Below are 71516 nucleotides of genomic sequence, written 5' to 3'. Positions count from 1 at the left end.
AATTAGTACGTAATAATTAAATAAAATTAGATACGAGTACATATTTAATGATATAAATAGAAAGAATTAAATAGGAAATCATTACATAGATTGAAAATAGGGAAATTAACAAAAGAAGAAGCCAAAAATTACTAATTCCCAAATCAGGTTTAATAACAATATTTTTTTAATGTTAATAATACTGAATTTGTAAATCACATTCGTTATTTAATATTTAGTAATTTTTAACCTTTCTTTTGTGATTTTTTCTTGGAAATAACTTATTCCAATTTATTGGAAAGTTGATAAGTTCACGTGTGACAACATACGTGACAACACTCAGGCAAAAAAAAAAAAAAAAAAAGACAACATACGTGGCAACACAATGAAATCATTAAAAATAACTCATTAACAAGTCAATAACCAACATGATAACTAACAACTCAACACAACACCAGCGAGCACGACTTCGGGTGTGTTTGACAAGCATCCCAAACCATGGTTTGGAAAAATGATAGCCAAACACTCTTAAAAAAATCAAAACCATGGTTTGAGTTTAAAACCATGGTTTTGGGAAAAGCAGAAATTTTTTACTTTTGGAGAAAAAAGGGAGAGTGTGAGAGCCTATAGGATATGTATCTTGTTGTTTTTTTATAAACATATTTAATCTTATATCTTATAAATATATATACATATTAATTATTTATTAATTATATTATCTTATATATTATTAATATATGTTAATAAAAAATATATTATTAACAATTTTATTCCTTCAAATTAAAATATATCATAAAATATATTTTTTCTATAATTATCATATTAATTTATGCCAATTTGTATATATAAAAAGTATTTCTAATAACAACTATCCAAACACTCATACTTCTCAAAATCACTTTTTCACAAAATCTATTCTTTCCAAAATCTATTTTTTTCAGAATCTATTCTCCAGAAGCTATTCTGCAAACCATGGTTTGATTTCATCCAAACACACCTTTATCAGGCATGAGCTTTCTAATTAAAGGAACATGTTCTATAGCTATCAGCATCTTCTACGGGAAACGATCATTAATATACCATTCAATTATACTTCTAGAGCATTCATCCTTAGCCTCTTTTTTTTGGTAGGTATAGGTATCTTCTTATCGAAGACAATCTTATTTAAAACATTATTGGGTACTAGAGCTAGAAAAACAGGATGAGCCTATAAGATTGGCCTGTTTAGGCCTGGAAATTATGAGGGTTGGGATCAGAATTTTTCTCTTGAGATTGAAAACTGGCTTAAAATAAATGGCCTTATAGGTCCAAGGGCCTAAACGGACCGGTCCTGCAAGGCCCAGGGCCAGCCCATTTAGGCTCTTATATAATTTTTTTTGTTTTCTAATTTTTTATATAATGCTAATATTATTGATTTTTTTACATTGTTAATGATATATCAAATATTTATTAATTATTATTCATTTGGAATTAAATTTCATAAAATGGTTTGATTTATTTGGTTTTAGAAAATAATTTGTTCAATTAAATTAAAAAAAAGGTTAGTTTGGACTTTAATAACAAGTTAATTTATATTATATGCATTGATATTTTTAAACTATATATATATATATATGATAACAGAATATTTTTATATTTATATAACTTGTGATTCTATAATTTGAATTAGAAATTTTTGAGTTTCAACAATAACCCTAAAATAAAATAATAGATAAGCTGCACAATTTTAAAGTAAAATTTTCATGAAAGAGCAAAACTTGATATTTTTACTATTAAAGAAGAATAAACTCAAAGAAAAGCAATTGATGATAGTGATGATGAAATTTCAAAAAATTAGTGATAGTATTTGTCTATTGTATATTTGCACTCTTAATAAAACTTTTGGATGTTATTGTTTTGTTGATGGATATTTTAGATGTTATTAGATGTTGGTGGATGCTTAGATATAATGATATTTTACGTTTGTAACTTAATTTTATTCATATTTATGCTTTTTTATTAGTAATTTTATTACTTTATTTTTATTTTTTTCATAAAACAAAAAATATCAAAAATTGCAATTTTGCTTAAATGGGCCAAAAGCTAGCAGGTTGACCCTAAGCCTGTCAGTTTAAGGGTAGGCCTAGCAAAATGGGACATTTCTGAAATTCTTGCCTTGTAGGATTGGCCCGACCCATATTCCCAGTACTATCGAATACTATATGCAGGTATCTCTCCTAGTAAAAATTTACATCTTGATTTATTATATCATGAGAAACTAACTCTTTCTGTTAGATCCAACTTGATTGGTAGCATTCACCTTTAGCCTTAGGGCCTGTTTGGATGCTCTAAAACCGTGGTTTCAGAAGCACTTTTTCGCAAAACGAGGTAACCTCCTCCACATATTTACTTCGTAATCCGTAAAAGCACTTCTGAAACCATGGTTTGGTTTTTATCCAAACACTCCCTTATATTTGCTTTGTTAATGCATTATTCCCTCAGACCCTCGCCCCAATAAAACACTTGTGGGATTTTTGCAAACCCATTTTTGTTAACTGCCCAATAACGACTAAAATCCGGCCCAAAACGGTCCAGTCGCATAAACGGCCCAATACTAAAAAGAATGAGCCGGTACCTACACCAGCCCATGGTCCGACCATTGGGATCAAAATCATTATAAAATACATAACACAAAATCAGGTTCTTCACTTAAACTTATCAGTTACTACCTCCGGGGCCAACAGAGGTTGGGTTTAATAGAAGGGACAAGTCTTTTACAAGTCATAATGGGGTGAATTAATATTAGAATAATCATTGGAGAAAGATATCCACATTTAGTACTAACAGTGCCTCTAATAAGATTGTCAATAAGGTGAATTTGATATTTATGACCAGCTGTAATATAATATCCTTGTTTTGTTGTTGAATGATGATATTTCTTCCATTCTAGTTTTGTATTACTTAGCAGATCTTATATTTTAGATTAAATTTTACACATACCCCACCTTAACTTTTATAAATCGTGTTACTTAAAAGTCATAAACAAAATAAATTACTCAAATTCTATTAAAAAAATTGGGCATATTGATAGCAAAATATTCGGTTACAGTACTGTGAATGATAGATTTACATCCAAGTGAGAAATAAAGGAATAACTAATTATATAGAATCCTCGTGATCATCTGGAATAAATGTATATTATACTCAAGATTTCAATTTGATTAGTTTCACTGAATCATTATGGAACTTAATACTAGTTCATGAACGCTAATAATAATAAAAAAAAAAACTAGTTCATGAACATCTATTCATTCTACATTCTTTATATTCATGTGGTGGCTTAAAAGTTTTGCTCTAACTAGAAAGCGTCACCCAGTTTTTCAAATTATAGCAGTCCAAGAATTCAAAAATTAAAAAAAATAAGCGTATTAAAAATTAGTAGGTGCTCGCACCATACATATACAGTTCCCACCTAATTGTGTGACACCAATTTTGATTAACACTGACAATGTGAATTCATCTGATTTTTGCTACTATAATTGACTGCTAAAAAATACTATATATGGTCTATGTTATTTAAAAATAAGAAAAAGCCATCCAATATATACAAATTAATCTTGTGGTCCAAACGATATAGAGTTATAAATCAATATTAATGCCCAAAGATTGGCAAGTGTGATGTCTTATAAAGCCCTTAAAAGTGAGAGTGGCTATATACACAAAGGACAAAATAAGAACAAAAACCCAATACAGGGAAAGGAATAATCTTCCAGAAAATTGCCTGCCTTTAATTTTTTGCCGAAAACGGAGGAAACATAGGGAGTGAGACAAAAAATTGATTATAAAGAATCAAAGCAAAGAGAAGTTAAGGAGGAGGAGGAGGAGGAGGAGAAGGAATAGGAATGGAATGGAAGAAGTATTATCTAGATGCAATTCTGGGGCCCTTAGGGTTTGTAATTACAATTACTTATTATGTTTGGTTATGGCATAAGGTTCGAACACAGCCTCTCACCACAACCTTAGGAATCAACTCTCATATCCGACGCTCCTGGGTTTCTTTTATCCTGAAGGTAATCATCATAGTTATCTCTGTCTGTAATTTAAAACAACTTAGCTAATTATAAATAAGTTCGAATAATATTTTGCACATATATATTGCTGCTTATTCACACTGATTGATAAAAAATCCTTTTAAAAGTAAACTTCTCTCTTACTTGCTAATCGAATAATTAAGTACGGGCTGATATCTTTGTTAATAGTTATATTCTGATTGAATTTTGATTTTGATTTCTATGATTTCAAATCGTTGGTGTTTCATCCCTATAGTTACCTAAGAATTTGGTTTGAATCTAGTGGTCTTGTGCTTTTAATGAGTTTTAGTTTGGGTTCGTATATTTAAACTCAAATTAAGTTCTCATAAAGCTATAAGAATTAAAACTAATAATTTGAAACTACAGAGAGCAAGATCAAAATTCGATCAAATTTTCTTTATGAATATAGTAATTAAATGATGTTGTTGATGTGTGTGCATAGGATTTAGAAAAGAAGAACGTTGCGGCAGCTCAGTCGCTTCGGAATCAATTAATCGGATGCACTCTTATGGCCACAACCTCCATCCTCTTAGCTGCAGGGCTAGCGGCAGTGATAAGCAGCACTTACAGCGCAAAGAAGGCCCTAAACGACGGCGTCTTTGGAGCCGAGTACAACGAATTCGTGGTGTCTCTCAAGTACGTAACCATTCTCACCATCTTCATCTTCTCCTTCTTCTGTCACTCTCTCTCCATCAGGCTGCTCAACCAAGTGGGCATCCTCATATGCGCTCCGCGAGACGACGTCGTTGTGGCCTCCATATTGACTCCAAACTACTTGACCGACCTCTTGGAGAAGGGCACGATGCTGACCACAGTGGGCAATAGGCTTTTTTATTCGGCTCTGCCTCTTTTGCTTTGGATCTTCGGACCTCTCCTCGTCCTCCTCTGCAACATTGCTATTTTGCCTGTGCTTTACAACTTTGACTTTGTTGGCGGTAACAATAATGACAGGAAAGTGACGAAGGTGGAGACGAGCAGTGACAGAGGAGATGATGAGTTAATTGTGTGATCTTTTTTCATTCAGTGCAGTTGGAGATATGCATGGAGCCTGTAGGCATGATATATAGGGAGTTGGATTCTCTCCACTGCCTTCCATCCTCTTCCCCTCCACTATCTTTTTTTTCTCTTCACAACCATTGGATCAAAATTCCAATAGTTCAGATTTAACATCTTATAAAAATAATATCATTAAAAAATAAATAAATAAATAAATAAATTTAAACTGTTAAAATCTGGTCTGAACAGTTTATAATTGTAATAAAAAAATTAAAAAAATTTGCTTTATAATAACAGTCTGTAGTTATGAACTGTTCATATTAGATTTTAACAGTTTAAATTTATTTATCTATTTTTTATCATAATATTTATTTTTATAAAATGTTATAACATATTAAATCTGGACCATTGGAGCTTTGATCCAATGGTTGTGAAGAGAAAAGGAGGGTAGTGGAGGGGAAGAGTAGTGGAGAGAATCCAATTCCGATATGTAGTGGGTCTCAACAATCAAAATGGAACTCATCACCAGGCCTATATATATGTGTATGTATTTATGTGTCTACTTTGATTGCGTGGATCGTACTCTCTCTTGTACTAAGTATATGAGCTAATTCAAGGGTTTGATATGGTTTTAAATATAAAACATCAATACATTTTATCTTCTAAATTTATAAATTTCTTTCCAAACTATTTTGGTGGATCTATTTTGATTTTGGTCTTTCAAATTTCAAAATCGGGGTTTCAATCTTTAAAGTCTACTTTGTCTTAAAAATTTTGGTCCTTAGGGGTGCAACAATATGAAAAATCTATTGAAACGTTTGAAATGTAAGATCTTGTGTGGATAAGAGTTGGAGGGGGAAGAAGAAAAGAACAAGTCCCAAAATGCAATTGTCCCCTTTTCGTTTGAAAAGTGTTGCATCTTGACATTAAATTTTAAAAACTAAAATCACGAGTTTGAAATTTGATAGACAAAATCAAAATGAGCTCAAATTTTAGGGACAAAAATTATATTAATCCAACTATTTATATGAATTCTACATGTTAAAAGGCAGAACTAGGAATGCAGGCTGGCCCGACCTTGCAAGGCTAGCAGGCTTAAAAGGACCGGCCCTATAAGACCAAAATTTTAAAAATATTCTAATTTATTAAGCCTAACCCTTAAGCAGATAGGCTCAGGGCTGGCCCACGGGCTTTCAGCCCGTTTTAAAAAATAATGTTATTTGTCATATTTCTCATATATGTTTTATCAAAAATTGAAAATAAATCAATAAAATTATTGGTAAAATGCATAAATATGAATAAAATTAAGTCACAAATATAAAAGATCATCATATCCAAGTTTCCATCAACATACAAAAACATATAAAATAGCCATAAGTCATAATAAGTCAATAATATTAACATCCTAAAGTTTCATTAAAAGTAGACAAACACTTTCACTGAAAAAACGTATTTGAAACCTCATCATCATTATCATCAATTGCAATGACATTTGACTATGCTTTACTAGTAATAGGCTCTTCTTCACTTCTAAAAATATCAATAATATCTTCTCAATATTATTTAACTATTCTGGAGTCTAATATGACTTCTATTCACATGTATAGTTATTCTGGAGTCTAATAGGTCTTTTTCTGTCTTTTTGAATTGAATTTTTTGCTCACTAGTAAGTTTATTTAAAAATATCAATGTTAAGTTTGTTTTAGAGGTTTTAACTTGGCAACCACTGGGGATTGATTCTATGTTGTCTACTTATTATTTTTCTTAGTCCTTAATTGTGAAAATCACTTTGATGCACAATCTCATGAGAAGTCTAAGATATTTTAGCACTTCGGATTGATCTATAGTATGCTTTTAATGAGGTAACTATGTCATTCTCTTTTTTGTTTTTGTTCATGATGGTCTTTTTTAGTTTTATCTAGTTGTTTGTCTAACTCTATTTAAATATAGAGTAAAAATTTTGATCTAGTCACCGTAAAAAAAGTGTTAATTTATTTATTAAAATTTTATAACATATATACAAATTGGTACTATTTGTTGGTTCCATCATTAAAATTTTTGTTTTAATATGGAGAATATATTTTGTTTATTTTAATATATATATCTGTTGGTCCAATAAATACAAATTTTAAATTTGATTTAGGATATGGAGAATATATTTTATTTATTTTAATATCATTAGAGACTAAGGTGTGAGCTAAGAGTGAGTAAAAGATTGAAAGTGAGAGGAAGAGTGTGTAAAATATTAGTAACTCAGGTTAGGGTAAAAATATATATATAAATTAAGAAAAATTATTATTGGCGGACTCAAACAGGCTGGCCTGTTTATTTTTTGGCCCTACAAGGTTAGCCTTTTTAAGTCCGAGTTCTCTATGAAGACTTTAAATTACAAGTTCAGCTCTCAACTTAAACAGGTTTAAACAGACTCACCCAATAGGCTCCACCTGTTTTCTCAGCCCTATTAAACTTTTTCATCGCATGTGGTTGCAACGCAATTGATTAAAAGAGAACAACATATATTAACTATCTATGGCTCCTACATTGGGAACCGCAGAGATTCTTTGAATTAGTGTGTGTACATGTGTAATTAGCGTGCGTTGGCCAAAAAAAAAAAGTAATTGGTGTGCGGATGGCTCAAGAATTGTGAGGTGTGACCTAATTATTAAATTGATTTTGATCCTAAATATAATATCTATTTCTTATATTTATCAATTTTTTTTTCTAAATTACCTCTATAGATACTCTCTCAACCATAATCAAGTAGAAGAAGGAGAGAGAATATTAAGGAAAATGATTATGATATTTCAAAAAAAACATATCATATTTTTTATAATTAACTAACTTACCTAACTTTCTTAATCTAATCAAAATAGTTAAATAGGTCTTATATTAATGATGGAAGGAGTAGAGTATATTGGTATTAGTGTCTTATTGTAGTAAGCGCAGTACAAAATGAAAAAGACTTCGGAGAATATTTTTCTTAATTTGAAAAATATTTTCCAAACGTACCACAGAAAAAGAAAACCCTTCTTAACAGAATTTGAGAGATGACCAACAGAGACTCTAGAAATAGATTGTTGATGACAACTTCAAAGATTAATTAATTAAAAAAGAAGTATGTTGATTACAGATATTAATCAATCAGAAGAATAATGAAAAATAGTCTCCAAATCTACTACATATACAGGGAGGAGAAGAAGGAAAAAAAAAATCCTCTTAATACTAAAGATGAGCACAACTTCAAAGATTGATTCCTAACAAGAACTATTTAATTGATGAAATCATCTAAACTTTTGATAGTTTATCAGCACTACAAAGCGGGTTTTGTTTTCTGATGAGTCGACGTCCCCTTCGCTTATAATCCGCAGCGCATGAATGTTCTTGTGGATATCTATGTTTCCCACAAAACAAGTCTCCACATCGGCACCTGAATCCTGTTAGCCCGACCTTTTTATTGCAACTCTTGCATCTCTTTTTCTCTTGAGATTCATCAGGTGGTTTAGAAACGGCGGCCGCAAAGTTCATGCCGGTCGACGAGGACTCATCATTCTTGTGTTCATCAGATGAAGAAGCAGATGGAGAAGAAGACGATATGGTGAGGTTTCTAATTGATTCACTGATTATCATGTTTTGATTGATCTTGGAAATATGATCCTTGTAACACTTGGAGCACATGTTATGATTCGCGTAAGAGCCGAAGAAGCCACAGCCATTAACGCAGAGTTCTGGATCCATATGACGACGACGACGATGATTCCCAGAAATTATTGTTCTGATCTGATCTGATCAGAGAGCGTTTCAGAAGGAGTGAGAGTTGTAAGAGATTTGAAAGGAAGAGATTTGAGAGGTGTGGCCTGTGGGGGGTTCTATTTATAGGGCTAGCTTGCGCCAAACTCTTGGTTAGATCTCAAACAATGATAAGTATATTTTATCCAAAAAGATTACGATAAATTAGTAATATTTTTTCAAACAGGATTTCATGGATATTGTAAATCATAAATTAAATTTAAATTGAAGTTTGAAATTGATCTATATATTGAACTAATTACAATATCAATCTTATCCCAAATTCTCATTTTGAAGAGAAGAGGCCACTTCTTTTTCGAATAATTTAGCTACTTATTATTATATTGAATGATAATATGTGTGTGTATAAAATCCCAAACTCTTATCAAGTCGTCTTCTTTTTTTCCTTCAATTTTTTCAGCGTCATTTTTTTCGCTGCTTATTATTATTTATTTTTTATTGCTTATTGAAATAATATAACGAAAACACTTCAAAATATTTTGATAAATTAATAAAAAAAAACTAGCATATTTATTTCAAATTGAAAATAATAAATTTTATATTTTAAATGGATGATAATGCCTCTTTCAAAGTATTTCTTTTATTATTTATCGAATTATAGTACGTGAATATTAAACATATATAATATTATGCCCTGATAGAATACGCTGATATGTTTCATTAATTTTTTAATTACTGTCCAACGTTTGAGGCTTTAGATGTGATGCACGCTACTTAATGGAGTTCTCCAAGTTTAAAATCTCGTATTTAAAATGTCACATTTAAAATTCATACGTTTAAAATCTTTTATTAGGAGGGTAAAAAAAAACCCACACCTTATTATTTATTTTTTTGATTATGCACACCTTATTATTTATGTGTCATGTCCACGCTTTTGGATAATGCTGGAGATGATGATTGAGATTTGAAATAATTAGGATAGATTAGGTATTTAAAATTGCAAAGAAATTGTAATTAAAATTTTTTTCTTGAATTTGTATTGAATTCAAATTCAAAAAGTTTACACTCATCGGGTCCTTAATATAAGATCTAATTAGAGAATTGATATTAGTCATATATATATATAAGACTTATTTTATATGCTTATCAATTGTCCAAATTAGCCATATTGATATTTTCTCAATAATAATCAAGTAGGAAATAAAAGGAGAGAATTAAGAAAGATGTTCAATATGTTTTAGAAAAAAAATTTCATTTTTTAACTGACATTCTTAATTTACAGATCAGTTGATTAGATCTTAGATTAAGTATCGGAGGAACATATTCAAATTTGGTTCAGGTTCTCGTCCAAGTTTAAACCCATATTCTCACGAATTCAATCATGACAGTCATTTTGCTTTAGTTGTTTTTTGTGACTTATCCAAAATATTATCAATACAAAATCGGATTCTTCACTGAAGCTTATGAATTATAATATCCATTTTTTTTGGTTAATGCGGATGTTTCTTCCATTCTATAGTGTTGCATTCCCTTAATAGTACATTCCATATTAAAATTTAAAAAGACGACACACATCTTAAATTTTATAAATCGTGTCACTTAAAAAGTCAAACAATATAATTTACCCAAATTCTATAAAGAAAAATTTGGGCATAATGATAGCAAAATATTCAGTATGACACAAAACAATAAATTTCCATTTGTCGCCATTACAATGTGAATCATAGATTTGCTTGGAAAGTTTTATCCCACGTCTTAGTTATCTGGCCAGGTCCCAGAAAGAAAGAAGGGAATATAAAATTTGGATTAAATGTACCTTCTGTGTATATGCTCAACACTTCAATTTAATTAGTTCAACGAATCATTATGAAACTCAATATTAGTTCATGAACATTATCTATTCTATATTCTATTCATGCATTGAGGGGCTTATAAAGTTTTTACTTTAACTATACAGCGTCACCCAGGTTTTATAGTTATGCAAAGCTACTGTCTAAGAATTCAAAAAATTAAAGAAAAAATAGCATATTAAAAAGCTTGGCACATTAATGCCCAAAGCTTGGCAAGCGCGGTGTCTTTTACACCCTTTAAAAGTGGGGATGGATATGCAAGGACAAAATAAGAATCAAAACCCAATTCAGGGAATAATCTTCCAGAAAAATTTTGTCCCTTCTTTCTGGCACTATAAATTCATACCAAGTGCTGAGTCCCAAAACTGATGAAACATAATTCTTAAAGAATCAAAGCAAAAGAAGTTAAGAAGAAGGAATGGGGTGGAAGAAGTATTATCTGGATGAGATTCTGGTGCCTGTAGGATTTGTAATTACAATTACTTATTATGTTTGGCTATGGCATAAGGTTCGAACACAACCTTCGACCACCACATTTGGAATCAATTCTCGTATCCGACGGATCTGGGTTCCTTCCATCTTGAAGGTAATCACAATCATCTCTTTATTCCGTAGTTTGAAACCACTTAGTTAATTATAAGTCCAAATAATATATTACTTATATATATATATATATATATTGCAGCTTTCTTCGGCATTTATATATATTGCTGCTTATTCATACTGATTGCCATTTTTTTTCCCTAATTCTAGTTCTTCTCAAAGGTTTTTTTTTTTTTAGAAAATTCCAGAAAAGGTCCTTCGAATATAGGAAATTCCAGATTGAGTCTTGGAATTTTAAAAATGACAGAAAGGGTCAGTGACCCAATGTGTCATTTGGCAAATCAAGAGGAATTGATAACTTTGCCATCATTTGTATTCATTCACTACAATGATTTAAGGAATCACTATAAGGGTTTAGGCATTACCTAGATTCATGCAGCGAATAACTACTCACTTTTTCATATTCAGGTGTCTTGTTATTAACTACAACTAATTTTGTAATCACTAGAACAATATAAGCATTAACTAGATTCATGTAGAGAATAACTACTCACTTTTTCATAGTCAGGTACCTTATTATTAACTACAACTAATCTTGTAATCATTAGAACAGTGTAAGCGTTAACTAGATTTGTGTAGAGAATAACTACTCACTTTTACTTAGTCAGGGGCAAAATTGTCAATTTGTCTTAATTTCACAAATGACAGATTGGGTCACTGACCCTTTCTGTCATTTTCAAAATTCTAAGACCCAATTTGGGATTTCATATATTCCAAGGACCTTTTCTGGAATTTTCTCTTTTTTTTTGCGTGCCTAATTATTCTTAAAGGTTTGAGTAAATGACGTATTGTAGCAATCGTATGCTAATTTCTAGGCTACTATTATCTGTCAGAATAATTAATTACTACCTCTGATTCTTAATATAATTTGAACTACAAATTAATTTTATATCAAGGAGTGGAGGTTGTATTAGCTTGATGTGTGAAACAAAGATTGAGTTCTTGTAGGCGCCCGAGTAAAAATGTGCCCAAAACAATGATTGGAGCTTCAATAGTGTCACCGATTTTAATTAAATTAATATAATATAATTAAAGAAAAGAATCTATGTAAATTAGTTAACTTATTGGCAATTATTTTTTAACAAAAATCAAACTTGTGTTTTTATAAATATAAATGAATAATTTTGGTAATGATGCGTGAGCAGGATTTAGATAAGAAGAACGTGTTGGCAGTTCTGTGCCTTCGGAATCTGATGATGGGGTGCGCTCTTATGGCCACTACCTCCATCGTCCTATCTGCAGGTCTAGCGACCGTGATAAGCAGCATTTACAGCGTCAAGAAGCCTCTAAACGACGCCGTCTACGGAGGCGATTACAGCGAGTTCTTGGTGTCCCTTAAGTACGTAACTATCCTCGCCTTCTTCATATTCTGCTTCTTCTGCCACTGTCTCTCCCTCAGATCCTTCAGCCAACTGAGCACCCTCATATGCACTCCGCCGCCGGCAGGAGACGACGTCGTTGCGGCCTCCGTGGTGACCCCACAATACTTGACTCAACTGTTGGAGAAGGGCACTGTGCTGAACACAGTGGGCAATAGGCTTTTCTATTCGGCTTTGCCTCTCTTGCTTTGGATCTTCGGACCTGTCTTCGTTTTACTCTGCAATATCGCTATTTTGGCTGTGCTTTACCACTTGGACTTTGTTGGTGGCAGCTATGATGGGAAAGTGAAGCTCCGCATCGACCATCTGTGACAAAAGAGATGACTTTGGATGACCTCTTAGCAAGAATTATAACGAAATTCCAAAGAAAAAAATAATTATTAATAAATTCTAATAGCAGGTGAATAGTTGCTATTTATTATTATGAAATTAAACTTATTATTGTAGACTGGTCTGTTGACGTCATAAGAACTTTTTAATAATTATGTTTCTTACTTAGAACTTCATAGCAATTTCCCCACCTTTTAACCAAAACTCAAGATGAAACATCAAACTATTCATAGTTTATGAAGCGCATGATTTATAGTAGTATATTATATATATACATACTACTTCCGGTTCTAAATATAAAATTTAGTTTATAATTCAATTTACACTATTCACCAAACTAAATCTAAATCTAGATTTCATATTTAGAACTAGAGGTAGTGTGTGTGTATTATCCAGGTTGCCTGAATCATTCATTAGCGCATAGCAAAGTGATGAAATGAGCCAAGGACACTAATCACCAAACTAAAATTAATATCTATCTAACTTAGTTCGTTCCTCTATATCTCTTATATGCATTCATCAGTACTTGTGTAATTGGAGGAAAAGAATCTCTTCGGTTTACTTACCGTTCACTTCCCTCCACTTCTTTATTCCCTTCCCTGAAAGTAGTGTGGGTATGGGTCAAGATTGACACATAGACCAGTGAGGATGTTAGTGTTTTAGCAGTAGAAGCTATAGACAAGCACAGGCAGAATGGATAATTTTGAGTTTGTGGAGAGATTATTACTGATTAGTGATATATCGATATATACATTAATAGCTAAATAAATGCATTCTTTATAACTTTGGGTTGTGATCTGTGGTGTTAGTGCCTTACTGGCATAAATATTAGAACATTTGCCCCGCGACACTAAGGGGATATATATTCAGGATTATTTTTTGGTACACAATTCTATTTGAGATAATGTTAAACACTAAATATGGACATCTCTCTTGAGGGGAATTTCAACTATAATTGATTACGTTACGAGGGATTAACCCCTTCTAGCTACTAGACTAAAACCCTATTGGTATTTTCATGACTTTAATAATGAAACAGATTATTACAATGCATACTTGGTGCTTTTTTTTTAAATAAAAAAATGACTACACAACGTTTATTATTATTTTGGGATTGCTTGTCAGTGTCACACAGTTAAAATGTTACTTGTAACATTTGCATAAGATTAGTTTATTTTATAAGTATAAAAAAGATGTTATTAACATTTAATTCCTAGATTTTGTGTAGCATGTTGTTGTCACTACAAAAAACAGCTAATTAACGATGGAAAAAAATTCCGCCGCTAATTTCTGACGGAATTTGCGACGAAAACAAATTCTGTTGCTAATTTCTGACGTAATTGTGACAAAAATTCAGTTGCTAATTTTTTTTGACTGATTAGCGACGGAATCTTTTCTGTCAAAAATTTTCGTCACTAATTCTATCCCGTCGCTAATCCGTCACTAATTTTAAATATTGTTATTTTAAATTATAATCTTACAAAAATTTATATAGTATCGATTAAGAATTTAATGATTTAAAAACATTTTTAATTATAAAATAAATTGATATATTTGTGGAGTTGGTGTTAATGAAGATATCGTCATCATTCATGTCATCATTATGTATACACTGAAAATAGAAAGACAATTTCTTAGAAAACTTGTTTATATTTTGTTAAAATAAATTCCTCTTGATTATTAATAATAATTAAAAAAATATAATAAGAATATTAATAACTTTCTTATACAAACTAATATAAGAAAGAAATAATTTTATCATATGTAAAATATATTGAAATATATAATATATGATAGAAATTCAAAACCAAAAAATGAATTTATATGAATGCAAACTAATATTGAAGTGAATTTTGAATTTCAATCATTAAACAATAAAATTTAATAATAATATAATTAATACCCATGATATAGATTGATTTTGGTCTTCAATACAAAAACAAATGGTACATACAAAGAATTTTAAGAAAATAAATTACATAGGATATATATACAAGTAGGAAAATATTGTTTATCATAATCTATTCAAATTATTTAATCTTTTATATAGAATAATTTATTAGATTTTATTATAGTAGTTATTTTTTGAATAACAAGATTTTTTTGACTAATTGTAAATGATTTTCTTCAAATATATAAAATACATATAGATGATATAATATAATGTAATATAATACATATACAATTAAATTGTATATCTTATCAATGTTAATTAAAAAATAAATTTTAAAAATATTTATAAAAAATTATTTATGATTTAAAATTCAAAATTAGTGTCATTAGAAATTAAAATTATATTTAAAATATTTTTTAAAAAAATAAAACATTATAAAACAAATAGTAAAACAAATACTTAAAAATTATTTTTTCATTAAAATAGTTATGATTAAAATTATCATATAATATATTTTTAGTTTTTAATAATATATATGTATATATAATTGTTGTGTAGAATAATATTATATATATTTAATTTTACATAATAAGTTAACAGGTTTATTGCAGTTCAACTGGTAAAACCGCACGTGCGCACAAAGGAGGTCCTGGTTCAAGCCATGGAGAAGTCACTTTGAGTAGGAAATTATATGGTGGCGACACGTGGCATGCGGATGTGAGGTGGGCAGCACACGTGGAGGTGGTCCCCAGTGATGACGTGGCAATTGGTAGAGGTGCCACGTGACATTTTTAAAATTTTTTTTTAAAAAAATCGGGTTAGCGACGGAATCTTTTCGTCGCTAATTTGCAACAGAATTTTCCGTCGCTAATCTGTCGCTAATTTCATCGCTAAATAAGAAATTCCGTCGCTAAAAACATGTTTTTTGTAGTGTGTGATCATAAAAGCATGTTTTTTTATAGTGTGTGATCATACTTAATTATCTAGATTCTTTAATTATATTTAGTAGTTAATTTTTTTGCTTGTGAATGAGTAGCTATTTTCTTAATTTACTTATTCAATTATTCATGTGATTAAATTTTGACATTTGATAATTGATATTGAATATACTTTCAAGTTTTATATTAAGAAGTAATAAGATAGAAGCAATTGAGTTTAAAATAATTATCAAAATCTCCTTCAACACCTATTTCATCATGATTGAATTATTTAGGGCATGAGATATAAGTGGAAATCTCTTTTATTATTAATAACGACTTCTTGATTAAACAATTGAATAGATTTTGTTTTCATGGCCTTGAAAACAAAAATATGCAATCCCCATGAATAAGTTAGTGTTTCATAGAGTTAAATAATGTAGGTGTGTCATCTAAAATAATTTATGATGAACGAAAGTTATTTTATCAATCATATAAGATAACAAAATAATGTAACTACTAAGAAGGTTTTTATACAAGTAAGGTTGTGGTTCAAATATATTAACACAATATTTATTTAAATGGTGCAATGCTCGCTGGCTGATGACTCTAAACAATGTTTTTTTTAGTTATTTACATTTTACGTGCACATTCCACTGGCAAATGCAAATGGATTTTTTATCGATTTGGGCCCAATGTCGGGGAAAATGTGGGCCCAATAGAATGCTGGGCTATAGACCATATGATAATGCCTGGAGTTTCTTTTTGTTGATGATTTTGATTTGATCAAGGGTAATTGTTTTCAAGACTTAGAACGCAAAGAGGTTTGACATCTCCTAACAAGTTCACTTTTTGAGATTTGAACATGTATTTTCTTTCTTGTTGAGTTTTTTTTAATACTAAGTCAAAATATATTATCCAAAATGATGAAAAGTGACATAACAAACCTCCTCAAAAAAGACCAAGACTACAACCCATTTGAGGAAAGGAGGATGCATAAGAGCCAAAGTAGACAAAGCATCCAAGATACAACCCATCTTCATCAGGAACCAAAAACCAAAACGTACAAAATAAAGCACACTAACAGAAGAAAAGAGAAACAGAGCAAACGAGCAAACCTTAACTTGGAACCATTCTTCTGTGTCTATATTTCAACTGAGAATGCATTTTGTCCTGCAACTTAGAAGCATCAATATGCCTATTATTATTTCAGACTTGTGAAAATAGAAAATGATTCTTGCAATACTGAAAGTGATTAGGGGCACGCGATGGAAGTTTCAATTGGAAACTGATGAAGAAGAAACCACCAAGCAAAACCAACAGACTCCACACACGACACTTGCTGAAAAACCAAAACAAAACAATAAGCAGAAGAAGAACGAACTCTGCAGAACGCCTTTCAGATAGAAGATGTAACGATGATCTAAAGAGCTAGCTAGGATCATCCAAAGTTAATTCAGTATGTTTGATACGTCATATAACTTCCTTATTTTAGGCATAATATTAAGTCAATTCCTGATATAAGAGATAATTAAAAGATGGGTTTAGTTAAACATATAAGATTTCAATTCATTCTATTATCTCCTATATTTATTATGTTTTCTTAAATTAACTTGCATGATTTATAAACTTATGTATAATACAATATTATATAAAGATATTTTAGAGAGATTAAATCATATTTATTCAAATTAACACATTTATTTTATTTTCTCAATCTATCTAAATTAATTAAATAGCCTTTATATTAGGAATTAGGGTGAGTGTTATGTCTTTTTTTTTGGGGGGGCTAAGTATGGGTATCTTCTCATTGGAAACAATTTTGTTGGAAACACTATTGAGTATTAAATGCGAGCACATCTCCCACATTTAATGTTAGTACAAATGGAATAAATAACAATAATATCCTATATGCCAACAAGAATTAGTTCAGTAAGAAATTGTCTCATAACTACAATGTTGTAAATTTGAATCCCACTACAGATATTATGACATTATTGATGGATAAGTTGTAAATATTTCTATAAATACTCTTCAAGCTAAAAGATATAATTTGACCATAGTGAGTCCCTGATCCCAGCTCACCTAACTTCTATTAAAAAAAACGATAATATCCTATCTTATTCTTTCTGTATATATAAGTACAATACATTTTACCCAACATAAAAAAAATGACACACTACTAGTCATCGAAATATCCACGAATACTTGCAGGATAACAAGTCACTCTGGCTGTTAGCACCAGCTCTATTTCTTATTTAAAAAAAATGGAAGTATGTATCCCTTACTTTTTAAAATACATAAGCCCCCCAATTTTGGAGCTTGTATCCATTTTATGTGTTTCAATATTAATAAATTATAATTGAATTTAAATAATATTATTATTAAGAAATAATCCATGCGAAATGCATATTAACTTAGTCATGCTTGTCAATCTAGTGCAAAAATCATATATGAGCCCTAAAGTTATTTATTTATTTATTTTTGTTATAAATTTATTTATTTTGTAAAAATATTAACTCAAGATGTGGCACATAAATCAAAATTCAAATTTCTGCTAGAAGAGTCAAACAGAATTGCCTCAAATTAGAATATATTTGTGCCTATAAAAAGGAAATACTACTACCACCTCAAGATTACAAAAGCAAAGTTGTGATTCCCCACTCAAAATTGAAGAGCAAAAAGAGGTGTTACTTATGTCAAAAATCAATAAAATATCGGTAAGCTCTTCTTGATATAGGAAAAATTGGAATAAATTCCTATTTGAAAAGTTAATTGTAGAGTGGGACCTGAACTTTTGAGGTCTTTTTAGAGAATTAAAAAGGGAAATAACATTACCACAATACCCTTAATGAAATACAATTGGGATCAAGCATATGCAATTAAAGATCAAGGATATACAATTAGGATCAGTGATATACAATTAGGTCTTATATATATCTATGCATACGCAATATGCAATCAGGAACAAACATATACAACTGGAGATTAATGATATGTAATTAGGATCAGTAATATATAATTAGATCCTATATATATGTAACTAAACATCTTCAATGTATAACTAGAATCAAATATATGCAATTAGGATTAGTGATATATAATTAGGTCCTATATGCAACTAGGCATCCTTAATATGTAATTAGGATCAAGCATATGCAACTTAGGATCATGGACATGCAATTAGGTCCTATATGTAGCTAGGCATCCTCAATATGTAATTAGGATCAAGCATATACAACTCGGGATCATGGATATGCAATTAGGTCCTATATGCAACTAGGCATTGTAATATACAATTAGGATCAAACATATGCAACTAGGGTTTAAGGATATGCAATTATGATGAGTGATATGCAATTAGGTCATGTATGTATCTAGGCATATGTAATATGCTTAGAATCTAGCATATGCAACTAGGGATCACAGATGTGCAATTAAAATCAATGATATGCAATTAGGTTTCATATGCAACTAGGTATATGCAATATGCAATTAGTATCAAGCATGTGCAACTCGAGATTAAGGATATGCAACTCGAGTTATTTGGTCTTTTTACTCTCAAACTTATTGTCATTTAAGGTCAGGTCCCATTCTACAACTAACTTGTCAAATAGGGACTTATCCCCAATTTTCGTCTTGATATACAATTTAGTCGAAGTTATATATAAATATAAAATATAAATTTCTATAAAACCATGTTATTTATAAGTCTTAAAAACATGTCTAATTTTATCAATAATATGATGAGATAATTATAATTATATATTAAGAAATTCATAAATGCTAATGGGAGAAAAGCAGTGCAATGATCATGAAGAATATAAAATCTGATCAAGTGGATTTAAAAGGTGACAATTGATTTCAAATTTGTCTTATAGCTACATATTGGTTCTCTAGAAGAAGAATGCATACCCTAGGTCAATGATGTATTGTGTGTGTAGTCTTTTTTTTTTCCCGCCAGCATATAGTCTTATGTTATATTATAATTCTCTGGGCTTAAATATAAAATCTATTTTATAATGTAAATATTATATTATTAAGAGGCACACACGAGGCTCCTTGAATGAAGCAAAAGGGCTTATGAAAGGCGGCAAAGAAAGATAACATTAGCGGAGGTTGCTTTTGACAACGAGTTTTATATATATGGTACAACTAAAGCTAAAATTAAATTTAAATAGATTCAAATCTTTTAAAGGGATAAAATACTTAAATATTTCGGAAGTATTCATGAAGAAGCACTTAACACCTAAAAATTTTTCTTGCTCTATAGAAGTTTATTTTCATAACAAAAATGTCCTGACCGTTATTTGTCATTAAATTTGATTATTTAATTATGCGATTTGACCAGTATTTTTAATGGTCAAACTTAACAGCGATTAATAGTTCAAAGCAACAATATTATGAAATATAAAACCTTTATAGTATATAAGAGCAAAAAAAAAAAACACTTTCAGAGTACTTCTTCATAGATATTTTGGAATATTTAAGCACTTTATCATTTTTTTTAATGGTACGATTTGTTTTAGAGATTAAACTATATAAAATATTTTTTTTATAAACATTTTATAAGATGTTTTGTGGGTGGCCATCAGCATCTAAAATTGATCTTTTTAAACCTTCTTTCGGGTAAACACGCAGAAGATTATCACATACACATGTTGACGTGTAAACCAATAGTAAAAGATATAATTGTATACTAAACAAGTTTTGAAATTGACTTTTGTTGACGGTGATGACAAAAAATAACATTATTGAAAATTGTCTTCTATCTATATTGAAAGGCAAAAGTAAATCACCAGACGTAATTCTTAAAAATCTAAGACATCACATGATATTATAATATTCAGAACAAAATCCTCTAAGTATTTGAGAAATTAATCATAAATTAACCTAAAACTTTCAATAGATATATCAATGACAATAAATAACAAATGATATTAGCTCCTAACTCTCTTTTTTCACCCAACAAAAAAATCTCCTAAATTTTTTAGTAAGAATAATCCTCATCACTTTAATAACCCATACCATGTTGTCTTGCACTATCTATACCTTCCTTTATAATAAAAAACCTATATATATAATATATTATTTGTCACATTCATTAAAGTATAGAATTGTTTAGAAAATTTAGTGCAGTACGATAAAAAAATTTATTTTGAAAAAAGAGGAATTAAAGAGGTGTGTCATGACAATCTTGAAACAAATAAAATATCAGAAATCTTGTGCTTCGTGCTGCAGCATGCTGGGATTTTTGTTTAGGAATGGTCACCGAAATCTGGGGCTTGCCGTTATCAAGTAAAAGACACATAAATCCACACATCCACTCACATCTTTTTACACATACATATATGCATACATATACATGTATATGTGTATGTGTATATATGTTATCCAATACATACCTGTGTCAGAATTTAGCGTTATCAAGTTCAATTCGAAAGTAACTCTGTTTTTTTTTTTTTTCAATTTACGATATGAACCCTTATCTTTGGTGAAGGAATCAAGTATTTAACTCATTCACTCTTGACCTTATTATTATAGCAATATGTGTTGACCTATCCTTATTAAGATGTTATACATATATCTGTTTTTTATATATAGATATATTGATGTTTAACACCTAACTCTTTTTTTTTTTTTTTAATGAGAAACACTTAACTCTACATTCTAAGTCCCCTTCGCATAAGAACTGGAAGTTGGACTTTTCAAAAAGTAGTGAAATACATCTTGTTTAGATCGTTAAAAGGCTCGACTTCTACTTGAAAAATTGAGCCTTGGACTTCCTTTAATTTATGAATAGGGAAATAACTTTCTGATAAAAATCTTGGTAAGTTCTACTTACCTAATATTTTTGCTTCGCAAATAAAAAATACTCTTCCGGTCCTTAATATAAGACCCATTTAAATAATTTGATTAGATTAAGGAAGTTAGGTAAGTTAGTTAATTATAAGAAAAGTGACACATTTTCCCTAAAACACCATAAACATCTTTTATAATACCTCCTCTCCCTCTTCTATTTGATTATACTTGAGGGAGTATTCATAAGGGTAATTAAGAGAAAATTGATAAATATGAAAAATGGGTCTTATATTTGGGACCAAAACTAACTTAAGAATTGGGTCCTATATTAAGGACCGGAGGAGTAATATATTTCTTAAAAAGAATAATTGTAACTTCGCAAAAAGTACAAAATTAACTAAGCAACTTATACATATAAATATATATATATATATATTAACTTCATGAAATGTTATCTTCTCATGAAATTGCCTAATTGAACCAAGCGAGGGGTAAACACGTAATTAGTTAATTATCTATCGCAATAACTTTGACCTAAATACGTGCTCATCTTGTATAAATAAATTATGTGGAAGAAATTTTCTAATATGAAGTATTGATTATATTGGCTTACCTGATTACATTATTCTCGTATTAATTAAAGGATACTCATCATATCTTGCAATAAAATAATACAAATTTAGTAAAAAAAAATATTTTTCCAACTTCGTCGATTGTTTGATAATGGTAAGAAATTAAACTTCTGGCCTGAAGAGTGAGACTGAGACCCCCTCTGTAATTAGCTATCATATCTGACCTGTTTCATATATAAATATTAGCTACGATTATTAATGTAAGATATAATTGGAGACCAGATTAATATTTCAATTCATTTTATCTTCTAAATTTATAATTTTTTTAATCAAAATATCCTTATTGAATGTAAAGGGCTCCCATCAAGAAATAATTCCAATACACATAATTATTATAGAAAATAAGTTAGGAAGACATTAAATATATGTTACAAATAATCAATTTAACTAATTTTCTTAATATCTTCAAAATAGTTATCAAATTTTTATATTAGTAGAGGTAGTATAATATTAATGGAAGGATTTGAAAAATTATATCTGACGATCAGAACTGGATGAAAATTACATTAAAGGATATAAACAGATCCCGAAATATAATTTTTTTTTATACCAAAAATGATTTCTTTTCGCTTATGTACGTTAAAGATGGTGGAGAAGTCTGGGTCCTCATCCACAAGATTACTATTAAATTAAACTATTGGCCGCTCCCAAATGGACTTGCTTTAATGGCTGTTGTATGAGTATAATATATGGATATTCTAGAAGCTTTTGCTTCTAATTAATTAAATAATTCGTATACATAATTTTTAAAAAAACTATTATTTTTGAATAAGTCAACCATGGTTAAGTAATTTCTTACTGTTTTTTTCCTTTTTGGGCCAGCTAATTGCTTACTGTTCCATGCTCAATAATTACTAATTTCTTAAAGGATTTATTTCTTCCATTTGCATTATTAAAGCCCAAAAAGACAATTCATGAAACAGAAGCATACGCATAAACTATGCAAATTAAAAACATATATTTTCTTGAAAGCAACACATGTGTATCTGCGCAAATTAAATAAAGAAGAGGAAAAATTACCGAAAGGTCCCTATTTAAGAGTTTTCCTTTTTGCTTTAAAGGGCTTGAATTAAAATGGATGCAGCTCATCTTAGATGTTACAAATTTTTTTTTTTTTCAGTTGTGTGCAAGATATATTTAGTTATGTGCAAAATCTTTTATTTTATACATAGTTAAATATGAGTTGCCCACAACTGCAGAAAAATTGCATTGGCAAAAGTTGAGTTACACATATGAGTCCTTAAACAAATTTTAGTGAGATACTTTTGAGCAATAAATATTTTAAGAGGGGGTTTTTTTAGCAATTTTTTCTTCGGAAAAAATGAAAGGTACCCCAATTAAATGCTAGGTCAATATGATATAATAAAAACCACGTTTTGGGATCCAGCCACCTGTAATTATCAGTTAATACTTTAATACAGTACAACTAACGCTAATTGAGCTTAGCTTTCCAATCACTAATAAGAGGCCTTCCAAGTTCTTCATCCCTTTCATATCTCACACTACTCGCTGATTGAAGATGGCGAATGATCAGACGACGGTGCGTTTTGGTATTATCGGTTGCGCTCAAATCGCCATCAAGCTTTGCAAAGCCATAAGCCGAGCCCCAAACGCGACACTGGTGGCCATAGGGAGTCGTTCGGTGGAGAAGGCTTCGAAATTCGCCGGCGATAACGGGTTGCCGGAGACGGTGAGGGTGTACGGAAGCTATGAGGAAGTGTTGGAGGATGGTGAGGTGGACGCGGTGTACGTGCCACTTCCAACGGCGCTGCATGTGAAGTGGGCGGTGATGGCGGCGGAGAAGCGGAAACACGTGCTGCTGGAGAAGCCGGTGGCGATGAACGTGTCGGAGATCGACCGGATTCTGGAAGCCTGCGAGGCTAACGGCGTACAGTTCATGGACGGCACCATGTGGATGCACCATCCAAGAACGCAGAAGATGAAGGAGGTTCTGTCTGATACGCAGCGTTTTGGTCAACTTCAATTGGTAAGCTTCCTTCAAACAGTAATTAATACGATTTTGATCTGTTTCTTTCTTGATCCATATTCATTACATATGAGTTGGATTTTCTTGTTCTAGGGTTCTTTTCTTTTTTGGTTCGTTTGTTTGTTGATTTTTCCTTCTTGTTTTTATTTGTTGGGAGTGAGTTGGATTGATGCACCGCGAAATTTAATGCAAGAACATGTCAAGTTCGTAAGAAGAAGGTAAGACAGACAAAGAAAGAAAGACAAAATTTGAATTGTAAGTTTAGGGATTCATGGGAAACGGAGATAAATAGGAAAAACTAAAATTAAGGCGTGTGCTGAGATTGAAAGTTGACCCAGATTTTCTGCTTTATTAAGGTAGCTTGGTAGCTTGGATAACCTAAATTTGGGAGTTTCAAGGATTTGGTTCAGCAGATTGACACACACAAATTAAGCATACACACACAGATCCTCTATGAACTTCTTCACGTTTTGACACGAACGTCTAAAATTTTATTTGGCTAAGCAGTTCAATTTTTTTTAAGGAATTGAGCAATATATTTGAAATTAGATTTAATTTGCATAATCTGGTTTAAGGAGAGCACATCCATGAGGTGCTTACCTTAATTCAGATCATTTACATTGATTTTGATCATCCAGATTCAGTTTATTTTTTATATTTTAAATAATTTTGTTATTTTAATAGATATAAATTTAAAATAAAAATAATTTTTTAATCGTATCATTGAAAAAATTACATACTAAAAATTTTAAATGTTTCAATGAGCACTAAAGGCAGCTAATTCAAGAGTCATATGCTCATATGGCTGTGCCTTGGGAGCTATAAAACTCTTCATTGGATGAAATAATGTCACTGCATTGTTTTGAGGGGAGCATAAAACTTGTCTTAAGTCTCAATACCCTAAAATAAATTCTCGAGTTTGTAACTCCGGGAAAATACAGTCAATTAGGCTCAAATTCAACTAAAATTTAAATTAATCAATAATACAAAACATCATGTGATTTGTCGAAAGAAAAAAAAATCATTTTAGGCCGAAATAAGTTGACCATGAACCTTATTTTATTTAACTCACCGAGAATCACCCTCGCTAATATGAATTAGAGGATACATTTTCTGACAAAGAATAACACGGTCATACTTATTAATCTAGAATATCATAGCATACCTTTTTTCTGTTTATTTGATTGTCAGTGCTTTAGAAAACATTAGACATGTTTTTTAATCCCACAAAAAACTAATGATGTAATTGAAAACATTAGGCCAGAACTTAACGTCCCACACATATATAATATTTAATAATGAACGAGTTATCCAAACAATATATATAATATAACACGTGAAATATATTTATGATAAACCAATCAAATAATTAACCTCTTTTTGTTTGAGACAAATTTACAAGACATAGGTATAAGCGCCAGTGCGGTGTATAAAATGAACACCCAGACATGCCTCCAGATAAAAGGCTTAAATGTCTGATCTCTTTTCTGTTGAGCTTATAGCTCAAGATATGTCTACTTCCTTATCGCTCATTTATCTAACAAAATGGCATCATAGTGTATTATATTACTTCCGGTCATTAATATAAAGCTAGTTTAACATTCAATTTGATCCTAAATTTAGAACCCTAATCTATTTTATTTCTCATATTTATCTTTTTTTTTAAATAGTCCTTATAATAGCTGCACATGTTAAAGATTTCATTAAATGATAGTTCTTGTTTTTTTTTTTGAGCTAAAAATGGTAGTTCTAGTTAATACATATGATTAGTAAGCGTATTCTAGTAAAGATAATACCTATTTATTACAAATAACTAACTTAATAAACTTTTTTAGTCTACTCAAATTAGTCAACTAGTACTTATATTAAGAATCACACGTAGCATCAATATATACGTATAAGTACAATTTTTTTTTTCCATATTAGTGTGTTATGCGGACTGACTTCATATTTCCCCCCTAAAGGTGTGAACACATATATGTATGTGCTTCTAAATATAAGATTTAGTATGTATGTAGTTCTAAGTATAAAATTTGAAGGAGAATTCGCTTTGGTGAATTTATTTTGTCTACCAAATTTAATTTATTGATTGCCTATGGTAAAAGAGTTACAATACATATTATTAGAAAGGGTATTATAGGAAAACTAATATATATTTGTTATAAATAACTAAGTTAAATAATTTCTTTTTCGACAATATTTATGAGCTCTCTAATCACACATGATCATATATTCTATTTTTAAAATGTTAAAATTTAAGATTATTTAATTATAATCCATATAAAACAAAAAAACAAAACATGGCTATGTGTGGTTGGAAAACTTGATATGATGTATATAAGAAATTTGACATAATTTTTTTTCTTTCTTTGATATCTACAAATTAGTTACCCGATTCTTATATATTAAGTATTAGAGGTAATATTATTTTTTAAATTAAACCCTGAAACTAAGGCACTTTCTTTCTTTAATTATACTTTTTTTTAATGTTTCATTTCTAATTCTATCCCTATTAAATATATAGTAAAGGTAAAAAGAGGGGGAACAGGGGAAAGGAAATATAGTAGCATTTAATACTCTTTTTAATAAGAATAAAAAAAAAATTCTATCTATCTAATTAATGCTCTTACGTGAGAAACTCTTCTGAATGACAACGTATATCCATTTAGGATGTGAATGTTTATTATAATCTTTTGAGTGCATTACTAGTACTAGCAAAGTTTATCTTTATGGTGCGATATTGATAACTGGATCGCTGTGTCCAAATGTCGTGAAAATACCATTTTGTTTACATTAAAATATATAAATGTTGCCCCACAGAAAATTAAAATATCGGTGAACTTAACAAATGACTAGGACATAGTTTCCTTAATACAAGGAGATGACACCATAAAGTGAAGCCCACCCGAATAAAATAAGATTGGTATACGTATGACTCAATGAAATAAATCTCAAGGGTTAAGGTGCATCCAACATCCTGAAATATTTTTTCAGGTGCAACCAGTACCCTAAAGTATTTTGTGATGCATCCAATATCCTAAAGTATTTTTTAGGGGCACCCAGTACCTTGAAGTATTTTTTTTGTCTGGGTGCTGGATGCACCAAAAATATTTTTGGGTGCTGGATGCACCAAAAAAAAAACTTTGAGATGCTGGATGCACCAAAAAAATACTTGACGGTGCTAGATGCACATAAAAAAATATTTCAGGGTACTGGATGCACTACAAAATACTTTAAGCTATTGGATGCATCTGACAAAATATTTCGGGGTACTGGATACATCTTAACCCTAAATCTCAATCCAAAGACAAGTTTGAACATATGCCTACTTTTTTTATTTAAAAAATGAATATAATAATACTAGAAGTGGGCGCGCATGCGTCTTGTATATTATCATCTTTTCATTCATTTTTTTTCTTATTATTTATATTTACTTTCGATCCATGATCCTTCATAAAGTTTTCTTGATTTAATTTTGATAATGTTGGTTTATTAGATACTATCTCCAATTTTTAATGTAAGATTCACTTTATTAATTAAGAAACTGAATTACAAAGTAAATCTTTAATTTTATATTAAGAATCAGATATAGTATTTAATTTAATATGAAATATGAATATTCTCATATCTGATGTTGGTTGGAATTAAAAGTTGGAAATCAAAATTTGAGTATTTGTGCCTCTTCATTAGACCCGACACTTGTTCTATATAGGCATGAGAATTGTAAGTTTAAATATTTTGGTGCCTCTTTCTTGAATTGTGTGTGTGTGTGTGTGATATATCTATTCCCAACTTTCTACCCTTTTTTTTCAAAGAACTGATAGACCAAGTTTGATCCGAATATAGTCGGAAACAAATCCATCAAGTACCCATTAATCTCTTTGAAATTTGTGTTTTTCATAATAATTTATATCCACCATTTCTTTAGGCTAAAAAAATATCCACATTTTCTGGCCCACTTTCGAAAAGTCCAACTATTAATTTGGGCCGAAGGCCGAAATTTGTTCGAGTAACCCACATTCACAACAAGCTAAATAGATAAATTTAGGAGATCAAGAAAACTGAACAAATTACTTTAATATAAAATTTAATTGATTAATTTAGAAAGATTAAAAATTTTAAATAAATTAATTTAAATTTTTATATTTATCATTTTTTTTCAAACTAATTTACCTGACCTATAAACTGATATATAATCTAATAATACATTTAAATATTTCAAAACAATCATGTAACATATGCTGTAATTGAATTATAATGTACTCTTCTGATCCTTAATATAAAATCTAATTAACTAATTTGATTAGATTAAGAAAGTTAAATAAGTTAGTTAATTATAAGAAATATGACATGTTTTTTTTTAAAAACATTATAATCATCTTCCTTAATATCCCATCTCTCTCTTCTACTTGATTATATTTGAAGGAGTATTCAGAGGTAATTTAGAGAAAATTGATAAATATAAGAAATAGTCTTATATTTAAGGTCAAAATCAACTCAACAATTAAGTCCTATATTAAGGATTAGAGGAATAGTTTTCTTAGTCTCTCCAAGTTAGTCATATTAAAGATCAGATAGTATTTTTTTTTTCCCCAAAAAGATAACAAGCAAAGCTAATACATGCGAGAGCAAAATTATGAGATGTTTGTGTTCAACAGGTTCACAGCTGCGTGGCGTACAATCCTGGTCCACAATTTCTGACTCACAACATCAGAGTGAAGCCCGAGCTGGATGGCCTCGGAGCCCTAGGCGACGTCGGTTGGTATTGCATCCGGGCTATCCTTTGGGCCGTCGACTTCCAGCTCCCAACCTCCGTCCTCGCACTCCCCGGCACCGTCCACAACGACGCCGGAGTCATCCTCTCATGCGGCGCCTCCTTGCACTGGGCCGACGGCAGACTAGCCACCTTCCACTGTTCCTTCCTCTCCTACCTAAGCTTTGACCTCACGGCTCTGGGCACCAAAGGCTGCCTTCGGCTCCACGACTTCATCGTCCCGTTCGACGAGAACTTCGGGTACGGGTCCTTCTGGGAGGCGTCGCAGGTGGACTTCGCGAAGCAGGGCGATAAGAGGTGGTGCTCGGAGCCGAATCAGCATAAGGTTGAAAGTGAGGAGGCTCAGGAGGTGTTGATGGTGGCGGAGTTCAGTCGGCTAGTGGAGGCGGTGGAGAGAGGAGGAGGGAAGCCGGAGAAGAGCTGGGGGGTGGTGAGTAGGAAGACTCAGGTGGTGGTGGATGCTGTGAGGGAGTCCATTGAAAGAGGCTACAAGACTGTTGAACTCATTACCGGTAAGTCAGCTAGTTAGTTAGGATATGGTTGGATTAATGTGTGTGTACAAAGACAATAATTTTGGTTTATGAGCTTGTTATAACTAGCTATATCGGTTTGAGGATTATTTCTTCATCAGCTATCAATTATATACTCTCATACTTGTGCTTGATATTATTCATAATGATAGGGTAGCAGGTAAAGTGGACTGAGGTATACAGAGGGATATATGTTACTCGAATTTCGGAGTACATTAATTAGCAATATTTAGTTTAGTGCCTTTAGTTACGTAGGAGGGTCATGGTTGCTTCTTGGAATATAAAAGGTTGGATAGGACATTTTCATTAGCCTTGAACTAACATACTACTCCGCCATGATATCGGACCTAATTCACAGAGAGTAGATTAATAATACTAGTTAAATTAGTTAATATGATATGTTTTTTTCTAAAATATTCTATGTATCTTCCTTAATTCTCTCTCTTCCGACCTTTCTTGCTTGATTATTATCGGGAGAATATCAATAGGATTTATTTAAGAAAAATTAATAAATAGTACCTTCGATCCTAATAATTATAAGACCTCATTCAATATCAATATGGTTAATTCAGGAAAAATTGATAAATACTACCTCTGCTCCTAATAATTATAAAATCTCATTTATAGTCTACAAACGAGGTTTTATAATTAGAATTGAATGTAATATATGAAATAGTTATTACATATAGAACCAACATTGACTCCACAATTAGGTCATATTAAAAACTGGGAGAGTATAATCTTTGAATATTTTATCTAAATTAAATAATTCAAGAATGATTAGGACTCACCAAAAAGATTGGAGTAAAAAAAATTTTTTTAAAAAAAAAACAAAGGAACTGATTATATTATCTTTTTTCCCCTTTTAGTTCATTTCACCTTGTAGCACGACTAGCTAGGACTCAAATAATTTTTCCCATATTTGGTTACACTAAGCTATTTTGGGCGTCAAAATTAGCTTTTATTATTAATGAATTTTACATATAAGAAGGGATAAAAAAATTACACGGGCAAAAAAATTAAAAAATTGAAAAAAGTCCCCATTGAAAATTTTATCAGTGAGAAAGGAGTCAAGTCAAAGTACCTGTAACTTGTCTGGCAAAAAAAAGTACCAATATTTTTTGCTTGCTATGTATAAAATTTATCAAATTTTTTGCTTAAAAATATGGAATACGCATAGATTATGAAAAAGCTTATTTATTTAGTGTATTATATTATACAAATAAACCATACTTTATTAAGTTTCTTACACATGACTACATATCTTTTTTTTATAAATATAATCATTACATTTAATTACAAACTCACATGGAAGAAATAAGATATGCAATTGAAGAATTTGACCTAAATATTTTTCTATACCAATATTTTGCATTCATGTGAACATTTGTCATTTTCTAAATAAGAATAATGAGTGATCATTTGACGTCACGAAATAAAAATATGTTACTTGTCAAAACACCTCAAGATTTGTTAGATCTACATATAACAAATATTTAGAATTATACACTAATGACATTTATATAAGAAAGAAACGGACGTGTTATTATTATATCCACGTCTATATTATATATGATAATCTGCCCCGCAAAAGTCATATGTTAAAGAGTAAGAAATTTCATGCAAATCAATCTTGACCATGGAATTAAAATTCAGCCAAAGTGTCATGTTAATTATCTATTTATCCTTGATGCTTAATTATTAACATGATTTGTGATTTTTTTCCCCTTTACGTGTCACTGTCAAAATGTTAAAAGGACAAAAATGAAGTAATTATAATAAAATAATAAATTGACAATTTTTTTCAATCAATGTTACAAAATATATTGCTTAGTTTTGCATCAAACTATTAATCAGGATGAATGCGCTTTTTAATATATCAATATATAATAAAAATATTTCGCGTGAGTCTGACAATTTGTCATTTGTCGTTTGTCGTTTGTTAATTAAGAACGGGTGATCATTTGATTCTCACGAAATCAAACTATATCTAATCTAAGAATATTATTATTTTTTCACGTCTAATGATGATTGAGATCCTATAAACACCAGCCTTATTAGTTAATCAAAATCCGAGAATACTAATTATTTATTAATATAAGAGATAGATAGATATTTAATTTGGTTCCAAATATAAGATTTTAATATAATTTATTTTTTATATTTATTTATTTTGCTCACAAGTAATATCTATGATGATTTTAAGAATTGTTTCAATCCATATGATTAACAAGTATATTTTAAAAAATGCAACACATATTCAGTACAAATAATTAACCTAATTAATTTTTTAATATTTGTAAATTAGTGATCTACCTCTTATATTAACTTTTCATATTAAAAATAGGATGTAATACTATCTTCGATCATAAATATAAAAGCTAGCTGACTAATTTGAGTAGATTAAGAAAACAAGTTAAGTTAATTATTTGTAATAAATAGATATTGTCTTTTCTAAAATATCCTTGTTAATCAAATTTATTGGCTAGAACTACTATTATTATAAAGATTATCTTAAAAAAATGAATAAATATGAAAGACAAATTGGATTAAGATTTTATATTTAGTATCAAAATAAGAGTCAAACGAGGTCTTATATTAAGGATTAGAGATAATACATACTGATAATCTTTACACACACGTACTCATGCATCACAGTCAAACACTCAAGATTAACTTGATATATAAATAATCAACAAATACTATATATCTAGAATGGAAAAAAATATTTTAAAGAAATATAAAACATGGTGTTATAATATATATAGTAGCATATCCATATCCGTAGTTTTTATCCACTAAAAGTCATATACTAAAGGATAAAATATTTGAATCTAATCTGTGTATGTATCATTCTTGACCGTGGAACTAAAATTCAGTCAAAATATCATGGTAGGTACTTATCCTTCGTGCCTAATTATTAAGGTGGCTTTTGACCTTTTTTTTTATGTCATTGTCAAATTAATGATATGCACTAATGATATATATATGTGTGTGTATATATATATATATGAGTGAATGACCTGTCCAAATATCCATATATAAGAATGAAGTCCCTCCCATTCATTTACTATATCTCTTATAATCAAAAGCTTATCCACGAATATAATTGAAAGTAATCATACAATACCGTGAAAATATACTTATATTTACTATTTAGACTACAGATTTTAGTTAAAGTATAATGAAAGTTGGTCACATATATTTAACAGAAGAAAAAATACGAATAAATGATGATGATGACGATGATGATGATGCACCCGTTAGCATCCTATCTTGACAACATGTCTAAAAAATTTTTTTTTTGTAGAACTTGACAACTAAGAATGATATATGAGAAGAAATAGAAAATAAAAACATCTCTTAAAACGGGACGAATCATATTTCATTTTATTTGGAATATTTTGACATATATTTCTAATCACAAATAATTTTTTAAAAATTCTAAGAACATAATAAATCTAGACCATTCAAAATTAAATTTAATCTTATTGTCTCATTATCTCAAAATGCCACCCCAAATGATATGTTGAATTGGTCCACAATCTTTGTTAGTTTAAAGTCGCCCAATAAATATGAAGATGCTGACTTTCGAAGAGTGGCTTTTGGCTCCAAAGAAAGGCCACTTGCTTCTTCTGGGATTAACGAACGAAGCATTCACCTATCTATATACGGAATATTTATGAAACTCTATCCCATCCTGAGAAGTGCAAGACTTGAAACCATAATTATATATCTATATATATAAACACACACACGCACACTTGAAGCCTTCTAAGCAGGGACTTGCATGAAGAGACGCAGAGAGTGTCGTGCAGCCAAGGATGACTTGCCGGCCGGCTGTCGGCGGTCACCTGAAGACCCTCCTTTCCATGACTTTTTCCGGCAAGTGACCTTTGGCTATACTGGGCTCTCTTCTTCTCTTGCAAGTCCTCCATTTACGTTCTATATGAGGATCAGATCGGAGCTCCGATCGATGGCGGCGCAGCCAAGAGCAGTGAGTGTCTCTAATATATGTATCAAGTCATGATGTCAATTATGAACTCACTTTCATAAACTAAAACTAGCTATATAAAGATTCTCACATGCTTGAGTTCTATGTTCTGATTTAATCTATTATATTGAATCTATTTCATTTTTGGTTTTGTAGGGAAGGAAGAAGACGAGGGTAGGGTAGAGGATTTGATGATAAGAATGAAAAGTTAGAGGTTGATTTTGACTGGGGGGTCGTTTTCTTTGGTCCGGTGAGCTCAGTGAGTTTTCTTTTTGTTTTTCTCCCTTCTTCTTCTAAATTTTCTTAATAATGGTAAACATTTTGGTTTTTAATTTTGATTTTTTAAATTACAAAAGTGCAGGCCTTAACCATTTGAGATTACAACAAGTAGTGGGCTGAATTCGACTTTTGTTGAATGGTGATGAGAGGTTACTTGCCGACTCAATTAAGAAGCCCACATGAATTTCGATTACATGTGCATGGTCAAACAGATGATGGAACCGAATTCAGGTAAAGTGATAAAGAAGAAGAAGAAGACATCAGATAAAATAAAATAAAAAGATATTATAAAAATAAGACTTTTGTTTCTGTTTTGTTTTGGCCGTTTTGTTTGACCTTTTTGAGCGAAGTTTTTGTCCAGATTTGAAGCCTTACGGAAGGCTGCTTTATTGCTAAACGACGTGTTTTGCTCCAAAACAAAAAAAGAAAGAAAACTATTCTTGCGTATTTGGGTCCACCTAGCTGTACATGGGCTCATTTTCTATCCTCTATGGCCCGCTCTAACGCTACCTGGCTCGGCAGAACGAGCTTTTTCTTTTTACTTTAATTTTGATAAAAAAATAAATATGCTGCATGAAAATAAAATGAGGCAGAACTGATATTTTTCTGTCATTTATTTTTCATGGTTTATTTCTTTTTCTAAAAATAAAATGAGTTTTGAGACATATTTTAACTCTTAATGCAACTCGTCTAAATTTTTCCCGTATTAAAATAACAATCCCTCCTAACGATAACAATAGAGAAGCAAGTGTAATGTAAATATATACCTCATTTTCCTCTCTGGCATCCATTATATATGAAGAACATAAAAATAATTTTCATTCTTCCACTTCTAATATTACATGATCCCATTTCCAGCTTCTTCCCTGTTCATTCTATGGCAACCATTTTCAAATTGGGCCTCAGCACTCATGACATTTGTAAAAATCATGGGATTGCAGCGACATTTGTAAAAATCATGGGTTGATTAAAACAAACACAATCAAGTATTAATAATCCCTCCGATCTCTTATACAGAAGCTATTTAGGAGTTGGTTTTAGTTTTGAATATAAGAATTATATTCATTTTATTTCTTATATTTATTTATTTATTCTAAATTAAATCATATCACATATAAATTGATATATAATTATGTTTCATTTTAGGGAGAATATAACTAACGTTTTAGCTAATATAAAAAAATATTTTAGGCGGACTATATCATATTTGTTATAATTAAATAATTTAATTTTTAAAATTTCTTAAATTAATTGAATAGATTTTATATTAATCAAACTATGAGAGTATTATGTTTATGGTAATAGTTAAGGAGAATAAAATAAGAAATTGTCCTCCGCACAAGATAAATGGCACTCGCTATGCGGAAGGTGACTTGGGAATTCTTAGAACGTAGACCAGCATCTTGCATTTTATTCTAAAATAATAGGAAAGTGGTGAAATTGTGATGCAATTATTCTTTATTTCCTAATTATCATCCATCAGTATATATCTACAACGATAAATCATAATGGTTGTGACTTTTAGCTACATTTTATTGAGTGATAACCGCAATGATTATATACTAAATGTATAGCAGATACAATAATTATTAAAAGGTCAACATTTAAGAAAAAGAGTAATGTTGGGTTTTATATATATACACCGAACATGATAAGCACCTTAAATCACATTAAGCAATAATTATATACTCATTGTAATAAATAAAACATTCATAAAATGTCAATACTTTAAAAAAAAAAAACAAGTGATATCGTGTTTTATATACACAGGATGGAACAAAAGACCTTAAATTACTTTTTAATTGTTGTGGTTGTTAGTATCCTCATGTACCCTGTATCTGTACTAATACATGTACTTGGTGTCCTGTATTTATGTTAATGCATATATTTCATATAGTTAACACAACTATATCTTACGTGGCAATTCAATCTAATGAAGGAACTCTTCCTTTTTTTTAGGAATGGAAGAGAAGGTCACTGTAGTTGAATTACAAAGTGACGCGTGAAGTGATGATAGTCAAGGCAACAATGTATCTCTATCATTAAGCAATAACTCGAGCAAATCATAGGATGTTGTGCTGGAAGGCTTGGGATGCAAAATACTCCTCCGGTCCTTATTATAAGACCCAATTTGACTTTTTATTTGGTCCTAATTATAAGACCCAATCCATTTTGTCTCTTATATTTATGCATTTTTTTTTCAAGATAATCCTTCTAATAATGATAGTTTTAGCCAATATACTTAATTAGCAAGGATATTTTAGGAATGACAACACTTATTTATTATAAATAACCAACTTAACTTACTTCCTTAATCTCCTCAAATAAGTCAATTGGGTCTTATAATTAGGACCGGAGGAGTATAGTTTTTTTTTGGTGAACAGAGGGGGCCTAAGTCCAAAACACATTAGAACAGAACTCTTCTAAGAGTTCCTTTTCAGCCAAGTCAGCTTAAAACAGACCAAATTAAAATTATTTCGATCGGTCGAGTTCTGTGATTTCTCAAAATCTGGGTCATGAACATAGAGGTTTCTCCATTTCCATAGAAACCAACCCCCTATAGCTAACGTTTATGACCATACTTCACCATCATCATCCTGTTTTCTTCTCATGTTGAGATTCTTTTCCAACCAAACTGTGCTGTTATCAATGAAGAAACTTCTCCTTCTGTGGCTGGGAACCAATTGCTTCCAAGTGTCTCTAGCATGGCAGCAATAAACAAGGTCTTAGTAGGTATGGCAAAGGACAATAAACGTGCTAAAACCTTAGAATATCTCTCAAAGGTTTATCAAATGCTTCAAAGTAGTATTGGTTTAATTTGTCATAGGTTTTCCATCCCAAATTATCAATGAAGTATGAACTATCAACTCTGTTGGCTGATTACCCTATTTTATGTTTCAAACTTGGTCTTAAAAAAGGCAGTAACAATGAGGCAATTCCATTTGAAGCTACATTCAAAACAATATTCCCCTTTATCCTAGAGGGGTTGACAAAGTTTTCCAAATAGATGTCTTACCAGTGACGACATCATAGATATTCCATTTAAAATGAATAAATAATAAGTAAACAATGGATGAATGGGTAGATGGATAAGTAAAACAGATGATCATACATAAATTAACATACAAGTAATACACTATTGAACACTTGCATAAGTCAAATGTCCCATGCCACTTCAGGTCTTTGATAAGGCATCATTGCGAATGAACAAGGTAGATGCAGAATAGTCTACCCATGAGGTGAGCCCACGCCCAATGGCTAGCTTCCAAATTATACTCCATCCGTAAAAAAAGAAATAGGTTCTTTAATAGCTTTTCACAACATTTTGGCAAAAGAAAATAGCTTTTCACAACATGCAAATTGTAAAATATACTTATGCTGCTCAGGAATATGCGAGAATAAGGGAAACATCCACTTGGAACTACCGATAGAAAGTAATTAATATGGTATCTTTCTTTTTATGTTGATGAAATGGTATTTTTCATTTTTTTTGATGAAATGGTATTTTTCATTTTGAAAAGTAATATGACATAGCTTTCAAATTGAATTTTTTTTAATTTTTGAAAATATATATGTCTCCATTTAAAAAAAAATATTAACATGAAGTTATTATTTAATATGTTTATTATTTGAATATATTTTAAAACGTTAAATATTTGAAACAATTACATGATTAAAAACAACAGATAAATTAGTGATGACATTGTTATTTATTTAAATTTAGAAAATCAATTTTCCGGGTAATATAAATGCATACAGTATGAAGAGCACTAAATATACGTGTTATTTTTGTTACTTCTGAATTGGAAATTATAAATACTATTATTACTTCCTCTAATCTCTTATATATATATATATATATATAGGCGAACAAATTATTCTCAATAGTAAAAAATAGTTAAAATTATTTGGATTGATAAATATGTTAAAAAGTTTCTTTTAAAAAATAACCTCGCTATGGTTGGTGGCTTTTAATTAAAATTTGATCTCTAAATACTCATTTTTAATAAAGGTATAGAAGGAAAATTTTGATAAGTACTCCAGATAAAAGGCTATTGTTTCTTATAAATAGGATCAAGAGGATCCTTAAAAAAATTTCTTATGAAAAAAACAAAGCTTATATGCTTATAATTGTTATTTGTTTAAATTCAAATAATTATTAAATTAGAGTCGATGGCATCATATAGTGTTTAGACATGGCTAGTCCTCCCTATTTTTGTGGATGCCATTGAGCCTTATGGCGTGCTTTGTACGATGTTTTTATCAAGATGCTGAAAAATAGTGGTTTAAGAACAAGTCATCCGATGAGATTAATTCGGTTCAGAGTATCGTTAATTAAAGAGATATAATTTAATTAAAATATACTAAAATATTTACATTTGACTATGAAAAAAAATACTCTTCCATCCTAAATATAAAACCCATTTTATAGTGTAAACTGTATTTAGTACTGAAACAGTAATATTTAAATAAAGAATGAATTTATTGAATTCTCATCACCAAGTAAATAAGACCACACAAGACTTGACTTAGTGTCTTATACATTTATGTCAAATATTAATTCTAGCAACAATAAAATACAACGGCATTGAAAATATTTATCAGTTTTTCTCAACGACCTAGTGGGAGTCTCCTTGTGAAGTTATTACAAATGGAATTGGGCGTGTGATTACTGGAATTGAAGCGGAATTATTCCTATTTCTTTCGGTAGTAGGGTTACTTGCAACGATATCCATAAATGTGCAACAATCCTTTAACACTCCTAACACGAACAATCCAACAAAATCTGCAAAGTAACAAAACATTAAAAAAGAGTTGGTAAGTCCGTAAGTCAGCAATCAACTACGGCAAAATATATGCCAATCATCATTCGGCATTAATCAGTGTTCACGATATCACCAGAATGCCATATATATATATATATATATATATATATATCATTAATACAATGAAGAATTGCTATGAGATTTTAAGAAAAAAAATAATTACTAAAAAATCCTAATATCAAGTAATATGAAAATTGTTATCACCTATCTTGAAACTTATCATTATAAGACCCTTTTTTTTATTAAGACTTTTTAATAATTATATTTTTTTAAGGCTTTATAGCAAATCCATCTATGATTAAAGCAAATAGCATCATTTTTTCATTAAAAGAGTGGTGTGGTTTCAGCAATTGGGAGGGGGAAAATTCATTATAGAAAAAGACAATAAAATATTCTAAAAATTGCTAAATGATAAATCAACAGGAGTAAATTTTAAAATCTCAAATCAGACTAATTGTACTATTTAAAAATTTTTAAATCTTCAAAGCCCTGATGACCCGTTGCCAGAGCTCCAATGACTAGTCTTATATAAGTATTAACTACTCTTGTATAGCTATTAACTACTCTTATTTTTGAAAATCTGATGACTACTCTTATTTAGTTATTAACTACTCTATTATTGCGATTGACTATTTTTGTTTTTAAAATTTAATTATTATTCTTATTTAGTTATTAACTATTCTAGTTTCACTATTAATTACTTTTATTTCAAAATTTTTTGAAATGTACTCCTCTGGTTCTTAATATAAGACCTATTTAACTAATTTGATTAGATTAGGAAAGTTAGGTAAGTTAGTTAATTATAAGAAATATGACGTTTTTCCTAAAACACCATAATCATTTTCCTTAATATGCTCCCTCTCTCTTCTATATGATTATGGTTAAAGGAGTATCTATAGAAATAATTTAGAAAAAATTGATAAATATGAGAAATGGGTCTTATATTTAGAAACAAAATTAACTCAACAATTAAGTCTTATATTAAGGACCGAAGGAGTATTAGGTATTGTTAGAGATCTAATAACTACTTGTGTTTAATTATTTACTACTCTTGTATAGTTAATAGCTACACAAGAATAGTCATTGGACTTCTGAAAATAAAAGTAGTTACTAGTGTAATTAATAACTAAATAAAAGTAGTTATTGGGTGTACAAGATCAATGTTATTGTTTCACAACATTGAAAAATATCAAAATGATATAAAAAGTCTAGTTTAGATTTTTTTTTTTAGGTATTTTTGTATCCCCCAACTCACTCCTTCCCCATGTTGGTTGATTATCCGGACCCCTCAAGTGTCTAAGTCACTAAAATTACCATTCCATGATGTTGTGTCTCTGTGTGCGTACCAAGTATTATTTTACAAACTAACTGAAAAAACACCGCCAAATTAAACATGAATTTCTAAAGTTGGGCGTCATGACTTATTCATTAATTTTTAATTAAGTTAGGCATGGGTTTGAACTTTGATGTTCAACTTGAAAGAAAAAGAAGGGGGCAATGGATAGATATCTCTCGACTTCTTGTTCTTTTTCTCATGACCTGTCTTTATTCTTCTTTTTAAATTTTAATTTGTGTTAACTCAGACAGTCAGACTACATTGAAATATTTTCGAATTTCATATTTCATAAAATATTATTAGAAACAATAAAATTTGAACATCACAAAATTATTATTAGAAAACTTGTTGATGTATCTAATAAAGACAAAATTAGAAAATGTGAGGCTAATCCGTAGACAGTTATCAACAACATATATTCTCTCTCGAGCTTGTTTAGAGTTCTGTTTAGAACGGATTTTTAAATAAGTTTATATAAGTCGAGACAAAATTCTCTCATATATTTATTTCGTATTCTACCGATCACATGTAAAAAACTATTTATAATTCAATATAAACAACTTGGAAATTCGGAGGCTGCGGCCTGTTTTGAACTATGAGGGAATGCACGTGAGCATCACGTGAGGGGGTCACATCACCGTTTGACGCATGAACTGTTTGGACACGTGGATAACACCACTTCCAAATCAAAAGCAAGCAAATGCCCCGGCACGAGAATAGTACACGCCTATAAGCAAACAAGCCCTCGACCCCTTCAGCAGTAACAGTGACACTTCCTCAACACGCGGCGGCGCGACCTGCTTGCCCCTCATGTGTCCCCACCCCCATTTTTATACCATGAAACCATACTATTAAAATTTCTATTCTTTTTTTTACATAAATTTAGTAATTTTAATTTAACGGTGATTTTGCTTTGTATATTTTATGTTTAGTACAAATAAAAAGTTTTAAAAAAAAATTTTGAAGAAAAACCAAAGCAATAAAATCCCAATATTCAATCTAATTATATATACAAACCAGAAAATCACATCATGCAGATATGAATTATATTTAAACTTAAAAGCAATACCTGTCTTAAAGCATGAATTTGTGTAAAAAATGACACTTTTCTTAAAAAAATACCAAAAAAAAAATAGTAACTCTACCATGCCCAGTGATTTTACATTTTTTGCGTGATAATTTTACTTTTATATAGTGCATTACTAGTTTAAATTGAAACAATTTTTTATTTTTTAATTAGTTATTCACTTTGTCATGTAATATCTATTTACAAGATTAAAAGTATTAACTTATCATCATATCCACACAATCCATTCGTACAAAAGCAAAATATATATATAATAAAAAAATATCATTGATTGTCATTTAAATTGTGGTTAATTTTTCTTCTGATTCAAAATCATGGTGCAATATATATTCTCATGTTTCCGTCATAAAATAAATAAAACAAATTAAAAATGAATTTTTATCTAAGAATAAAATCTTAATGAAAATATCTAGTTCGTCCTTTCAAACTATATCAGATTTTAAATATGATCAGATAAGATGAATTAAAATGGTATTTTGTAAATACATAATGGTTTTAAATATATTAACTATTATGTTATTTTTCAGTGCCTTGGAATAGATTCGCATTGTATGAAATAGATAGAAGATACATTAACTAATTCATCAGAAAAAAGAAGAAGATACATCAACTATAAAATATTTTTATAGTTATTTCTTTTTTCTGACCATTTTTATGATTGCTGGCTTTTGATAAATGGTCCCAAGGCAATTCTTTTTCAAATGCTTTTATTTATAATACGCATCAATAATTCTGGAGAGGAAGAGAACAAGTAGAGAGAAGGATTGAGGGTAATTTGGAAATCCAATTCAAATTATTGAAAAATTTAAAAGGTTGCTTTATTTTGATAAAACTACTCAATTTGTGCAAGTATAAGATAAGTATATAAAAGAAGTTTTATCTGGATATGTGTAAAATATATTTATGAGTACTTATATAAACGATGTCAAACAACACTAAGAGGTTGAAATGTCTTCTCATAAGAATAAAAAAAAGTAATTTAATTAGTAAGTTGTTGGTTAAGATGATAAATGGTCTTATTCTCTTAAGAAAAAGAATATAAGGTTGAATCTTTGAAAATGTATTTTTTAGGAGAGTTTTAACTTTAATGTCCTAGCTCGATAAAAATAAATTTCAAGTTTAAAATAACTTGAAGATATTTTAAGACTCTGACTTTCAAAAGAAAGAGAAAAAGTAATTTATGTGTAGGAATATAATCAAGACACTGTGTATAACTAGGGAAGAGGAGTTTTTCCAATAAAAAAGGAGAAGAAATTTCGAGTATTTAAACTTACATGTTTAGGAATTTTTTTAAAAATAAATTGAAAATATTAAATATAAAATCTAACACTTTAAATTTTTTTGGCCTAATTCTTTTTTTTTTGAGCTTTTTCTAGGAGGCCACATTCAATCAAATCTGTTTAAAAGAAACAAAAATAGCAAGAGATAGTAAATTAGTGATAGAATATGTACCGAAAAAAAAAAAAGTGATAGAATAAGATATTGAAAAGCAATATCTGAAATATGATTGTTTAAGCATCTAAAATTTTTATTCATTTAAGTTATAAAATTTGGATAAGATGCAATTGAAAAAAAAATCTTATATTAATCATAATAACGTTGGACTTAATCATAACTTGTTTGACTTAACAAATATTACCATATTTAAAAATTTTAAAAAAATTAATTTCCTTACCAAAAACCATCCGAACCAGGAAAATCCCAAAATCCGTTTCAATTATCACAAGTTAATGAACTGACAGAGTCCTCTCTCCCTCCTTCTCTTTTTGTCTCTCTCTCTCTCTCTCTCTCTCAAAGCAAACAGATAAAAACAGAGCGTTGCAGAATTTCCTCTCGCTCTTCTTGTTCCTTCTGCCTCCTTCAGCAGCTTCCGCTCATCTTTACTTCGCAAAGCTTCCATCTTTAATTTCAGTGAGAGCATTGAAAGTCCTCTCTCTCAATCCTTAGCGACATTTATTTTCTCTCAAATCTCCAGTAGGCGCACTTCGTCTCTTCGTCGTAATTATTATTTATTGCTAATATGCCTCCTAACTTCTTTCTCGATTTCGCCATTTTTCTTCTGAAATTTCAATCTCTCTGCTCTCCTCCTCCTCATCCTCTCTGATTGAACTAATCGTCGCCCCTTTCTTCGACTTTCGAGGCCAGCTTAACAGGAAGCTTCATCAATTTACCAAATGCAGTCCCTTAAGTATATTCCTCTCTTCCGTTTCGTTTCTCTTCCGTGAATTTTCTGTTCTCAGGTTTCGGATTCGCTCGTCGTCTGTTCTTCGTGTTTAGGAGTCGCTCCTGCTTGTTCAGTCGAATTTCTGGAGGTTTCTGTCGCTTTCTCGCGAAACTTTTCCGCTAGATCATGTCTTGCTGCTTCGGAAGCTCGCTCACCAATTTCGAACGCTTTCTTCAATGTATCACTCCGGTGGTTCCTTCGAAGATTGTTTCTCAGGTATTTACTTTTCGTCTTCTTTTTGTTTGCTTTCTCTTGATTTGGCCCCTGTTTCTCTCAATGTCGGTTTCAAGGTCTAGTTCTTTCTTGCTTCCTGGTTTTCACTTTTCACATCAACGGTGAGCGAATGTTAATAGTTTTCAAAGAATATTTCGTTCTCGTTGATAGATTTTTCGAGTTAGAAAGATCTCGTGTGTGTATATTGCGTGTGAAGAGGAAAAACGATAGAATGAAAATTCTCGTTCTGGTTCTTTTTCCCGGAAAATTTCCGCGTTATCTGCGGAATTTGGGAGAAAATGGAGACCATTAAGAGATTTTTTTTTAATCAAGAATTAAGTTGCAAATATTTTCATCTCAGATATTTCGGTAAATATACATGTTTTAATATTTGAATTATTAATGAATTTCGTTTTCTTATAAAAATCAATGTTATCTTTGTCCTTTTCCGCTTTGGGTCTTTTTTGAGTACTTTGGTCAACTCTTCGGGTTAAAGAGTATTCCAGATTTCCATGCTTTAACACGAAAATGAGAGAAAATTCAATTGCTAAAAAATTATTTGAATAGAAATCAAATTATAGTTTTAGAAATAATTTTATAATATAAAAAATTTATTTCGATTTATAAAAAAGTATTTTTAAAAAATATTTCTCCTGATTTCCAAACACCCTGAATCAAAAGTTACCATCTGAAAATATTTCAATTGTCAAATTTTGTCCTGTTTCATAACCCAGATGTAGAATATTCGTTTCGTTATACAAGCCTCGAACAGTCCTCTCCAATTAAAATGGTTAATCAATTAAAAAATTGGATTATCAAAATCTGGTGAAAATAAATTACTTTTGCACTTTTCAAACTCTTCCAGTTGTCCTTCTGTGGGGTCCTAACTCCTAATAAAAAAAACTTCTTTACTTTTATTGAATCTGAGTCACACGCTTTCTTAAAAAGAGAGAGAGAACTCTGTTTTGTGTAATTGCGGCATTTGGAAGGGGAATCTGCGGGTAAAAGTTTGACATTGTCATTCTGCGGTGGAAAAGTGTTTTCTTGCTTTGGCCTCTGAGAAATGGTAAAAGCATAATAACAGAAAGATAATCACAAAATTGATTCTAGCCCGATGAGTGCCACGTGTCACTTGTAGCGCCCCACTTACTCAAGTCTCAAAATTGCTTTAGATGTATTTCATTACTAACATTAGTAATCTTTTCCCCAGAAATCTTTCTCCTTTTTATTTTTGGGTTTATCTGATATGAGCCAGCTCATTGCAACTTACAATTCGGGCGTAATTTTGGTTATTATTCTAAATATGTGTATTTTCTTGGATGGGTGGGATTGCAATAAAAATGTGTTTATATTGCTTGTGATTCTGATATAGGGCAGAAATGGTCAATGACTTATTTGACTCCTTTTGGGTGATTTTTTTTTTTTTAAAAATTGAATGTACATTGCAGAGCTGCATTAGTGATCTGAATACCCGGGGGCAGCCTCTTGGTAAGGACACAGTTGAGTACTTCACATTGAAAGATCTGTGGGACTGTTACAAGGAGTGGAGTGCATTTGGTGCTGGAACAAATGTGATGTTGGAAAGTGGTGAATCTGTGATGCAATTTTTTGTTCCTTATTTATCATCCATCCATATCTACAGCGACAAACCTGTTGCGCCTTCTAGGTACATTTTACTATGCGACAACCGCAATGATTATATACTAAATGCAACAGATACGACCATTATTAAAAAGTCAACACTTAAGAGAAAATGTGATATTGTGTTTCGTATACACTGAACGCGACAAATGCACCTTAAATTACATAGCAATGATTATTATGTACTAAATGCGACAAATACAGCGCTTCATGAAATGCTTATATTTGAAAAGTGATATTGTGTTTTATATACACTGAACGCGACAAAACATGTTAAATTACATTTAATCGTGTCATGTATCCATGTTAATACATGTACTTGTCAGGGTCCTATATCAATGTCAGTACATGTATTTTTCCTATACCTATGTTAGTACATGTATTTCCTAATCTAATGAGACAACTTTCCCTCTTTTGTAGGAACAGGAGAGAAGAGGGTGATGGAGTTGAACTCGAAAGCGACACGTGGAGTGATGACAGTGGAAGTGACAATTCATCTCCATCATTAAGTAACAACTCGAGCAAATCATGGGATGCTGTGTCTGAGGACTCAAATTGTGACCAAGACGGTTCATGGTCGAGAAAGAATAGGCCTGGCTACCTCTATTTACAGTACACAGAGGTGTCTTCGCCTTATCAGAGGGTTCCACTTGTGCAGAAGGTTGTAATGTTCACCTCTTTTTAAGTGGTAATAAAATTAATACACACAGATATAGTGTGTCAGACTCACACAATGCTGCATCACTGATGGGTAAGGACAACTATATATTTTGTGATTTCAGATAGATGAGTTAGCAAGAACCCATCCAGCATTAATGACCCTGAGAAGTATTGATCTTTCGCCGGCAAGTTGGATGGCAGTTGCTTGGTGAGTATATAATTAACTAGTTGTTTTGTGTTAAGCTCAATTGTTGTTTTTCTTTTGGAAGTAAACTGATGAGTTGGAGGAGGTAAACCTTGCTCATATATTCCTTTAGTAGATGTAGCTCAATCTAAAAGTTTCAAGTACTCGGTTAGCATTGTGATGACCATTTGATTCAACTTGCAAAAGATAGGTAACTTCCTATACAAGTTAGAGAAAGAGACTTGATCCAAAATAAACGTTTAAAGGTCTGATCAGGATGGTTTTGCTTAGCTTTTGATTTTTTCCCAAGTGATTTAATAGTTTCAAAATATATATAGTATAATTGAGATTTTATATCACTATAAAGTATGAAAAAAAAAATCATTCAAAAAACATATCTATGTCTATATACATTATTAAATTGTATAAGAAGCCAGTTTGTTCTCGAATATCATGTTATTGTCGGTGTTTTAAAAAAACCATTAGAGTACACAGGACCAAGTCATTGGTTGTGATAGGTGAAAATTGATTTTGACTTGGATTTTATTATGTGACGGTCAATTTAATTTATTTTTAGTCATTCGATTATTTAAGTTGTGATTTTGAACACATCTAATTTTGTTTGGTTGATTTATCATTCTCGAAGTTTCTATTTGTTACCTGATCTAAACAATTTTTTCGTCACCTCTTTCTATTTGTTGTCTGGGGCAATTGGTCTGTACTTTTATATATTTGTGCTGACTCTTCAACTGCTAGGTACCCTATATATTCCATACCAAGTGTAAAGAATGAAAAGGACTTGGAAACATGCTTCCTCACATACCATACATTATCTTCGTCTTTCCAAGGTACCTAAAAGTTGTTAAATGTCTCAATCCAACTTACAATTTTTACTCTTAATTGCAATACCTAATGTATTGAGCTGCGCATTTTGAAATTCTTCTAATTAGATAACATGGAGGAATACCAAGACATTGAGTTAGGGAAATGCATGTGTTGTTGTTGTGGTGGTGGCGCACAGAAGAAGGAGCCGGTAGGAGAGAAATTGACGGGTGGCGGTGGCGGGTGGATGTCGGTGCTGCCATTCGGAGTGGCAACATACAAAATGCAGGGGGACATATGGGTGAATCCTGAGTCTTGGGATTCTGAAAGGCTAACCTTTCTTTATGGTGCTGCTGATTCTTGGCTGAAGCAACTCAATCTTTATCACCATGACTTCAACTTCTTTACCTTTCACTCCGCCCTGTAAATTTCTGAAACAGATTAAAAAATTGAGAGGTTATAGTTATGTCAAAGGAGATACTTGGGGCTGTTCCCTGCGGTCTAGGGGAAGAAAGATAGAGCCAAAAGCAGAGTCACATGAGCGCATCTCACCTAACTTAATCTCTGGCCTCTGTTATTTTTTTTAACCTTTTTTTCTTTTTTAGTTTAGATTATTTCAAATAATTTAGGGGATCAAATGATAACAAGGAAGAGGTAGGAGGGGAGTCGTATTCTATTTTATCTGTTCAGTCCCTTAAATTATTTGAAATAGATCCCAATCATTTTCTCATTTTTTGACTTTACAGGGTTGCAAGAGGTCAGTGTTGGTTAAAAAAAAAAAAAGTGTATAACTGTGAACATTGAATCATGAAAAAGAAATATGTTTTTCTTTTAGTTGCTGTTTTTTTTTTGGGGAAAGAAAGGATTATTTTGGAGGTGATTTCACCATTTAATTTTTTTATTTAGTTCCCCTGTTATCACGGGGGTGTTTGTTTATGTTTTTTCCTCCTGTCTCCTGTTATATATACGTCATTTGAACCTTGCATTTTTGTTATTTTTTAAATCTGAAGACAATTATTAAATTAATACCAAGGTACAGTGCTTGCTTATCAATTTGGATCCCGCTTTTGTGGGATTTTATTAGTATATCTATATATATAAACATGAAAGTTTATATTAATAATGAGCCATTACCAAGTTTTTGTGAAATATAAATCCTAAAATAGCATTCCGGAATGCAGATGGTGATCCTTATATTTAGAAAAGCCGAAAACAGAGGCCTCATGACCCTACCATTATTTGAAGTTGGAACCAATGGACGCATCTTGAAGGACTTTTATATTAGCAAAAATTTTTAAAAAGGAAAACAACGTACTCTGTTAACAGTAATCACCTACTTTATTTTTCTTAATCAAAACGGGGAAAGCCTAAGACTTTTAAGTTTCAATTATAAGGTTGCTCAAGTCCAAGCTTTGGTACTAACAGAGGTTTGATTTAGAGTCCAATAAAAGAGGCTAATCATTTATAACGTGACGAATTAAGATTTAAATTTTTATTGAAAGAGGAATTCACATTTAGTGTGTGATACTATTTTAAATAGAATTATTTTTAATAAGAAGATATCTATGGTTCAAGAAAAAAAAAAAAAAGGAGGTCCAACCTTTGGTCTAATTTCATTCCATAATAGCTTGCACGTGAAATCTCCAGCCAATGACCCATCAGCAACCCATTACGGCAGTACCCGCCCAACTGGTTTGCTTGTTTGGGCCAGCAGTCTATAACCGTCCCACAATGAGAAAATGTTCAGATATAAATCAAACTATGGTTTTAAAAGTGATTTTACGATATACGAAGTAAATATGTAAAAAAAATTTTATCTCGATTTATAGAAAAATACTTTTAAAAAAGTTGTTTTTTGCTAATTCCAAACACCCCTGATCTTTAAGCATGAAAAGTACTCTAAGTGCAAGTTATTAGATGCATTGAAAACAAAAAAGACGTTTGGCATAGTTTTAAAGGCAACTGATTTTTTCACTTAAAAGCCATTTTAAAGTTTTTAAATGTTTTTTCCCATAAAAACTTAGGGCACTTCTATCAAGATTAATCCAAACAAGTTTGTGTTCTTAAGACAAAGAACTGCGGATGCATTATGATACAGGAAAAAGTTACTCTAACATCCCATATAACACTGTAAATTATTCTGAACTCTCATGAAATTATTAAATTATGGTAAAATCCCACAGGTCTTAAAATTAGTACTATTTCTGATCCTTAATATAAGAACTAGTTAGCTAATTTTAACAGATTAAGAAAATTAGTTAAGTTAGTTATTTGTAATAAATAAGTGTTTTCTTTCTCAAAATATTTTTGTTAATCAAATACTCCTCCGGTCCTTAATATAGGACCCAATTGTTGAGTTGGTTTTGGTCATAAATATAAGATCCATTTCTCATATTTATCAATTTTCTCTAAATTACCCCTATGGATATTGCCCCAATCATAATCAAGTAGAAGAGGAAAAGGAGGTATTAAGAAAGATGATTATGGTATTTTAGGAAAAACATGTCATATTTTTTATAATTAACTAACTTAACTAACTTCCTTAATCTAATCAAATTAGTTAAATGGGACTTATATTAAGGACCGAAGGAATATATTGGTTAGAATTATCTTTATTATAAGGACCATCTTAGACAAAAATAAATAAATATAAGAAACAAAATATATTAAATTTTATATTTATAATCAAAATAAAAATTAAATAAATTCTTATATTAAAAACCAGGTTTTGTAGCATTGGAAGTCTATAACTCCCGCTGCTGGCAAGCTGTGGGCACTGTCGGTGGAGCTCCAACGTCATGGCAATATTTGGGCCAATGACCTCTTAAACACCAAAAGCAATATTACCATGACTTGAACAGTGTAGTAACATCCGCTGATGACTGTTTTATTAATTGCAACCAACAAATTTAGCATAAGATATTAAAAACTGATCTTACAACTTTTATCCGTCAGTTGCATAAGAAAAAGAGAAGACCCTATAACTCTATTGACAACTATTTTATTAGAATAAACAGTTTCAGCATTAAAAAATTGATAACCAATATTGTTTTTGGTAACATTGTTTATCAAGATTCAATAGGTCATAGGTTCAAATCTCCGGTTACCTCTTCAAGGTATTGAGTTCTACTATAATAAAAAGGTGTTTGGGTTAAAACGAAACCATAATTTTAAAAGTAATTTTATGGTATACAAAGTAAATATGTGAAGAAGTTTGTCTTAATTTATAAAAACAAAAAAAATACTTTTTAAAAATATTTTTATAGTTTTCCAAACATTTCCTAAAATTTCAGTAACAGTGAGGATTCTAACAATTAAAGGTGCTTATGAGATGGGACTGGCTTGTCTCAGTGAATAAGGACGAATAAGGACGGGCCCATTCCATTCCCGTCCGTTTACAGAGGAATGTCTTGACCCCATCCTAACTAATTTTTTCAACCACTAAAATTAGGCCAATACATTTGTCGTTTTTTTTTTTCATTTTAATGTTGTAATGTTGGGCCTCTGAAGACAAATTTATACAAATAGGCCAATTTAGAGGGTGTTTGGGTATTATCCCAAACCTTGGTTTGGGAAAAATTTGTCCAAACACCCATTAAAAATCAATAACTATGGTTTTGACTCAAAAACTATGGTTTTATGAGAAGCATTTTGCATCTGCTTCTGGAAAAAAAAAGGAGAGTATCAGCTGGTTTTAGGAGAAGGATTTTGACCAGACATATATACTCTTAGCTCCTTCACTGTTGAGAGGTAGTATATTGTCTTCGGTCCTTCACTGTTCAAAGATAGTATTTGGTCTTCGGTCTTTCACTGTTCGAGGGAGCATATTGTTTTTTTTTTTTTGGGACCAAACAAGAGGTAGTACGTTATTATTTATTGTTTTTTCAGCTCTTTTTTTACCAGAAAATATTTAAAGCAAATTAATATTTTTCTGTTAGAAAAAAATAATTATATTTTTATAAACGTATTTAATCTTATAATTTATAAATATATATACACATATTAATTATTTATTAATTATATTATCTTATATATTATTAATTATGTTAGTAAAAATTATTTTATTAATAATTTTATTCCTTCAAATTAAAATATATTATAAAATCTATCCATTATATAATTATCATATTAACTTATGCCCTTTTAGTAATTTGCATATGTAAAAAAGTTTTCTGGTAACAACTATCCAAACACTCTTACTTCTCAGAATCACTTTTTTACAAAATCTATTCTTCACAAAATCTATTCTTCTCAGAATCTATTCTCTAAAAGTTATTCTCCAAATCATAGTTTGGTTTTATCCAAACACCCCCTTAGTTGGAAATAAAAAATGATTATGTGGAAAGGTTATATACAACTAGATATATATAATTATCATATGTATAATTCCTACCTCCTGTGTGTGGGAAAAAAACACTATTAGTTTTCGAGTTAATCAAAGCAATCATCCAAGGGAAGCTAAAATGAAGCACCAAAGTACAAAGAAATCAGAAACAACGCTAGTTGCTTCATCATTCTACATTTTGGCCAAAATTAAAAAAAAAAAGCTTAATGCCATTAATCAAATTGGGGAAATGTTGTGGGAAAAAGCAAAATCGATCAACGCCACTTTTCCTGTTGTTTTCTAAAAATTTTATTGTTCATAAATTATTTACTCCATCTTATCTTATTTATAATCTTTAAATTTAAAATGAGATATGGTTTATTTTATAAGTTTTAATTTGAAATTTGACTAAACATTTAATATATTTTTTTAATTTTGTTCTTAATTATTTATTCTCTCCCTTTTATTATACCTCTTATTATATTTTCTCGTATATTCTCTTTCATTATTTTTTAATTTATAAAAATATATTAGAAAATATATTTCTAATATATTTATTGTTTTTAAAATTAACTACTTATATGTTATTTATGAATTAGTTATCTAAAATTTATAATAAACACACGAGAGAGCACGATGGACGTTTAACGACAGCTAGATTCCCCTCGATGATCTGTGGGGGAGAAAAAAGGCGAAACGGGTTTGAAAATTTTCGTTGACCGTTGAGCTAATTGGTTATGGAATGCTTTAACCGGACCAAAATAAAATGCTCCGTTTTCCAGGTCCCAATTAGCTTTACCAGAAATAAAGAAAATCCCTCCACGCGCTTTCTTGATGATTCGTCTTCCTCTGCGGGTATTTTGTCCTTTACAGTGAACCAAGTGATGGGCACTAGTATGAGAACCTGATTCGAATTCGGAAATTTCCTTTTCTTGTCTTCTTTTATCCCTCTCGCTCTCGCTCACTGCCACACCAGTATCACTCTAGTTTGTGTTACTGTCTCGGTTATCTCATTGGCGGCGAAGAGCTTGTGGGATTCGAGTTCTTGGGTGTGAAATGGGTTTAGTTTTAGGTTTGATTCTATTTGGATTTGTTCTTGGTGTGGTGGCCGTCCTTGCTGCGGAAGCTCTTGGAGCGTTCTTGATCATTAAAAGGTTGAGCATCAAGGCTAAACAAGACGAAGCCGTGATAATATCGAAATCGAAATCCCACGAGGGTACTGTGGAGCTTGATACCCAGCAATCGTTAACTTTTGCAGAGAATAAGCAGGTAGTTCTTTTTGATAGTGGGCTTTGCTAAGATTTTTGTTGTCGTGTGGTTGTCCGTAAATGAATGATCAGAGGTTAGAAGAAAAAAATAAAAATAGAATCGGGTTTGTGTAGATTCTTGAGCCAATTAGGGTCAGCTTAATTGCTAAGACGGCGAATTTAAATGAGAGATGATGTGTTTAGGTTTTTACTCTACTATTATTTTTTGTTGGTTTGCTTCTTTAGCTGATTTGGGACCAAATAAGCAATTCTTTAGCGTAGTTTTATCTGGACTTTACCATCATCATCTCAAGGCCGGCGATGACATAATGCATCAAGTTCCGTGAAACTGCCTTGACAGTTTGCTTTTTATGTTTCTTTAGTCAGGTGAAGTTTTGTATTTAGCAGTAATTAAAAAATAGAAAAAGAGTTCAGTGATAGAACGTTTTGCACCAGAGAAGATAGAATAAAATGATATAGTGGCGACAGAGGGAAAAAGTAGCTGCCTACAATGTAATAAGTAATAACACCGATCACATAGTTACTCGTAGCTACCTTGTTGACCGCTAGCTGACTTCATTAAATGCTCTGACAATCCGCTGATTTCCATGTAACAATTATCATCCCCCTTCAAAAGCAATCGTAGACTCCCAAGAGTTTGTAACAGGTGCTGTAGTGGGAAAACGGGAAACTGACTCCTAATAGGTGTAAGTTTTTCCCCTGAAGCATCTTCGATGTTGTTTTGGGTCCATCAGATCAATACCCGAGTCATTGGTAAATTGCCACTCACTAGTTTCATGGGGCATTGCCTGAATATCAACTTAACTTTTTAATGCTTCTTATTTTAGCTTGTGACACGCTCCCACATAGACTGTTGTAGGGGTCTCTTAAAATTGTTCTTTTTCTAACTCTAAAGTTAGCTTTATCTCTCAGGTTGTGGTTTAAGTTCTAGTTTCAGTCATGCTGGTTTCTTACACACTCATTTCTGAACATTGCGTTTGCTTGTGACATGCTCCAACATATACAATGCTGTAGGCATATCATTGAGATCATACCTTTTCTAAATCTAACCATTGACTTTATCTTTCAGGGTGTGATCTGGGTCCTAGAATCTGACAAAAGTCCAGAAATCCCACAGGACAAACCATCCAAAGATAAAAGAAGAAAAAAAGAAATCTTGGAGGTTTCTCCTGTTAAAAAATATGGAAAAATTAAGGGGCAATCCCTGATTCTGACAGACCCTGATGGTTTGCACACAGAAATTCAGCTGAAGGGATGCATAGTGGAAGCTGTCTCAGCAACAAGCCTACCTTCAAAAAAATGGTATTGTGATCTGGATGCCTCGTCTCATTGGGTGGTATTCTATCATTTGAATCCATGGTTGACATCTTGTCGCTTGCTTTTCACTTTAAATTCAGTAATATTGTCTTTATTGGCCCTTCAGAGGATGTGGATATTTTCCACTAAACTGCCCGTTGTTGAATGAATGTTATAACTATAGCTATTGCCCAGCAAAAATAGCATTTCTCTGGACCCTAACATGTAATAAATATACTGCTGCCAACTTGAGCAGAACCGTGATTTGTTCAAAACCTGTTTTGCAATTGATTATGCTAGACTCGGATAATAGTTTTTCCTTGTATAATTAATTCCAGGAGCTTTTGTTCTTTTCAGAAGGATAAATATTGTGCATATAATTTTGGCTCAACAAATGATTTACCTGTTGACACATTTTGAAAATGGATTTCTTTGAAACTTCCTATGATGCTTAATTTAACATGGAGGAATGACTTTTACCATGTGTTTGCTTACATGTTAGTTGCCTTAATATACTGGTCATAGATCTGATTATGGGTATCATGGGTTCAATGACAGTGAAATGATTCTTCTCACATTTTTCTATCGTAAATGTAGAGAGGATATGTGCTCTAATTTTTTATCTTATTGCTGTGGATCTTGCAGGGCAAAAAAGTTTCCAATTAAGGTGGAAAGCAAGACCTCTGCCATATACAATGGAAGAAAAACCTTTTATGTGTACCTTGAAACTTCCTGGGACAAAGAAGCATGGTGTAAGGCACTCCGTTTGGCTTCTTGTGACCAAAAAGAGAAGGTTGAATGGTTTGCTCAGTTGCATGAAGAGTTCCGTAGTTATGTGGCATCTCTGAATGCTGAATATAATACTTTTTTGAAACCAACGGTGGGGTCTGGCGTTGAGGTGGTAAATAGGGCTATCAAACCTGATGGTGCTTCCTCCAAGGTTCAAAAGTTTCTGCAAAAAATTGCAAAAAAGTCCTCCAGAGTTGGTTTGGATAATAAGTCATCTTGGTCTTCATTGTCAGGCCGCGATGAAAGAAGGAACGCTGAAAAGCTTCATGCTTGTCAAGATGCAGATATCTCATTGAGGGACGCACCAATGGCAAGGACTCTTAAGCATCCCATGGAAGACAACGCTCCACTGTCATCAGCTACATTATCTCATTCAGGAAGCCAGAGTCATGCTTCTATCAGCTCTGACGTTGATTCTGATGAGAAGTTTAGTATAGACGAGGGAACATTAGGTTGGAATTTGTTGATTTCTCGGTTATTTTTTGATGCCAGAAGCAATGCTAAACTGAGGGAATTCGGGCAAGCAAAAATTCAGGTTTAAGATTTTCCTAGATGACACTATATTATTGTGACTTTGAGTTCGTTGATGCAGTCATTGAACTTGGGGTTTGATGGTCAGAGCACATTACTCTCACCTGTTAGGTCCCAAGTTTGAATTGGTGATGCTGCTACCTCGAACCTCTGTTCATTGATGTATGTTTGGGGAAGATAGAGGTGTTCTTGTTTAAGTATCAATCTCTGTGACCTTTTCTATTTTTTGGTGTTTAATTGATTAGTTACTCATTCTTATTCGAATAATCAGAAAAGTATATTTTATGCCTGGAGCAAGTGGCCATTGAACTTGACACTTTATTTATTTATCTTTTGCATTGTTTCAAACTTTGTTGATTTGTACTTGCCTACATATTTTTCTCAAGCTTAGCACATTAGAAATGCTGGAGTAATGATATTTTGAATCATATTTTTAAAACTTTATTTCTTATTTATTTTTAAAACTTTATTTCTTATTTTACAGTATGATAAATGTTGGTTTTTAAAACTTTATTTCTTATTTTATAGTATGATTAATGTTTGCCTTTCTATTGTTTTGCAGAAGGCATTGTCATCTATGAGAACTCCCAGTTATGTAGGTGAAATCATCTGTACAGGCTTCCATACTGGAAGCCTCCCACCTTGTATTGTTGGGATGAGGGTTCTTCCTATGGAAATGAGTGAGGTATGGGGCTTTGAAGTTGACATTGAATACTCTGGTGGTGCACTATTAGATATTGAAACAAGGCTTGAAGTTGGTGAACTAGATAATGCTCCAGGGGTAGAGGACTCAGATGCAGACTCTCGTGATGCTGTAGATGTCTCATCAGATCTACTTCAAGGTCTTGAGGATCTTGGAAAGCAATTAAATCTTTCAGATGGAATGGGTGATTCACAAGATCCAAAAGGAGATGATGAATTTAACACTGGTTAGTATGTGTCCGTATATAACTTTTCTCCAATGGGTTTTCTATTCAAATCAAAGCCTGTCAGTTTTCTTGACTCTTGGATGTGGTTTGGCCCTGAAAATGGGGATTAATAGATCCCAGAGTGGTAGCTTTTAGAACACCTTTCCATGTAATTAAAGTTGGCTATTTGGGATCCGATGTGTTGATCTCAAGCTTCTCAAGTAAGGTGTAATTTTCTTGACAATTCAGCAAGGAAATATACAAATTATGAAATTCACTATTCTCTTCGTCATTTTTTCAATGGTGATCTGTATTTTAACTACAGCCACCATTGATGTATTAACTTGTATCATTGTGGCTGCACAGGATTAGTTATTCAATCATCTGTTTGAAGTTTTTAACTGCAAACTGCAATAACAAATAAAGGTGGTTTATCTGTGATTTGTTCTGCTTGAAATTTGAGCCATCCATTTTTCATTAAGACACATGGTTCCAAGTTTAAATTCCACTTATCTCTTTCTTTGTTGCATGTTTGCATCACACTTCTTTTGCGGAAAAGATAGTTTCGTGACTTTTGCTATAGATTTTCTTTTTCTTGTTTATACGGGGGGGGTTCTCATCAACTATTTCCAGTCCTGCTTTTCTCTTCTCTTTCTAATCAAGTTTCCGAGAGAGAAAATATTTTTTTTATGTCCAAGAGCATGGAACAAAACATGTAGTTTAACAACGTGAATTGGTTCCATGTATTTTTCCTCTGCAGATATTTCTAAGAATGTTAAGAGCGCCACATCTTGCTCAACCTATGGATCTAAGTGGAAATCTATGGTAAATTCGATTGCCAAACAGGTTTCACAGGTACTGTCCTTTTTTTAGCTCGTTCCCATCCTTATTGTCATTCATCTCTTGTTTTTCCTATCAATAAAGAAAATTATTGATAAGAAGAGAGGATAAAACAAAGTAAGAAAACAGAGGACGAGGAACCTCCCTAAACAAACAGCAATGCAAAAGCAAACAACCCATAATTTAACTCAGAAAAAGCCTTGCAGTACCTTTGAAGATTCCCTAGTGATACTCGCCTAGAAAAGCCATTTGCAGAAACCAACAGAGAGGACATAAGGATAACGCTCTCTAAAGAATATGTGGCAGAAGGAATTGCTGATTAAACATCCGAGTATTGCATTCTGGACTAGGACATCACAAAACCATGCCGGACACCAGAGAACTATATACTTCTTTTGCCTCTCAAACCCGATTCTTCTTAAAGAAACCTAACATCCTATTCCAAATAAGCTGAGCTGCTTCACAGTGTAAAAAGGAAACAGAGAAACAAAAAAGGTATTTCCTGCAACAAAGCAATATATCAAGTCTAACTTTACGATTCCTTGAAGAATGAAAATTCCGAGAAGAATGGCTAATTTTATCCAGTTTAAAAGTGAAAATTTGGAGCATCATAGCAAAGAAACCTGAGGCTGTGAGTTAAATGGCCAAATATTAGTTGTTATGCTGGGTGTGCTGATTCCCATACTATCTATTTGCTGTATGTTGTGCATGTGTTTGATATGCATTTTCTTGTGCCACATCTCCTATGTTTAGATGTTTCTCAAAACCCTTAGCTGTATATGACTCTTACACCTCGCTGTCCCTAAAATCACGCTTTAGCTCACCATTAACTATAATAGCCAAAACTCTTTAACATTGTAATTTGGTTGTTTGAAATGGCTCCACTCTTCTCTCTCCTTTTCCGTCACATTAGTTAAAATGCATGCCTTCCCTAGTTGAAGTGTTCAACCCCGTTATATGATGACAGTTCAATTGGGCTCTTGTTTTTTTCCCCTCACAAGCAAATATGGAGCTGAACAAAGGCTCTATGGTCCTAATTAGTTTGTTCACATCAACTTTTTGTTAATGCCTTTTGTAGTCCAAGGGCAATAATTATTGGAGAAATAGTTTTTATTTGGCCTAACCTTTTTCCTTCAATTATTTCTTGTCGAAAGGTTCCTTTCTCTTTGACAATAGGAATAGCATCGCTTAGGGGAACACTGCGTCTACAAATAAAGCCTCCTCCCTCTGATCAATTGTGGTATAGTTTCACGTCTATGCCAGACATAGACTTTAACTTGGAGTCATCTATTGGAGAACGCAAGATAACTACGGGACACTTGGCTCTGTTCCTGAGCAATCGAATTAAGGTATGATAGATCTTCCCGTTTAATTTATAATAACTCGTGATAGGGTTCTAACTTAAATATCTCGCAATTTTCATTTAGTTTTTATCCAGGGTGTACATGTCTTGCTCATTGCAATGTCCTTTGCATTTGACCTATTTGCAAAAAAAATTCACATATAGCAAAAGTATCTCTATGAGGATGTGCAAGAAGGAATTTTTCTCTGGAAATGCAAAAGGAGAACTTTAACTTTCAATTCCAGTTCCACTTGCAGACTGAAGCCTTATCCGCTATTGCAGGCACTAATTCGGGAAACTTTAGTACTTCCAAATAGTGAAAGCGTATGCGTTTCGTGGATGCTTGCTGAAAAAGATGATTGGGTGCCCCAGGAGGTTGCTCCATTCAAATGGGTTAACCAAGAATCCAGAAAGGAGACTTCCACTTCAAGCGATGCCCCATCTGAGCCTCTGGATAATGCAATTGATAATTCAGAGCAGAAACAGAAAAAAACCAGATAGCGTTGAATCAAGTCAAGAGCCAAGCAGGAAATCAGCAGATTCTTTAGCGATTGCATCCAGTCCTACTAGTATACCAAGAAGCAGAAGTCTAGATGGTTTGACAACACCTTTGCTGGGGGATTACAAGCCCCATGAAACTAATGAACAGAACTTGGAAGATCGCCAGCTAGCAAGGATTGCAGAACAAGCATCCGATCCCATTGAGCGGGATGACTCAAGGCGAAGGAAAATGGGGACACGAGAAAGAATGCTTGATCTTAGGAAGAAGATGACTGAGAAATTTGAAGAAAAGAAGCGTCACATTGAGGAAAAGGGGCGGAACTTTGTCGACAAGATGCGGGAACGTGAGAGATATTGACCACATGAACAAAATGCATATATTTGTTAATGGTTAAGTTAGATCATGAAGGATTTGATTGCCAAGCTGTACATTCTCTTGGTGCTTAGAAAACATCAAATAAATTTCGCATTATATTTGTTCATTTGTTGACTGTACAATATTCTTGACCCAAGAAATGCCATTAGAAATCATATTCAATGCCATTTGTGCTTAGAAATGCTCTGGGAGATGTTCATATGTTCGCTTTGGCATTCACTTTCATTTTCTTATTTCAGTTATAAAAACTATATCATAAATTATAGCTTTTGTGGATTTAGGTTCTGAGATTTGCTTTGAATATGATTTTTCAAAAAGTGCGAAGTCTGATTACTGCGTGGAGTCTCATTCTATTAATTACGGTCAAGATCTAAATTCTGGGTTCAAAGTTTCTCTTTCTTGTGGACTTGTAGCGGTCGGTTTGGAACCTCTTCTCTTCTGATCTTTTTTCATCTTCTTTTTTTTTGACCGTTAGATTAATATTTTAACCATTCAGATTTAAATTTGTTAAAAATATTATTAAAATATTAAATTATAAAAATAAATAAATAATAAATTACAAACTATATTAAAATTTAATTTTAATGAGTTGCAAATGCACTAAATGTTTTTTAAAAAATTTTTATAAATAGTTTATAAAAAATTAAAATCTAAACCCTTAAAATATGTTAATCTAATAGTTAAGAAAAAAAAAAGGATGGAAAGGAAATATGAGAGATTCCCAACCGTGCAGCGGTTGCCCAATCAAGTGCTGCAGGTCTCTTTGGCTTTTTATTATTTTAATATTTTCCCACCCTAATACCCCGCCAGGCCGATTCTATCCCGGCTCCCCAACGGCCGCAGGTCCCTCTTCCCTCTAAAATTTTTCTATCCTTCCCCCCATTTCTGTTCTTTCTCCGTGCAGTGGCCGCCGTTCACTCCAGTCCGTAGCAGTGAAAGCTCGTGCGCCCTCGAACTGTAGCTTGTTGGTGCCCGTTTCATGTAAGCTCCAGTCTCAACATAAGCAGGATGGAAAGTAAAACTTAAACAAATTTTATAATTATTGCTATGTGATAATTGTGTTAAGTTAGTGTATCTTCAAAACAAATCCAGGTTTGAAGTTTGCGCTCTTGAAATTTGTAAAATTGCACACAAACTCGTAAAATACTCCTTTTTATCTTTAATATAAGAATTTATTTAATTTTTATTTTAGTCTTAAATATAAGATCTCAATCTATTTTGTCTTTCATATTTATTCATTTTTTCCCAATATAGTATATGTAATAATAGTAGTTTTAGCCGATACACTTGATTAATAAGAATATTTTAAGAAAGATAATATTTTTTTATTACAAATAACTAATTTAACTAGTTTTATTAATCAACTCAATTTAGTTAACTAGCTCTGATATTAAAGACATGAAGTAGTATTAAATTTCTAAAACTGGGTAGTGTCCGAAGAATTCTTGTCAAGAGAGAATGAGGATAGCATGTTTGCACGTTAACCACTGATATGAATATTTTAACTATTAATATTAGTTTTTAATGAGTGGGGCAACATTTTTACGTTTTCAGATTTCAGAGTGACATTCAACCCGAAAATTTTTTTGCGGTAATGTGGACATTGAACTTAAAATTTTTTTTTGGGACAATAATGATCCAAAACAAAAATTTTTAGACAAATTTGTACCTTAACCCATTTAATTTTGGAATAGTTAATTGATATAATTAGTTTTTTTCATATGACTTTAAACAAATTAAAAAAAAAAAAAAATCACGCCAGTGAAAAAATTCGAAGGTTAATGAAATTAGTTCTCTATCCTCCTCCTTTAGTATAAACACTTTTTCTAATTGAATAATTAAAGACGAAGAAAAAGAAAAACTAGGCATATATATTGTTGTTTTTCTCAATCGAAGCATATGAACAAGTCCAACTGAGATAATAATGACAAGCTAGCCGACTTTGTACATACAAAAAAGCAATTAAGTGTGAGCAACTCGTTTGACAATAGAAAAATATAGCAAGTTATATATAAAAATATTTGCTTAGTTACAATTATTTTATTCTTTTCAAATTAATGTCTATAAATTTAATAGATTTCTAATTATCTTATTTATTCGTTCAAATAAGAAGAAAAGGATTAATTAAAAAAGAATTAATAAAGCTCTCAAGAAAGAAGGCAGGATGACACAAGACTTTTCTTGAAACTATCTGAATTTCATCGATATTGTGATATTGGCTTACTCTCACCGTAGTTACTTATTTTTTATTTAAATGTTTTTATTTTCTATTTTTTTAAATCTATAGTATGTTGATAAGCATGATTCCCTTTGTTATGGGAGATATGTTGGATAAATTGTTTGATTAATAGGTTGACGATATGGATCGGAAATGGATGTCATCTAATCGGTATTCAAAGGAATATATGGATGGGGTGAAATAGTTTATTAGTTCTGCAACTGAGCATGCAAAAAATCCTAGCAAAATTCTGTGTCCTCGCTTGTTATGGAAAGCGAATCAGTCCAAATTGAGTTGTTAGATCATTTAGTGTGTCATGAAATTGATCAATATTATACTGGATAGACAAGGCATGACGAGACGAATGAAGCATGTAGTGAGTGGGTGCATACCATGAGTTGCGCTTGGAATGGAGCATGTAGTGAGCGGGTGCATACCATCGCACAAGGATCACCAAAATAGGCCCAGCAAGTTGGTCGTGATGATTTATTTAGTAAGGCATTAAATTTATCTCAGGTTTCTGATCATGTTCAAGTTGTTGATTTTTGAGGTGATACAAACATATTACTTTGGACACCAATACAGCTCCAACAAAAGTGAAATTTCACAACTAAAAAAGGATATGAATTCCTTGAAGCAGCAAGTGTGGGCAGACCAAAAGCAAGTGCAAGAACAATGGGCCGAACAGACTCGACTATTGCAGGAACAAAACAATAAATTGTTTGAACAAGTGCAGAACCTAATACAGAGTCGGGTAGTGGGAGTTTCAAGATTTGATCGCCCAAGCATGAGGAAAGCTGTAATTCTATGCCTAAACTCACTCTCCCTTTGGTAATATCTTTTCTAATAAACTTCTCATTGCGTTATAATTTATTATACCCTAATCTATTTACTCCCCTATGTAGTAGGGTGAATCAATTTGCAAATTATATTTAGATCAATCTTTTAAGTACGCGGTTGCGGTGGGTGTTGTCTACAATAACGCTAATGAAATTTTACACAATTTTCAATTGCCTGCTAACACGCTACACGTAAGAATTGACATTTGCACCAATAATGATGCTCGATTGCCAATCCCTACACCTAATATGATGAAACAATGATTAAAGATGTTGAAAGTCATTTTGTTGCATCGCCTATTGATCTTATTAGGCCATGTGAAAAGGTAGTTAATTTGCACTTTTTTATAATACTACCTCCGGTCCTTATTATAAGACCCCGTTTGACTTTTTGTTTGGTCCTAATTATAAGACCCCAATCCATTTTGTCTCTCATATTTATGCATTTTTTTCCAAAATAATCCTTTTAATAATGATAGTTCTAGCCAATACACTTAATTAGCAAGGATATTTTAGGAATGACAACACTTATTTATTACAAATAACTAACTTAACTTACTTTCTTAATTTCCTCAAATAAGCCAACTGGGTCTTATAATTAGGACCGGAGGTAGTACTTTTCTACGTATATTTAAAATCTGACTTAGTTTCATGATTTTTGTAGGCTGTGCAGTCAAAAAGCAATCAAATGAAAGTGGTTGGGAACAATTATAATGGGTTGACAACTACATCCAAAAAGAAAAAGCTCAGCCACACGAATAAATGAAAACATCATGGTTAAAGATTTTGAAGGTGCATGTGTTTTTGTTGCATTCATGCTCTGATGATATTTTTGCAGTGCCTTGACTTGAAAATAGAGAAACATTTGAAATCTTATCGGATATTCTTGACTTGAAAAACAAACATTCTAAGACATTTCAATATTCATAAAATACAAATATGGCAGAAACGTATGTCTCATTCAATTACTTCAATATATGTATATTTCTTATCGTAAAATACATTCCAAGTCCATTTTCTCCTTGAACCCTTGAATAACGGCCAAACTTGAGCATCGCCTTCTTCTTTTTTTGCCATAGAAATAGATTAGTAAGGGGTGAGAACATACATCTTGCAAGCATGTGAATCTAATTCAGCAGAAATTTGTCCTGAAACTGATGTTTGTGTAGAGTGCTGCAACAATTCATAGTGAAATAAGTAAATCCACAATATGCATATATAATAATCATTAGAAATCAATATCAATATAAAATACTCCTCCGGTCCTTAATATAAGACCCATTTAACTAATTTGATTAAATTAAGGAAGTTAGATAAGTTAGTTAATTATGAGAAATGTGATATATTTTTCATAAAACACCATAATCATCTTTCTTAATACCTCATCTCCCTTTTTTATTTGATTATGGTTGAGAGAGTATCTATAGAGTAATTTAGAGAAAATTGATAAATGAGTCTTATATTTAAGATTAAAATCAACTTAACCATTGGGTCCTAAGAACCGGAGGAGTATAAAAAAAGGCATAGAAGCTATATTCTTCATAAGTACCAAATATTACAATTTATCATAAGCTCCATACAAATGCATGACACCCACTCTAGTAATTAATTAATAACAAAAATTATTCACAAGCTATGCTTTTATATGCTACAATTCATAGTAAAATAAGTTTTGAATTGATCTCTAACCTGCCATAAATCTCGAGCATCTACTACTTTTCCAGTGTCTAAGTCTATGTCCGACCAATCTGCAGTCACATTTGCTTTTGATGAACTTCTGTTCCATAAAACCACTGCTACTTTGTTATTACTGAGAGGACCAGCCCAAACCTGTCACATTTTTCCTCATTTAGTTGAAAGTCATCTTTGAGGGAGTCCATAATTGTACACAAACATGCAGGTATATTGTAAGACAACTTAAGACAGAAAAAGACATTATTACCTCCCAGCCGGCTTCACTTTTCATCTTCCTTCCTTGAACTCCTAGGTTGTCTGCAATATATACATCACAAGAAGATTTTAGAGCCTTATTATTTATTCTTTTCTCTTGGGTTTATGAAGAAAGTTAGGTGGACAAAGTAGCTTCATGCCTTGGTTGACATCGATGACTTCCTTGTTGGATAGTAGTTCGAATGTTGCGGAATCCATAGATCGAACATCACAACCAATCAACAAAGGAGCCTACATATTTAGGCAAAAAGGCATGCTTTAACAAAGATATGTTATTCTAGAAAACACACAAAAATCTTCTCAATGTAAGACTATTTTGCTTATTAATTACTTTAGCTAATGCCCAGATGCTGTAATGGCAACGGTATTCTTCGGTTGTCATTCCACCATTCCCAACTTCTAGCATATCCGGATCTGTTTCCACATTTGGAGGATATAAATCATGTCACCTCTTAATTATATATTTCCTCTTAGTAATAAGTGAGGTTAGTTACCATTCCAACTTCTGGGTCCAGCATAAGATGCCCATTTGTCATTTGCATCTGCTATATTTGTCATGCTGGGAAGAAATTAAGTTATATTTTAGTTATCTAAGACAAAAAATTTAATTTATTGATGCTAATATAAAAATGCTAATATTGTGCCTTTCCCATTTATCTTCAATATCTCCTGTTGTTCTCCAACTGTTCCCTACATTTTTGGCCCAAAGTGCTGGCCCTTCTGATCCCCTGCAAGTTCACAAACTATTTATCATTAACAAATAATGCACATTCTAAAACTTGCTAAATAACCTTAATTCTAGAGATATGATTTTTCCTGGATGTCATTTCAGAAGAGTGACACTGTGTGTGTGTGTGTGTGTGAACATATGAAAAACCAGTACTAGCCAGTTTGTCTGTGGGAAACAATCACTGATAAGACTCACCATTCACACATGGAAAAGTAGATTTGCCTCTTCCCAGAGTTTAATAAAGCTTCAGACATTTGAGGGTACCTGTTTTGTTCATACGTACGATGATTTTTTTGAGTCTTATAAGATTCATAGATAGTGCGCAGAGAAACACGCATATGGATTTAAAGCCCAAAAATATACCTCTCCTTTGCTGTTATATTACTATTCTCGCAATTATCGTACTTCAAGAAATCCACACCCTAAACAATATTCAAACAGAATCTACTTAAAATTCTTCATATAATTTAAACAAGATGACTGAGTTCTTTTCTTTCCTGAACAGAAGAATTTGAAATGGTGAGTTGTGTGTCTGTGTGTATGAGTTCGAAATGAGTTTGAAGCAAAATGTGCGCGCGCGCGGGCGTATCTTTTATTTATATAGGTGAGTTGTAAATATATACCCAGGAAGCAAATGTTTTTGCATCCTGATCTTCATGTCCAAGTGATCCGGGCATTTGCTTACTGCACGTTTGAATCCTGCAGATTAGAAATTAATTATTTCAAGATATATTTAGTAATATTGATGATGAACTTGTTTGCAATAATGGATCAAAGTTTTATGGTACGGTTATAATTAAATGCGGATACCCAGCATCAGAATAAATTCCAAACTTCAATCCTTTGCTGTGAACATAATCAGCCAAAGCCTTAATTCCTGATGGAAATTTTGAAGCTTTAGGAACCATATTTCCCTGCCACAGATTCAATTTTTATGTTATATGGATTTTGAATGAATGAACAAACAAATAGGTATAATAACTACAATTTAAGCTAAAAATAACAAAAATAAAAGCCAATGATTATATACCTCGAAGTCGCGATCAAGTTCAGCCCAACAATCATCTCAAGTTGAAAAAAGAAAGATATTAAAAAATAGCGATCAATCAATAAAATATGTGATAAACAATGAAATTATATAATTAATTATTCAGAAATTTATACTACCATACCTAGATTGATATACTGGTACCCTAAATCTGCAAGTCCTGTTGATACCATTGCATCAGCTGTAATTTAAAATCCGTATTAAAGATTTTTGTTGTTGTTGTAAACTCTGAATATTGCTAGCGAATTAAATATGTATATTACAAAATTAATCACCTGTTTCTCTAACCATCTCCTCATTAATGTCACACTGAAAGTGGTTCCAGCTATTCCATCTGATCACAATTATCATCTTTAATAAGCTAAGAGGACTGGTATGATTAAAATTTAACCGTTGTTGCTTAATTAACAGTCACTCATATATGTTTTATCGAAATATATATAGGAGGATAAAAACATTTTCCTTATACATCATTTGTAAAAATAATACTCCTTCAGTCTTTAATATAAAACTTATTTAACTAGTTTGATTATATTAAGGAAGTTGGGTAAGTTAGTTAATTATAAAAATATAACATGTTTTTCTTAAGACACTATAATAATCTTTTTTAATATTCTTCCTTTCTCACTCACTTGATTATGGTTGAGGAAGTATCCAAAGAAGTAGTTTAGAAAAAATTGATAAATATGAGAAATAGATCTTATATTTAGGACTAAAATTAACTTAACAACTAGGTTCTATATTAAGGATCCGAGGAGTATATCAATATTAGTTTGGAACATGATTAAGTCTCATATCACCTGAATAATTAAGTAATTTGGAAGGGTTAGATTAATTTAGGGGTTAGATTAATTTAGGGATAATGTACAACAATATAAAATGTCTTTTTTTTTGGGACTGAAACAATATAAAATGTCTTTGCTTGCAAGTAATTTAGTTCATTGAATTTTGCGATAATATATATACTATATAAGCGAGCTTTAATTTTTCGATATATATACTTACTATTTATACTACTCCCTTCGGTCCTAATTTTGTTAACATGATGAATATAATTAATTCTTTTTAATCTCTACAAATTAGTTATCTAGTTTATATGTTAAGGATAGAAAAGAAAAGTATTTACATTTACATTAAAATAAATATATGCTTCAAATATTACGAGGAAACAAAAAAATCCACGGCGCTTATAAATTTTACATCAGATTATTATGTGGAATATATAGAAAGTCACGTTATTTATAATTCATCAAACAACATGACTCATTTCTTAAACTTCATACAAACCCATATAAGCCCCATATCTAGTTCTATATTTATATCTATGATTATATATTGATTAAAGAGATGGTATATATATTATCATTATTAGAATTCACAGATCAGTAATTAGGATCCGATTCCTGGAAATCGAAGAAGATAGAGGTTAGATGGATGAAGAGAGTAGTTTCTTAAGAATTGTGAACTAACTTACCCCATAGGAGGAGTCTGACCAACTCCATTTTCAAAAAGTACTGATTCTTCTCTGTTGATGTTCAACAAACGGCCACCACATAGACAAGAGATGTTTAATAACATGATCCACAAGGCAATCCCTGTCTTCATCCTTCTTTCACAAAATTTATGTCCCATCTCTGTCTGGTCGATCAATCGGAAATTTGAAATTTCTATTCAGATCTGTTCAGAAGAAAAAGGGGAAGAAGAAGCAGAAAGGTTGGGAGGTAGCTATAGGTATTAGGTTTCCGAACACACACGCGCACACACACAAATGCAGAAACAGCTAGCGGCTTGATAGATTTTCCGGAAGTATTTAATGAATAATCATGTCTATTCTCAATACCGATTTATTATATCAATGTACTTCTCCAGTTCTAAATATATGACACATTTTACAGTGTAATTTACACTAGAAAATGGATTTTATATTTAGGAGCGGAGGAGTACTGATGTTTAGATATTTTCTTTCTTTCTTTCTTTCTTTTTAAGAGAAACATGTCAAATTGAATTTCCGACTACCTGCATTTACAACAAGTAAAAATGCATGCAAAATTGTTTGGATATCAGTATACAGATTATATATATAGTGATACATAACTATCATGATCATGATATTCTAAGGTTTAATGCTTGAGTTTCAAATAGAAATAAGTGATATATATTAGTATAATTTCTTGTAACTCTCTGGAGTTAGGGCAGTACTGCATTAATACATTTTTAATAGCCATTATACAAATGCATATAACCTAATAGTTAACTTTGCTACGTACCGGCCTACTTTGTGGCATAATTGGTCCGCCACTAGATCAAGAACTCCTGGGAAAAAAATATCTTGGTTGCAAAGTCTCAATCCGGATTAGTCGGTCTCAAATAGTATTTAGTAATAGGATCCATAAAAAATGCCTGATACTAAAGGCCCGAAGAGTTATTTTTAAAACAAACTTAACTTGCAGCGTTTAATTCATTAGCAATTAATATTAATATCAGTAAATGAAGTAAAGAGACTAGTGGGAGTTTAATTTTAGGGTCCTTGGTAAGAAAATAAGTTTGACTTGTAAATATGAAATTTTTTGACTTCTCTGTGAATTTTTTTTTATTTGAGAAGACCTACGAAAAATTTTCCCTTAGTTTTATTTTGATTTATTATTTCATTCAAATTATTCTAGTGCACTTTGTCACCTCCATTATTATGGTGCTGGGGCATTTAAGATCGATGGTCGCTAATGAGGTGAAAATTAATGAAAATATGATGTGAATTTGAATGTCAGTGGAAATATTTTAGTTGTACATGATATATAATAAAATACATTTTTCCTGTTGATTTAATAATATAACATTATATAAATCGATATAGTTTTGTATTTTATATATTAAAAAGAAGTATATATGGAGAAGGGCGCAGTATGAGCCGGTTTGCCGGAAGGTGTTTGTACGGCGGCGGCAGAAGAAGCCAAAGCCCTTTTTCGCCGACTGCCTGATAATCCTTTGCCTCCTTGTCCTTTTCTTCTTTCTTTTTAAAAATATTTATCATTACGTCATTATTCTCAATTTCAATTTATGTAAAAAAAATTAGGGGAAAAAAACCTAAATGGACCGATATTTGTAATGAAACATTTGACATGCATGTATCTCTCTTAATTCGGTTTTTTCTCCTTTCTTTTCGTCTATTTTTTTCCCCTTTTCTTCTGCTCATACAATCTCCGACAACTTTTGATTGAAAATTGAATGATTAAGATTTAATATCTTATAAAATTATTATAGTATTACAATAAAAATAAAAAAATAAATTTAAAATGTTAAAACTTGAACAATTCATGACTGCATATTACATTAAAATAGAAAAATTAATAATTTATAAAATATGAAACCTCAACCATTTGCTCCAATAATAAGAAGGAAGAAGAAATGAGAGAAAGTATGGTGAGATAAGCCAGCAGCACATCCTAATTTTGAAGCAAAATTTTCCATCAATCTAGTTTAATCAATTGCGCGAGCTAATTAAGGACAAAATTAATACGAATTAACGGATGACTTTTCTTCATATTTTTCCTACTACTGTTTGAGTTATTATTTTGCGTGTTATTTCTTTTATTCTTGTAGCACTTCGTCATATTACGCAAGAGACTTTGGATGCAATATTTGTCACTTGGAGAGAAATTCACAAAATAACAATTAAAGACCACGAAAATGGCAGAACAGGTCAAAGAAAGACAAATGAGAACCATCAAAGCTATGCGTTTTGGCATGAATCAGATTTGAGAATCCATGTGCTCATTCCATAAAGACCAGATCTATCTTTCACTCTCTAATACTACTTGGATGCTTAATTAATTAATTTCGGATTACATGACTAATTCAAAAATGAATTGCAAGTAGGCATGAACCAAATATTTATATATATATAAATATATATGAAAAACAACTTCATGATACATATATTTTATATATCACGTAAATTGAATATTAAAGAACCATTTAAAAACCATAATCATCATTTAACCATATATTAAAATCAATACAGCTCAATATAATGGTCCGACAATACAAACAATATCAGAAAGACATCTCATAAAGCTGTCTTATTCTCAATTATGTCTATAAATATTTTTTATTGTAAAATAAATCACATATTTATTTTCTGCTGCTTGAACATCCTTGCATTTTAATAACTTATGCATATATCCGCTTGACCGTGCTCGTCGTCTTCAACAATCTGGAGGTTAATTGGGAGTGAGAACATACATCTTGCAAGCATGTGAATCCAGTTCTGCAGAGATTTGTACCGAAACCGATGTCTGTGTAGAATGCTGATCATAAAATTCAAACCAAAACAAGAAAATTTAGGGGAAAAAAAATCCTTAATATGACTTGCTGACTCTCTTTGAATTGAAATAATATAATAGTAATAATAGTTAACTTGAACTATATATATAAACTCTTATTACCTCCCAAAGATCTCGAGCATCTACAACTCTGGCGGGTTCTAAGCCTATATCAGACCAGGAAGCAGTCACAGTTGCTTTTGATGAACTTCTGTTCCACAAAATCACTGCTATTCTGTTATCACTGAGAGGACCAGCCCATACCTGCATCATTATATTCATATATATGTTGTTTTCTCTGTTAAGATAGCTGTGTTCCTTAAAATTAACACTATTTTTACATACCCAAAAAAAATGACAATTTAAAGTGCCTAAATATATTTGTATGACTAAGATATGTGGCACAATTCATAAATTAATTATGGGGATATATAAAGGTGGGAAAAGAAGAGATTACTTCCAAACCATCTTCACTCTTCACCTTCTTTCCTTGAACTCCTAAGCTGTCTGCAACATAATGAGAATCTCTATATTAATTTTTTGAGTCTTTTTTTTGGATATTTGAGGAATTAAAGGTCCATATAGAAGAGGTAGTTTTAATGTATGAGTCATGCCTTGGTTGACAGCAATAACTTCGTTATTGGTTAACAGTTCGAATGTTGTGGAATCCATTGCTCGAACATCGCAGCCGACCAACAAAGGAGCCTGTAAGTAATTGCACATACAACATAACACATCTTGTTTATTAATTTACGACCATGTATTGGTAAAGTCCAATAAATCTTCTGTTTAGCTTTCTTCTTTCTTGTTTTTTTTTTCTTTTTTATTCCTAGGTACGTACCTTAGCCAATGCCCAGATGCTGAAATGGGAACGATATTCTTCAGTGGTCATTCCTCCATTTCCAACTTCCAACATATCTGGATCTGTTCCCCCATTTTAAGAATGATGTTAACTATTATTAATTATGTATTTACTCTTAATTAATATATTAGAAATGAGAAGTTATTTACCATTCCATCCCCCAGGTCCAGCATAAGATGCCCGTCTGTCGTTTGCATCTGCAATATTTGTCATACTGGCAACAAAGTAATTTTTCATATATTATAGTCATCCATGCACATTAAGAATTATTTATAAATACTAATATAATATATATACATGGAGTTAAGTATTTCTTATAGTGTTTATACCATACCTTTCCCATTTATCCTCAATATCTCCTGTTGTTCTCCAACTATTCCCTACATTTCTGGCCCAAAGTTCTGGGTCTTCTTGGCCCCTGATCATAAATCAATGCAATTATATTCAAGCTCCTTAAACAAAAGGATTTATGACTTCATTGGATATTTGAGAATCAGAAGCCTAATTTGTCTGTAAAAAATATAACCAATATGAGGAGAGGACTAACCATTCACACATGGAGAAGAAAATTGGCCTTCCGGAGTTCAATAAAGCTTTAGACATTTTGGGGTACCTATGT

General features: G+C 31.4%; 8 protein-coding genes across 9 annotated transcripts; 5 read left to right on the top strand and 3 right to left on the bottom strand.

The window, feature by feature from the left end:
- The first annotated feature begins 3860 nt into the window (after positions 1-3860).
- LOC114739311 (uncharacterized) lies at positions 3861-5058 on the top strand. The gene is made up of 2 exons (XM_028927363.1): positions 3861-4028; positions 4492-5058. The coding sequence occupies exons 1-2, from the start codon at positions 3861-3863 to the stop codon at positions 5056-5058; spliced, it is 735 nt and encodes a 244-aa protein (XP_028783196.1).
- Positions 5059-8330: 3272 nt separating this feature from the next.
- LOC114739309 (zinc finger A20 and AN1 domain-containing stress-associated protein 9-like) lies at positions 8331-8780 on the bottom strand. Its single transcript, XM_028927362.1, has one exon. The coding sequence runs from the start codon at positions 8778-8780 to the stop codon at positions 8331-8333; it is 450 nt and encodes a 149-aa protein (XP_028783195.1).
- Positions 8781-11060: 2280 nt separating this feature from the next.
- LOC114739308 (uncharacterized) lies at positions 11061-12936 on the top strand. The gene is made up of 2 exons (XM_028927361.1): positions 11061-11228; positions 12391-12936. Exons 1-2 carry the CDS (start codon positions 11061-11063, stop codon positions 12934-12936), a joined length of 714 nt encoding a protein of 237 aa, XP_028783194.1.
- A 10733-nt stretch (positions 12937-23669) lies between these two features.
- LOC114739313 (uncharacterized oxidoreductase At4g09670-like) lies at positions 23670-29668 on the top strand. Its single transcript, XM_028927365.1, has 2 exons — positions 23670-24186; positions 28845-29668. Exons 1-2 carry the CDS (start codon positions 23719-23721, stop codon positions 29487-29489), a joined length of 1113 nt encoding a protein of 370 aa, XP_028783198.1. The 5' UTR covers positions 23670-23718; the 3' UTR covers positions 29490-29668.
- A 13721-nt stretch (positions 29669-43389) lies between these two features.
- LOC114739307 (uncharacterized) lies at positions 43390-47414 on the top strand. Of its 2 annotated transcripts, XM_028927359.1 has the most exons (6): positions 43390-43452; positions 44898-45115; positions 45511-45751; positions 45873-45958; positions 46691-46782; positions 46885-47414. In XM_028927359.1, the coding sequence occupies exons 2-6, from the start codon at positions 45024-45026 to the stop codon at positions 47181-47183; spliced, it is 810 nt and encodes a 269-aa protein (XP_028783192.1). In that variant the 5' UTR covers positions 43390-43452; positions 44898-45023; the 3' UTR covers positions 47184-47414. The 2 variants fall into 2 exon arrangements, with proteins under 2 accessions (XP_028783192.1, XP_028783193.1); XM_028927360.1 differs by lacking the exon at positions 43390-43452 and having other exon boundaries at positions 45115-45204.
- Positions 47415-51939: 4525 nt separating this feature from the next.
- On the top strand, positions 51940-59093 carry LOC114739306 (testis-expressed protein 2). The gene is made up of 7 exons (XM_028927358.1): positions 51940-52349; positions 53418-53650; positions 54290-54968; positions 55527-55893; positions 56633-56727; positions 57867-58061; positions 58337-59093. Exons 1-7 carry the CDS (start codon positions 52137-52139, stop codon positions 58553-58555), a joined length of 2001 nt encoding a protein of 666 aa, XP_028783191.1. The 5' UTR covers positions 51940-52136; the 3' UTR covers positions 58556-59093.
- A 3981-nt stretch (positions 59094-63074) lies between these two features.
- Positions 63075-67348, bottom strand: LOC114739305 (alpha-galactosidase-like). The gene is made up of 15 exons (XM_028927357.1): positions 67191-67348; positions 65992-66050; positions 65841-65897; positions 65699-65733; positions 65479-65582; positions 65292-65367; positions 65032-65090; positions 64864-64932; positions 64583-64666; positions 64433-64497; positions 64270-64352; positions 64079-64169; positions 63931-63980; positions 63678-63818; positions 63075-63161 (listed from the first exon to the last, which is right to left on the bottom strand). The coding sequence occupies exons 1-15, from the start codon at positions 67346-67348 to the stop codon at positions 63075-63077; spliced, it is 1218 nt and encodes a 405-aa protein (XP_028783190.1).
- A 2585-nt stretch (positions 67349-69933) lies between these two features.
- Positions 69934-71506, bottom strand: LOC114739304 (alpha-galactosidase-like). The gene is made up of 8 exons (XM_028927355.1): positions 71445-71506; positions 71232-71315; positions 71047-71111; positions 70877-70959; positions 70650-70740; positions 70493-70542; positions 70159-70299; positions 69934-70020 (listed from the first exon to the last, which is right to left on the bottom strand). Exons 1-8 carry the CDS (start codon positions 71498-71500, stop codon positions 69934-69936), a joined length of 657 nt encoding a protein of 218 aa, XP_028783188.1. The 5' UTR covers positions 71501-71506.
- Positions 71507-71516: the final 10 nt, after the last annotated feature.

Source organism: Neltuma alba, unplaced genomic scaffold, assembly GCF_004799145.2.
Source record: "Neltuma alba isolate B1F8T4 unplaced genomic scaffold, ASM479914v2 tig00013876_pilon, whole genome shotgun sequence".
Taxonomy (NCBI): Eukaryota; Viridiplantae; Streptophyta; class Magnoliopsida; order Fabales; family Fabaceae; genus Neltuma; species Neltuma alba.
The sequence above is the reverse complement of the archived record's forward strand: the minus strand, read 5'-3'. Positions and strand labels throughout refer to the sequence as shown.

What these genes read in the sequence shown, in the direction of transcription:
- LOC114739306 (XM_028927358.1), top strand. Translation starts at nt 52,137, where the DNA reads ATGGGTTTAGTTTTAGGTTTGATTCTATTTGGATTTGTTCTTGGTGTG. An exon ending in AGCCTACCTTCAAAAAAATG is followed by an intron (nt 53,651 to 54,289) that starts GTATTGTGATCT and finishes TGGATCTTGCAG; the next exon opens with GGCAAAAAAGTTTCCAATTA. An exon ending in TCCTGAGCAATCGAATTAAG is followed by an intron (nt 58,062 to 58,336) that starts GTATGATAGATC and finishes CCGCTATTGCAG; the next exon opens with GCACTAATTCGGGAAACTTT.
- LOC114739313 (XM_028927365.1), top strand. Translation starts at nt 23,719, where the DNA reads ATGGCGAATGATCAGACGACGGTGCGTTTTGGTATTATCGGTTGCGCT. An exon ending in GTTTTGGTCAACTTCAATTG is followed by an intron (nt 24,187 to 28,844) that starts GTAAGCTTCCTT and finishes TGTGTTCAACAG; the next exon opens with GTTCACAGCTGCGTGGCGTA.
- LOC114739308 (XM_028927361.1), top strand. Translation starts at nt 11,061, where the DNA reads ATGGGGTGGAAGAAGTATTATCTGGATGAGATTCTGGTGCCTGTAGGA. An exon ending in GGGTTCCTTCCATCTTGAAG is followed by an intron (nt 11,229 to 12,390) that starts GTAATCACAATC and finishes ATGCGTGAGCAG; the next exon opens with GATTTAGATAAGAAGAACGT.
- LOC114739307 (XM_028927359.1), top strand. Translation starts at nt 45,024, where the DNA reads ATGTTGGAAAGTGGTGAATCTGTGATGCAATTTTTTGTTCCTTATTTA. An exon ending in AGTTGGATGGCAGTTGCTTG is followed by an intron (nt 45,959 to 46,690) that starts GTGAGTATATAA and finishes TTCAACTGCTAG; the next exon opens with GTACCCTATATATTCCATAC. An exon ending in ATTATCTTCGTCTTTCCAAG is followed by an intron (nt 46,783 to 46,884) that starts GTACCTAAAAGT and finishes TCTTCTAATTAG; the next exon opens with ATAACATGGAGGAATACCAA.
- LOC114739305 (XM_028927357.1), bottom strand. Translation starts at nt 67,348, where the DNA reads ATGGGACATAAATTTTGTGAAAGAAGGATGAAGACAGGGATTGCCTTG. An exon ending in CAAAAACATTTGCTTCCTGG is followed by an intron (nt 65,091 to 65,291) that starts GTATATATTTAC and finishes AATATTGTTTAG; the next exon opens with GGTGTGGATTTCTTGAAGTA. An exon ending in TACTTTTCCATGTGTGAATG is followed by an intron (nt 64,667 to 64,863) that starts GTGAGTCTTATC and finishes GTGAACTTGCAG; the next exon opens with GGGATCAGAAGGGCCAGCAC.
- LOC114739304 (XM_028927355.1), bottom strand. Translation starts at nt 71,500, where the DNA reads ATGTCTAAAGCTTTATTGAACTCCGGAAGGCCAATTTTCTTCTCCATG. An exon ending in TTCTTCTCCATGTGTGAATG is followed by an intron (nt 71,316 to 71,444) that starts GTTAGTCCTCTC and finishes ATTTATGATCAG; the next exon opens with GGGCCAAGAAGACCCAGAAC. An exon ending in AGAGTGAAGATGGTTTGGAA is followed by an intron (nt 70,300 to 70,492) that starts GTAATCTCTTCT and finishes ATAATGATGCAG; the next exon opens with GTATGGGCTGGTCCTCTCAG.
- LOC114739311 (XM_028927363.1), top strand. Translation starts at nt 3,861, where the DNA reads ATGGAATGGAAGAAGTATTATCTAGATGCAATTCTGGGGCCCTTAGGG. An exon ending in GGGTTTCTTTTATCCTGAAG is followed by an intron (nt 4,029 to 4,491) that starts GTAATCATCATA and finishes GTGTGTGCATAG; the next exon opens with GATTTAGAAAAGAAGAACGT.
- LOC114739309 (XM_028927362.1), bottom strand. Translation starts at nt 8,780, where the DNA reads ATGGATCCAGAACTCTGCGTTAATGGCTGTGGCTTCTTCGGCTCTTAC.